This window comes from Squalius cephalus (genome assembly GCF_949319135.1).
Source record: "Squalius cephalus genome assembly, chromosome: 11".
Lineage (NCBI taxonomy): Eukaryota > Metazoa > Chordata > Actinopteri > Cypriniformes > Leuciscidae > Squalius > Squalius cephalus.
Window position 1 is genome coordinate 39435113 of NC_137132.1, and position 72089 is coordinate 39507201.

Consider the following 72089-nt stretch of genomic DNA (forward strand, 5'->3'; position numbering starts at 1 on the left):
TAAACAATAGGGATCATTATGTACTACTTGCAGGTCAGTAAACAGCACCAGTGAAACAGGAAAGCATCTTAGACCTTACAAATGTGTTTAGTATTTTTAACAATCTGAAACATGCTGCTTTTCTCCTTCTCAACTACACTGTGACTGTCCCTAAAGAGAATGCTAATGCTAATTTTTGCTAATGCTAATGCTAATTAGCTAAAATGCTAATTTTTTGAGATAGGAATTTTGGGTTTTCATGAGCTGTATGCCAAAATCATCAGTATTAAAACAATAAAAGACCTGAAATATTTCAGTTGGTGTGCAATAAATCTAAAATATATGAAAGTGTAATTTTTATCATTACATTATGGAAAATAATGAACTTTATCACAATATGCTAATTTTTTGAGAATGACCTGTATACAGTATATGAAACCTCTACAGACACCTACAGCAAGGTTAAAACTAACAGCAGGTCTGATAAAACAACACCGATTACCCTTACTGTACTATTACAGGAATAACCTTCACAAAGAACTGTAAACAATAGAGCTCCGGACGCCACGTGACCTATTCTGTTTACACCGCCATTTTGGCAGTAAAGAGGCCGTACGAGACGAGCGTGAACGGATGACGGCAGCATGAGTTTTAAGGCAACAGAGTTCACTGCGCACTTTAATTAAAAAGATATAGACCTGTACATAGCAAAACTTAATAGATTAAACATAACAGATCCCTATAATGCCCCCGGGGTGCTTTTCATGTGTATTAATAAAGGAACTTATAGCTTTCCTGAACTGCAGTATCCTGATATAACGTTATATAACTAACGTTACTTCATTAACTTTTCCTCGGCCTATTCCGGAGACTCTTTAAAGGCCTACAAAAGCCTGTTTTTTTTTTATGTTTATGGACAGTGTGTGAAAATGCGAGTTTATGTCCAATCATAAACCGGTGGGATAATGTATCTGATATATATATTAGTGGTGGGCCGTTATCGGCGTTAACGCGCTGCGTTAACGCGAGACTCTTATCGCGCGATAAAAAAAATATTGCCGTTAATCTATTCCCCAAGTTGGGTTGGGAGATGGCTCTACTACACAAGCTATGATGACGCAATCTACCCGCGGCCGCGAGGTAAACCCGGCTGCAACGCATATTCGTCGTCATCTTAAGTAAACACGGCTGAAAGAGAAAGCTGCAACATCCATTATTTGGACTTGATTCGGATTTAAGCCGTCCGACAAACAGCAGCAAACTATCCGAGTGTGTGGGGTAACGGTTCGGTAAGTTAACACACGACTAATCCGTTCTACCACCTCAAATTCAAAACGAAACTGAAACTGATATCACTGAATACCAGCGCGCGCGTATTATTCTCAATCCAATATATCTTAGTGGTGTAACGTTAACACATAATCTCTGTCTACGCCCGATTTTAAGAATCGTTGTTGTGTTTCTTTTTAACTGAAAAGACATCAGTTAGACAATATTATAACTTTAAATTTGGGGTTTCATAAGCTCAAAGCTATAATAAACATTAGACCTACTTAAGATCTCTGCAGCTAGTGTAGGGCCCTATAATTTCCGCGATCACGGAATCGCGGACGGAATCGCGGAATTGGCAAATTAACGCGGAATCTAGTGTCAACGCGGAATTTCGCGGAATTTTACAGATTTGGAATAAACTTCTGTTTTTTTGTGGGAGAAAAACGTAACTTATGTCTGAGGAAAAGCGCATATTAGCTGCTACTGAAAGAGCGAGCAGAGAGAGAGGCCCGGTCGCGCGCGCGTCTTCAAACTGTCTTGCTCTCTCTCACTCCCTCGCGCTTATTAATCTAAATCAATTGAGAATTGACACAATGGTAAAAGATCGGAAGAACGAAGTTTCACATGGAGCATTCGGATATTTTTTTCCTGAATAAGGCTACCGCTGGGTGTGAATTGTGCAAAAAAAAAAAAAAAAAACTTTTTTACCTTGCCTTTTCTGAAAAGCGTTCCGTCCATTCAGCTGACATAAAGAACGCTTTCAATAAACTAAACAAAACCTTTCCAATGATGAAATGTTTTCGGTGTTGACAAATCTTGTGCGATGTCCTAACTGCCGGGATAATCACACAACGCGTACAAGTCTGCTAATGATACGTCCGTTTCGCGAACTAATGACTCCTTTGAACCGATTCACTTTAATGAATGGTTAAAACAACTGATCTGTCCAACACTGACTCGGTTCGGTGTATAACAAAATCGGTAACACTTTACAATAAGGTTCCATTTATTAAACTCTAGTTAACTAGATCAGTTAACATTAACTATTAATAAACTGCACTTCTACAGCATTTATTAATCTTTATTAATGTTAATTTCACCATTTAGTAGCCTACATTATTTAAATGAAAAGTTGTATTTGTTAACATTAGTTAGCTTAATGCACTGTGTGAAGTAACACAATAAAAATACAGGGTTAGGGTTAACTAAGATTAACAAAGATTAATAAATACAGTAACAAATGTATTGCTCGTGGTTCATGTTAGTTAGCCTAATACATTCACTAATGTAAACAAACCAAACCACATTTAACACCTCTTAAAATTAGATTTTTGTTTGTTACCTCAATAAATTTAGGGTCATTCCTATTTTATTTGTGTACATTTTAATCATTAACATTAAAAACACTCTTTTTACGACTAAAATAACAGTAAAGGGTAAAAAAAAAAACTGAATTCCCAAAAATTAAAACGGAAAAAACGGAATTTGCAAAAATTAAAACGGAAAAAACGGAATTTGGGAAAAAATAAAACGGAATTTGGGAAAAAATAAAACGGATTTTATAGGGCCCTACTAGTGTACTTAAATTTTATTTATCTGCAAAATTATGTTGTATACTTACAGTTTTGCACAATATATGTTCTCAAAACTACATACACCCTTTAAAAAAAAATAGCAGTTGTTTAGCAGGGTCTGTGTAACCTGTTCTGTAATGGTTTTATTATAATATACTGTATATCGTTATCGCAAGAGGCTGCAATGTATATCAAAATATAGATTTTAGGCCATATCGCCCATCCCTAATTGATAGCCTATAGTAGTTGATAATAACATAGGCCTATGTTGCCTACGGACGGTAACAGTACAGAAGTAACCTTTTACAGTCTATGAGTAGAACAGCTTTCTCGAGCAGTTTGTGATGCATTTTGGAAACAGTTCCTGAGATGAGCCCCTAGTCTAATGCGCCACTTGGCTTGAGAAACCCGTTCTCAAAGACTTAGCCTACTTGTATAGTCATTATTTGGGTAGCACACATATTCTGAATGCCTTCGGCAGAATTCAAATGAGCCATTTTAATCTAGATTAATCTAGATTAATTTCAAAATTAATCTAGATTAATCTAGATTAAAAAAATTAATCTATGCCCACCTCTAATATATATATATATATATATATATATATATATATAAACTGATATTAACACATTATCCCACCGGTCACAATTGTGACTGAACATAAAAAAAATAAAAATTTCACACACTTTCCATAAGCATTTAAAATGCTTTTAAATGCTTTCCTCCACCTGTTCTGGAATCCAGGCGCACAGCAGCTGTCCACCATGTTGAAATGGTAATTGTTTTGAATTATTATTCGACCCGACCGCTATCGATAACACAAAAGCCGCTCTGGTGCTCTCCTGGTTGACTGCCAAAATGGCGGAGTTTAGATTGCATGACGTAAGCCCCCGGAGCTGATCAGACACACAAATAGTTTACAACTAAACAGCTGTGTGCCCTGAAAAACCTCAAGTTCACCATTCCCATATGAAAAATACTGTAGTAGACTTCTGTACTATAGTAAACTAGAGTAATAATCCTAGATACAATAGGTTTTTTTAAACTTACCATAGTAAAAATTAAAGAATACTATGGTTTATCAATTCACTAATATTAGGCCTACAGGATACTGAAGTGCATTAACAAAGTGTAGTAATCACTATTATACTAACATACTGCAGTAAACTCCAATTTACTACATCAAACACTACAATATTTGTCCATTAGGCCTTTCATAGATTAACTCCATTATCACAACACTGAACTGCCCAGATAGCAATAAATATGATCTCAATCTGGCATCATGAGTTATTTAACCATTAGCCATTAACTTTTAAACCCAAAACATACATAATACAAGCGGTTTAGTTATTGCTTGTTTATTTGTCAGACTAACGTTAGTAAGTCAATAGTTAATTCCTTATATATCCTTGTATTCCTTATATTTTGTGAGGAAACGCTAGATAAAAGCTTACAAACGTGACCAAAGCTAGTCTGTTTTATAACGTTAACTAATATAATATACTGTTTTATTGTTTATTGAGTTTTATCATCAATCTTACCTTAAGTGTCTTCAGGGTGACTTGCTGATTATCTCAGCCGGAAGAGACTCGGTCGGAGGTGGGGGAGGGTAGGAAAATGATTCCAATGATATTGCTTCTGTGTTTTTATTTTTATAGTTGTGGTGTGGACTTTGTTATTCCTTTATATTTAGATCTATTTTACAAACATATCTTTATCGTTATTGTCCTTTGTGTGAATGGCTAAAACACAGTGGTTAGACAAAACCCGAATTTACAAGGACTTCTCACCTTTCAGCCAATCAAAACCCGCGATTCCATTCACAAGTGTGAATATTAATGAGGAGGTGCAGTACCAAGACCCACCTGCACGAGCGCAGTTCCGATACACACTCTTAACACAAAGTCCGATGATTGTGAACTATAAGGACTTTTGGAGAAAATTTGAATTTGAGCTCCTCCCACATGTAGAAGCACTTCTACGTTGTCTGAATTATGAGGACACTGACACTGTCCTCATAATCCAAAATGTCCTCGTAGTGTGGCGTGTATTCATATAAAATGTCCTCGTAAATCACAAAAACCCACACACACACACACACACACATACACAATCCACTTTATCATCGCAAATAACACATATTTGATTTGACTGACAGAACTAGGAACAGCCAGACAAATGAAGTAAACTTGCATGTAGTATAAAAGTCCAACCTTGCACTTGAAAATCTTTTTATCAATCATATCTACACAATTTTTTATGATGCAGCGCTTACTGATGCAAGTGACCAGCAGCGAGAGATGTGAGACTCTGCTGCTGATGACGACGCTACGGCCGCAATAGGGACTTTAAGCAACAGCTGTGAATGCAACCTAAAGTATCCTGTCACACCGCCGTAGACAAGAACGTAAAAATCACTAAGCAACTGTAAACAGGACGGCGCAACGCGGCATTCAGTCATTTATTGAGATGCAAAAAAAAAAGTCATTTAAAAAAGCAAGAAAAGGATTTCTTTTGGCATTAAATGACAATCTACTGTCAGAAGAAGAGTTTTTTCTATTGTATGATGTAAATAAGTCTAAAAACCTAGATTTACCTTGATTACATGGAGGAGGACGAATGCTTAAATGAATTTCGTGTCAGGAAATTTTGTTCCCGTGATTCTCGATGAGATTGTCTGTGATCAGAGAAGTGTTGTGGAGGAGTCGAGGCGCTGTGTACGCTCCTTAAGAGGCTGGCATACCCTTACCAGTACAGTGATATGATGCAAAGGTTTGGTCACCGACAAGTCCCAGTCCTGTGCATGGCCACAAACTCTGTGCTGGACTATATATATTCTGCATATCATCACAGGATAACTCAGTGGAATGAAAACATCCTGAACCCTGTAGCATTGAGAACATATGCTGACTGCATCCTCCTAACGGGAGCCCCTCTGGATAATTGCTTTGGGTTCACTGATGGCACTGTATGACCCATTGCCAGACCAGGTGTAACACAGAGGATCCTATATAATGGTCAAACACATCCACAGTCTAAAATACCAGGCAGTAGCCATTCCTAATGGTTTGATTGGCCATCTGTACGGCCCTGTGGGTAAGTGTGAATAATTTACCATCTTTGGAAACATTGTCATTCCCTTTAAAATGTATAAAACATTTTTAAAAATATATTTTTATTTTATATAAAAATATATTTTAACAGAGAGAAAGCAGCATGACTCTGGAATGCTGGCAGAATCTGGGCTGTTGGCTGTGTATATATATATATATATATAGTTAGTTAGTTTACACAAACACACAATATACATAAAGTATAGGCTACTAACAAAATGTTATTAAAAATATGCTATTTAATGTTGATAGATTTATATTTTAATATTAATAGAAGGATTTATACATTGTAATGTTTTTAATTTGCAAAAGAATAATATAATAATTTCTTTGACAAACTTTCAATGAGGCACAATTGCCCTTGCTGTTGCTGAAGTAGCACAGTCTGCATTGCCTGCATTTGCTGTTGCATTAGTTGCATCATGTCACTCATCTGCTTTTGTGTCTGTTGTGCAGCTTTTGCTTGTCTTCAACCTGTATTTTTGTTCAATTCCAATTCCTTTTCCCTAAGAACCCTCTCAGTCTGGCTTCTCTCCCACAAAATCTCAACGGTGTCATTCCCAGTCCTTCTCCCAGTGCTCTCCCTCTTCACTGAGCCTCTGTTGGTCTGGCTAACCTCTCCATGGCCCTCTTCTTGCCTCTTCTGCTTTGGTCCTGTCCGTCTCTAACTTCCTCATACTCTCATCACTCCCTTTGTGTTCCTCAGCTGCTCTTTCTTTTTCTGTTATTTCTTCTATGAGTTCATCAAGCTCTGTTATTTCTACTGATGTGCCACTGCTCTTCTCATCTTTGTTTCTGGCCTTGTGTTTCCCCTGAATCAAGGTGAATCTCTCCCTCACTGACCTATGCATAACCCTGAATTTAAGATCTTGAGAGCAATTCAGTGTGTTTGCCATTGTAGACCAGACCTTGCCCTTCTTGTACCTGTGCTGTGTGGCTCTGTGCGCAGGATTTCTGTGAGGTACAGAGAAGTACATCATGTTGCTCTGTCCACTTCATAGGGGCTCTAATCAAGAAAGATGACGTAGCTATAGCTGATTTTTGAAAAGTAAGTATAATTAACAGTCTTGATATATAACTAAAAATGATAACTAATCCATCAATCTATTTCTAATCTGTTAATCTACTTTAAAGGTCCTGTTCTTCGTGATCCCATGTTTCAAATTTTAGTTAGTGTGTAATGTTGTTGTTAGAGTATAAATAATATCTGTAAAATTATAAAGCTCAAAGTTCAATGCCAAGCAAGATATTTTATTTAACAGAAGTTGACTACAACGAACGGCTCGATTGGACTACACCCCTCTACTTCCTTCTTTAATGAGGTCACTAGAACCGTAACCTCCGCCCACAGGAACACAGGCGTATTGATGGCGAAATGTCAACAGACATGGTTGATGTTTATCTATAATCGGATACCGCAAAAGTTTAATTCAAAGTTGTTAGTTTGCTCTGTCCATTTCACCACGGACTGTTTTTCTAACCTGGGATAATATCAAGCAGGCTTCTCTCAGCGTTTCATACTGATGAAGGGGACAATTTCAACTATATTCCAGCAAGCGGTAAGTAGTGATTTAATATGGAAGTAGCGATCAACTTCACATCGTTTATCTTAGTAGGATGAAAATAATCTTACTTAAACTGTGATTAATATACAGAAAGCGATCAAAGAACAATCCCTTTCCAATCGCCCAAGCTATCAATCACACAGCGCGAGTTTATCTGGACACTTGCAAAAACTCGTTATGAAATCAATGACGCTGTTACACTGCACAACGAAGCTCTTACTGTATTTATATACCTCATGTTTGCATTGGTGAAATCATTAGTGAGAGTGCAGAAACTGCGTTGCAATGATAAGATCTTTCATGCGATCAACAGGCTGTCATCTGCTCAATGCTCATCACTGCAACCTTTTATGTGATGGGAATAGATCTAAATACTTAAAAAACTTCTCACGATTCGTTAATCCAGATAGCTGTAATAGTAAAAACGTATAATAGCTGTAATAGTAAAAGTTTTCCAGATAGTTCCACATGTAATGCCAGATATTTCATATGCAAGCATGTCAGCCAATCACAGCAGAGGGCGTTTACATTGAAGTCTCACAGCAGACACGCCCCTTCAAACAGAGTGTTCAAACCAGGGAATGAAATCAGGCTAGGAAATATGCCTTTTATTTCTAAATTATAACAATTTTTGATCTAAAAAACATACTAACATTATAAGGGCACCCCTGGAAACATTATAAAATAATAAAAATAATCCATGGAATGGGACCTTTAACCAATATTAAAAATATTTTAATAGCATAGTAATAAATTTAACATGGATTTTGAGAAGGATGTTTATGCAATACTTACATTGTTTGCTTCACATCATCTCTAATCTCAATGCTACCTGAGGTGTTGTCACAGCAGACATATCTTTGTACAAATGGAAAACTATCTTAAGTTTAAAACATTTCAACACAGATTATATAAAAGACTAGTGGTACAATCACACACTGATGCAATTACAATGTCATATGCCATAAAACATAACATTTATTTACCTAATCTCTCACGTTGTAGCGAGTACGGCAAATCGCGTTGTGTACAATAAAACGCCAGAATTTCTTAAAGTCCCTAATATCACACACGCAGACGCGAGTGACGCAACAGCCAATGTCGAGTTTCCCCAATTTATGTATGAATTTAACAACATTATTTAAACTCTGTTACACATTTAACGTAACACATATACAACCGTTACACATATACAACATAATCAGCGTAGCAGACTGACGTGGACGAAGAGATTGTTGAATAAATTCATTATTTTTGTTTGTTTGTTTTTTTGCGTAAAAAAAAAGTATTCTCGTCGCTCCATGACATTGAAGTTGAACCACTGGAGTCACATGGACTATTTTAACAATGGCTTTACACTTTATGGGCCTTGAAAGTTGTAATGATGTTACTGCCTATGTGGGGTCAGAAACCTCTCGGATTTCATCAAAAATATCTTCATTTATGTTCCAAAGATGAACAAAGAACTTACGGATTTGGAACGACATGAGGTTGAGTAATTAACCCTCTGGGGTCTGAGGTGTTTTCTGGGTCCTGGAGGTGTTCTGACATGCTCTGACATTTGTGCTTATTTCTGTTACTTGTGACATTTTCATGGCTAAAGTCTGATTACACTGTATTCAGCACAAACTCTGCTACAATAATATATCAGCAGCATGTATGTAAAAGTTTGTAGTTTTGAGATAATGACATTTATGTGTGGTTTGTGAAAATACAAAAAAAAATTGTCACTGAAATAAGGTCATGAAACCCCTACTGATTATTTCTTCACAAGACTTTTGAAAATTGTATCACATAGCCTAGAATATTTGCTCCAAAACTATGTGAAAATCACCCTGACTGCTCATTCAGAGAAGACAATATATTGATTTAAAATTTCTGTGAGAAAGCTTTATGCGAAGGGGCGGATCACCTCATTAATATGTAAGCTTTTCACACCTGAGAAAGACAAAGACACTCCCTAACGGCCCTATTTTAGGAGCTATCAGGCCCTGTCATTCTGAGCAACCTTGCACAAAGAATGAGGAGATTTAAAAAAGAATAACTTTTTGATTGTTTGGATTTATTTACAACACAACATAATCCAAAGATACAAAACAAATGACAAAAAAGCACATATTGAAAACAATCATCCAAAGACAGAGACCTTTGTGCCATTCCTAAAAACATTGTACATACCTTTCATTTCCAAGGTGTTTGATTTTCACTTTACCATGTTCATATACAGAGACTCATGTGGATGTTGAAGTCAGCAGGACTCAGTGGCATCTGGTCCCTGAAAGAAAAAAAAGTGAACATACTGATATCAAGAGAAACTATAGGGAATATAGTTCTAAAATTTATTGGGAATAAATTTTAGATTTTACTGGTTAAAATTGCTTTTTAAAATTCACAGAATACACACACACACAAATGTTTCCAACAATATACACTCACCTAAAGGATTATTAGGAACACCTGTTCAATTTCTCATTAATGCAATTATCTAATCAACCAATCACATGGCAGTTGCTTCAATGCATTTAGGGGTGTGGTCCTGGACAAGACAATCTCCTGAACTCCAAACTGAATGTCAGAATGGGAAAGAAAGGTGATTTAAGCAATTTTGAGCGTGGCATGGTTGTTGGTGCCAGACGGGCCGGTCTGAGTATTTCACAATCTGCTCAGTTACTGGGATTTTCACGCACAACCATTTCTAGGGTTTACAAAGAATGGTGTGAAAAGGGAAAAACATCCAGTATGCGGCAGTCCTGTGGGCGAAAATGCCTTGTTGATGCTAGAGGTCAGAGGAGAATGGGCCGACTGATTCAAGCTGATAGAAGAGCAACTTTGACTGAAATTACCACTCGTTACAACCGAGGTATGCAGCAAAGCATTTGTGAAGCCACAACATGCACAACCTTGAGGCGGATGGGCTACAACAGCAGAAGACCCCACAGGGTACCACTCATCTCCACCACCAAAATTGGACAGTTGAAGACTGGAAAAATGTTGCCTGGTCTGATGAGTCTCGATTTCTGTTGAGACATTCAGATGGTAGAGTCAGAATTTGGCGTAAACAGAATGAGAACATGGATCCATCATGCCTTGTTACCACTGTGCAGGCTGGTAGTGGTGGTGTAATGGTGTGGGGGATGTTTTCTTGGCACACTTTAGGCCCCTTAGTGCCAATTGGGCATCGTTTAAATGCCACGGCCTACCTGAGCATTGTTTCTGACCATGTCCATCCCTTTATGACCACCATGTACCCATCCTCTGATGGCTACTTCCAGCAGGATAATGCACCATGTCACAAAGCTTGAATCATTTCAAATTGGTTTCTTGAACATGACAGTGAGTTCACTGTACTAAAATGGCCTCCACAGTCACCAGATCTCAACCCATTAGAGCATCTTTGGGATGTGGTGGAACGGGAGCTTCGTGCCCTGGATGTGCATCCCACAAATCTCCATCAACTGCAAGATGCTATCCTATCAATATGGGCCAACATTTCTAAAGAATGCTTTCAGCACCTTGTTGAATCAATGCCACGTAGAATTAAGGCAGCTCTGAAGGCGAAAGGGGGTCAAACACAGTATTAGTATGGTGTTCCTAATAATCCTTTAGGTGAGTGTATAATATAATGAACACCAGGTTTGTTGTGCCTTGTAAGCATAGGCTATGCACAGTGCTGCATAAAATAATAATAACAATAACCTATAGCAGCATATAAATCTTCCAAAAGATTTCAGTAACAACTACGCTAGAGAAAAATATATTGATTATCATATGTTACTTCAAATGTTTCCATTCGTTATGATGATATGAAATGAGATAATAGTAAAAACATGAAGCCTTTGTTTGGTGCGTTTTGCTTTTCAAACGCGATCGTTTCAAACGCGATCGCGATACATTCAAAACCAGAGCTCGCTCCAAAATATTAAACATTATGGTTACCATATTATACATATCTACGTTTGAGCAGATATCCACAAACACAGTAACAGTAAACACGGGTCCAAATATTATAATATTCACCTTATATCTAGCAACAGTTCAACTGCAATGTGAAGTTTAGGCAACAATAACATGAACTAATAATTAAGAATTTCTTACCTTACATCTTTCTTGTCTTCAAATCGCGTTCTTCTTCTTCTGAGGAGGTAAATCCAATGTAAGCTCACGGCACATCTTTCAAATTCGACGAAAAGCAGAGACTTGTGAAGTTTGTTGGTGCTTTGTTTCTTAGGTAATGAGCGCATTCGCGTTCCATGTGGAGATTTGCATGTGAATCTCTTTTGCGCGCGTGGGCGTGGTCAAATTAAAAATAATTAGCAAGCGTGTGAGAAGCTGGACATCTTGTTGGTTTTATACAAATTACTTAAACAGAGAATATTCGTTTTCAGTTTGAATCCGATCATTTAAAAGTACACACTTAAATGTTTATAAAGGTATATGGCTCATAAATGTGTGACAAGTATTCGCTGAGTTTTGTTTCAGTTTATAGACGTGCTCAAGAAAAAAAAGTTCACCGCGACGGGGAGGCAGAAAGCACACCCTGTTTATTTTCTTTATTTTACAAAAGCACAATGTTTTGATTCGATTGTAAGTGGACACATACAAAAGTAGAAATATCACAGATTCTTTTTTCATATTTCTTTTTTCTGTATGACCATAAATGACGGAGAAATTTAAGTTTATGGTGCTACTATGTGAAGAAAATCCAGCAAAACGCGCCGGCGCGTTTGTCGACCCCAGAAGATTAATGACAGGATTTTCATTTTTGGGTGAACTAACCGTTTAAATTACATTATATTTGTCCCAAATCATCATTAATGTACATAGTGACTTCACCCAGTGCTGCAAGATACATTTAGTTTTACAGACTGAATAAAGTCTAAACATATAGAAAAAAGCCCTTTCTAATCTTTTATTTTGCCCTGTTGTGCAATTTATTCTTATACTGTAACCTCAGTGTGAAAGCTTATGTAACTTTGGCCTGTTGCGATTGCATTCACTGTTGTGTGCTGCCACCTACAGGAGGTCCCAAGTCACAACACAATTCAGTCGACTTCAATATCATGGAGTAGCATAACGTTAACAAAGATAAATACAGAAACATAAATATGGAAGATAAATGACATTAAAGAAAAATTATGGAAATCATCCGGAGGAAGATTGCTGATGTTATTGGATTTTCAAGTGAGATTCCCAATTCATTCAGTTATTAAAAGGTTCACTTACTAAGGTTAATAACTATTGTATTTAATTGTACAGTACAAGCACAATTCAATTTACAGTACCGGCGTAATGTTAATTTGTTAACAGTTCCCCCTTTGAGAGTTCTAATAACTCTCTCAAAAAATACAAATTTAGACACTTAAAAGTTCATTCCTGTAACCTGTGATTGTTACAGGCACATAGCACATACTCTGTGTTTATTGTCTGTAATTGCATGCTGACACAGAAACAATCATGCATTTAGGGTCCGTGAAGTTTTACGGGTAATAGTCTTTTCTGGCTGGAACTGTCATTTTCTCTTGAGTCATTTGTTGAATGAAACACTTGATACTGTGGATGCATAAATAGTACACCAGTAGGAGAAACAACAGCAGAATTGCTATTTCCTTGATCCACAACCAGGGTTTACCTAACAGGTTTCCGAACCATGAAGAGTTATCTTCAGTCATCTGGTGTAATTTTGCTGAAAGATCAAGAATGTCTTGTTGGATTTTGTTCAAGTCCTCTGTTGGATCTATTTATCCGGTGCAGCACTCAGGGCCGATAATGGTGCAGGCTCCCCCTTGCATTGCAAGAATGTAATCCAAGGCCACTCTGTTCTGTAAGATCATTATCTTGTGTGAAGCAAGAGTGTCCATGATGTTACCCAGGGCCAAAGCCGTATCATTGGTTAATTTCTGTACAGAATTCGATAAGCTTCTGACTTGATCAAGGGCCTGTTTGACACCATAAGATGGGATTAATGCTCCAAGAGTTCTTGACCACCATGTTTGTGCACAAATGAGTCATGGAATGCAGCCATCTTCTTTGTTTGTGGTAGGAGCTGAATTTTGTAGATGTGGAGAGAGATGGGGTGTGCCACTCATGGGATTCCTGCTCCTACTGAAGGCATGCAAACATTCTTTCCAGCAAACAAGGTGTTTCTTGACATATTCATCAGCTCTAAGAATATGTTGTTTCTGGAGTCTATATTTTGTTCGATGTAGGGCTGGGCGATATGGAGCAAAAAATATATCTCGATATATTTTGCTATATCTCGATATACAATATATATCTCGATATCTTTACAGGAAAAATAACCCCCAAAAACTACTGCAAAAACAAATATGCCAAATACAAAGTCTTTTTTTATTGAAGTGCAAATAGGTAGGCAGTTCATGTAGGAACAAAGTGTTTCTGCAACATTTTTTTTAAAAAAAAATCCCTGTATACAAAAATAATAATTTAACTTTAAAATAAAGGAAGAAATAATACATATTGCACTATTTTAAATAAACCTGTATAGAAATATCATTACTAATTTTGGCAAATAAATAAAAAAAATGCCATATATCCCCCAAAAACTGCACAACTGTAGAGTAAAACATTAATTAAAAAAAAAGTGATACAAATGCATCTAAAAATTGACATGATTGTTACAAAATCACACTGTCTGGGGCCTCTGGGGAACTCAGAACAACTGCTAGCATAAAGTTTAAGGTAAAAATAACTGCCATTAAATTACAGTATCTTACTACTATGCAATTAGATAAACTGTTCATTCATTACATCACTTTACCTCTGTCTTTATCCACCTTTATCCTCTTCTCTTCTTTTTGGCACTGTATCTATAGCAGAATAGGTAGGCTAATGCTAATTTATAATGTGTCATGTAAATTCGGCCATCCGTCACAATCAGGAAACTTTCACCGTGTCTAGACCTGGCGCGAGCTGCCAGGCCCGTTTCTACAGGGGAGCATGTTAAGTGTGAGTGTGTTAAGCGCCCTCAAACAAAAGCAATGCGGCGAGAGGCGATGCTACACAAAAAATGACCAACAACAACTGATCGCGCGCGCTGTTTCTGACGCACTTCAAGCACTCGCTGGGCGGAGAAAGATTGATGTGCCTGACCGGACTCGGGGGACTTGGTTGAATGAGACAACAGCGAGGGGAGGGGGAACAAAAGCAAGGAGGCGGAGGAGGGCGGGGGCGAGCACAGCACAGAGAAGGCAAACAAGCAAAGTGGCGAAATCAGAATTAAATATAAACAATATATCGATATATACGATATGTCAAAATCCATATCGAGTTTAAATAATATCTCGATATATCGTAAATATCTCGATATCGCCCACCCCTAGTTCGATGTACATGATGGTTACTTGTACGGCAATCTTGATCATGTTGGTGGATGACTGAAGGTTCCGTATGTGAGTCTCTGCGTTGTTTTTTTTTTTTCTTTTTCTTTTGTGATAGTTGGCTAGGCAGTGGGTCTATTTGTTTCCTTGAGGTTGTGGCTTCATATCCAAGTGAGGAGGTCGGTGCATATGGGTCTCGGGACAGCCATCAAGTGGTATCTGCACAGAGTAAGAAAGAAAACAAAAAACGATAGAGCAGTATTTGTTCAAACACTAGGGTTGTATCCTTTTCCGAGTCTGCTATTGTTGTTCCTTCTTTCCCTATATCTTAATCCCTGCGACACCTAAAGAACAGTGAGGTATGGATGGACTAGTGGATGGGGAAGGCCTATGAGGGAGTCTTCACCGCAGGGTTGGCCCCCGAAGCCTGTTGCATTCGGTTCTTCCCTGGGCTCCTCACTGGTCCGTGTCCTATCCTATCCCTGTAGGTGGGGGAACAACTTTACAGTGTGACACTTAAGTCCAGATTTTGCTTCCCTGACACAATACTGCAGCTGCTGTAATCAACATCACTTGATGTGATCCGTACCACTTAGACTCTAATGGCTTGTTTCTGAATTACTTTATCATGACTCATTGACCTGGGATGATTGTGTGTCCACCTTCTGGTGGAGTCTGCCAACACGACTCAACTCTCTCTTTGGCACTCTGTACTGCCTTTGTGAGGTTTTCACAGTAAGCGATCAGGGCATCTGAGGCAATGTGTACATAGTGTTGCTTTCGTCAACAAAAATTATGACTAAATATCGTCGGCAACGAACCTTTATCACGTGACGAAAATGAGACGCAACGTAAATGCTGGTCATGTGATGATGTCTATAATTAAATGTATAATGCAATATTGTTGACGAATAAAAACAAGACTAAATGTGGTTTACAAAATAAAAACTATGCTAAAATGTCTCTTCATTTTCGTTGGCCAAAACGAGACGAGACGAAATGTTATAACGTTATTTCGTCTCGTTTAGTGGCAGTATATATATTTTTGCAGTATTTCTGTTTCCTGTGTCTCCCTTCAGGAGGCTGCATCAGCTCGCACTGCGCAGACGCAGGCGACATCACTTCCTCAAGCCCCACTCGCGCCATTATTTAGATATTTAGACTGTGGTGAGTTAGTGTATGTAAACGACAACAAACAAAGTTAAGTCTATTAGTGTGACACAGAGAAAGGGACCGATGGCCGGCCAGCTGTGGTTCGTCTTTGGAAGAAAAAGAAGAAATGACATTTGGAAAAACTTTCATTACATAGAAGTGGAAAAGAAAACGGAATGTGTTGTGGAAAAAGATGGGGAGAAATGCGGCCACAAAATCACAGGAAAAAACACCACGAACCTTAAGAGACATCTCAAGGCATTCCATAATGAAATTGAGGTAAGTCAAAAGACATTAACATAACGTTTCTTTCTATTTTAGAAAGCTCATTCCTACTCATGAGGCTGTGGTTATTGTGTCTCATTTTAACATTAGCTTTAGACGTTAGCCACTGGAGCTGAAAACGACAGACAAACGTGTGTGACTAGCGTGTGTGTGTGTGTGTATATTTGTTTGTGAGCGAGTGTAAAGTGAGTTAACGTACGTGTGTGTGTGTATTTGTTTGTGTGAGAGAGTGTAAAGTGGGTTCTTAGTTCCTACCTGACTGACTGACGTCATAAAAAGTCCTCAGGAGTGGACCCTTGTACTCCAAAAGACCTTAGTCTCTTGAGCAGGAACAGTCTCTTCTGGCCCTTCTTATAAAGGGCGTTGACAGTGTCTGTACAGTCCAATTTATTGTTAACCTGGAAGCCAAGATACCTGTTGGAGTCCACAATCTCAATGTCCACCCCCTGAATATTCACAGGTACCGTGGAAACATGCTTACTCCTGCAGAAGTCCACCACCAGCTCCTTAGTCTTTGCTGCATTGATAAGGAGGTGGTTTAGATTGCACCAGACCACAAAGTCCTGATTCAGTTTTCTGTACACTCTGTCATCCCCATCAAAGATGAGACCAATGACGGCAGAGTCATCAGAGAACTTCTGGAGGTAGCAGTCTGAGGTGTTGAAGGTGAAGTCTGCAGTGTAGAGGGTGAAAAGGAATGGTGCCAATACTGTTCCTTGTGGTACCCCCGTGCTGCAGACCACTGTGTCAGACTGGCAGTCCTTAATCCTCACGAACTGTGGTCTGCAGGATCCAGGCTGAGAGGTGAAGGTCTACTCCAGCGTCCCCCAGCTTGTCTCTCAGCAGTGCAGGCTGGATGGTGTTAAAGGCACTGGAGAAATCATAAAACATGATCCTCACAGAGCTTCCAGCTTTTTCCAGATGAGAGAGGGATCTGTGGAGAAGGTAGATGAGAGCGTCATCCACTCCGATGCCAGGCCGGTAGGCAAACTGAAGCGAGTCCATTGACGGGTTCACCAGGGGACGAAGATATCCTAGAACGAGTCTTTCAAATGTTTTCATCAGATGAGACGTCAGAGCCACCGGTCTGTAGCTGTTCATGTCTTTGGGGTGTGGCGTCTTAGGCACAGGAACCAGACATGATGTTTTCCACAGCTGTGGTACTTGCCCCAGCCTCAAGCTCAGGTTGAACATGTACTGAAGAGTCTCACACAGCTGGTCAGCACAAGACCGAAGGAGCCTTGGACTGATTCCATCTGGTCCTGCTGCCTTCCTCATCTTCAGTCTCCTCAGCTCTCCTCTCACCTGGTTAACGGTAAGAGACAGTTTAGTAGTTGGGTGCTCAGGGGCCTCATTTATAAAACTAGGATCCTTAGGATCCTTACTAAAAGTGTACGTGCGGCCGAAAGCCAAAAATGGCGTACGCAAACAAAAATTGAGACTTGCACACACACACCTGCATGCAATTTTCCATTTATAAATCACAGTCTACCTGATAATTTGCGCACGTGAAAAAAATCGACATCCCGCCCTTTACCCGCCCCCTTTCAACCATATATAGCCCATGCAAATCACCTCATGAATGGCCTTGCATATTAATATAAACGAGCCAGAGGTTCTTTATCCGTAAAAATGGCAGCAATGGAAAATAAGGGGAAAAAAAAGAAATTTCACAGACACCGAAATAGAGGTTCTTGTGATGGAGGTGGCGGAAAGGAAAATTATTTTGTTTGGTAGCCATAGCATTGGCGTCACTAACAAAAAAAAAGTGTGGAATGGCAGCATGTGACTGCAGCTGTGAATGCAGTTGGTTCGGCTAACCGGACGTTTCCTGAAATAAAAAAGAAGTGGTCCGACTTAAAGGTGGGGGAAAAAAAAGGCTCGCCAGTCACTGACAGAGTGTGTCTGGGACTGGTGGGGGTCCTGGGATGCCCGATCTGTCCTCCTTGGAGATCCGGCTGGCTTCTATCATTGGAGAAACCAGTGTGCGCGGCATTCTGCCTGACACGGAGGGAGACACAGACATGGTGGAAACAGGTAAATTATTTTATTGCATTATCACAATTAAATAAAATATAGCACAATAGATTATTGTGGTATTGTTTTTCCAGAGGATATGGGAGCACAGGGTGGTGAGGAGACTCCCAGCGCTGAGTCTGCAGCAACTGTGGAGTGTCCGGAGGTCCCCAGCAGGAGCGCGTTCAGACCCCATGGCACGGTTGGAAGTGGCCGGGTGTTAACTGAGGCTGTCTTTCAGACACTATTACAGGGATACTATTGACACAATTACAGTTATAGCAGATGAGTTAAAACAAATAAGGGTTGTGTTGGGTGACATTGCGTCTACATTAAAAGATCTTGTTAAAAAATGAACCTTTGTGTTGTTCCTTCAAAAATGCTGCATTACTTCCTCGCGGATCCTTGCTCCCTGATGATGCCGTTCATGTTGGGGAGGGGGATGTGGGTCAGGCTCCTCATGCTGGAGGTAAGGGAGGTCAGGGGGGAGAGCGACACCATTCCTCTGTGCCATGTTGTGTAGAATGGCGCATGCCATGATGATCTGGCAGACTTTTTTTGGTTGATATAAAATTCTACCACCCGAAACAACAAGGCAACGGCATCTACACTTGAGGAGGCCAATGGCTCTCTCAACTACCGAGCGAACACGAGCGTGGGCATCATTGTAACGCATTTGCTCTGCACTCTGAGGGTTTGGAAATGGGGTGAGGAGCCAACGTCTCAGGGGGTAACCACTGTCACCTACCAGTATAACAGATTAATTTTGCAGTAGGCTTGAACTGTTAGAAAACAGACCATTATGTAATTTTTACTTACCAAGAAGCCACCCATCGTGCACAGCACCTGCCTCAAGTCTATTCCCTACACTGCTGTGCACTACAATAAACGAGTCATGTGTTGAACCAGGCCATCGCGCCACAACGTTTGTAAAAATCATGTTGGCCTCACAAACAACTTGCACATTTATGGAATGCACATGTTTTCTATTCACATAAATGAACTCGTTCTCATGTGGAGCCCTTATAGCAATATGAGTGCAGTCAATTGTGCCGATTACATTTGGGAATCCGGACATTGCTGCAAATTGCCTTTTGATATTGGCCTGTTCCCAAATAGTGTAAGGACACTTTATGTATTGATTTGTCATTGTAATAATCCCTTTCAAAACAGTTAACATTAAGGGCAGAGCATTAAGGAGCTCAGGGATGGCTGTGAAATCCCAGACCTATGTCAAATTAACAGAATTATAAGTTTCCACATCAAGCTTTGTGCAGAAAAAAAATAGCATCATCATATTTGTTAACTTGCCTATCGGCTAACTCCCGCTGGTAACTCCCGGCTGCCAAAAATCCTAAAACTGACAGGACTTGGGATGGTACTGGGATGGCGCGATTTCGTGTAGTTTGCCTTTGTAATGTTGGCCCCAATTCAGCACACAGATCCAAAAGCATGGCTCTAGGGAATCTAAATCGGCTTATTAGCCAGTCATCATCGTGGGCTAGGAAATCTTCGCGGTCTCTAAACACTCTTTCCCTCCTAAGTCTGCCATTGGCATAGTCCTCCAGCAATGCCAGCGCATCCATCATGCCGTACATGCAGAGGTGTCACCGTAGTATTTATGTTTACAGCGATCACATTCAATCCTTTACACCTTGTCATACCAATCAGACAATGAGTGGTAAACCCATACGCCCACCCTTAGATCATTAGCAAATGAAAGTAAAATAAATTAAATTGATGCACTTTTATTTGAAAATTTATTACAATTTATTTATATAAATTGGTAGTGTGGACATGAATGTTTTTATGATTAGGACGCATAATGAGGATTGAAAGTGATTTGTATGTTTATGGTAATATGGATAGGTCTATATGCGCAACTTTTCAAGTTCAATGTGTTTAATTTCATTCATCTACCGTCAATCACTCAGCTCACCATCGGATGTCGCCAAACTGCTCTGTCTCCAAAATGTTCGTACGCATGGGTCAGAGTTTGCGCGCAGGTACGCAAATTTTCCCATCAAGTTTGTTTTTATAAATCACTACTTATGCGTTGGAAGTGGCGTACGCCTGTTTCAGTTCTGGGGGAATTTCAGGTCTTTCTCTCAGTAGCAGCGCCGGGCTGCGGAATGCTAACAGCTGATCCCTGGTGTAAACAATGGGACCGTAGCTAGCCGCCCCGTCTCCGGACGCAATCGTCATAAACAGTACACCAACCAGAAGAGAGGCCAGCAAGACCACCTCAGTGTTAATATACATGGTAGGAAATAAATAAAGAAAAAAATAAAGAGAAAAATATATCAATAAATATATATAAAGTTAAGAGGGAAAAAGGCTCGTCGAGCCGGAGCTGCTGTAAAAAGGCTGCCGCTGCGTGCAGCGCCAGAAGTAGTGATTATGTAGACTTTTTTTTTCTTTTATGGACAGTCAAGTCACTCACTCAGAGGTTGATTTACTATAGTAAAAATCATAGCAAGGATTTATGCTACTTAATATTTACAACCGTTTTCCAGAGGCTGCATCTGTCCTGACATTGTATCTGATCCTGTGCTAGATTCCAGAAATAGCACCAGTGAAGCAAGTCCCACCCAAGAAGATGGACAAGCCAACTAGTGCTCAGGATTTCTTTGCCACAAGGAGGTACAATGACAACTCCCCAGAGCAACGTACCAAAGAGGAGGGGATAACGCAGTGGATAGGCCACACAGGACTCCCAGCAAGAATTGTTGAAGATTGTCGCCATGATGGCAAAAATGGACAAAAAGTTCAAAGTGCCAAAAAGACAAAATTTTCAACTTGATTGACAAAATGTACAAAGAAGAGAAAGAAAAGATCAAACAAAACCTGGCCACAGCACGCAGAATAACTACAGGGTTGGATATATGGACTAAAAAGGGGCTTACAGTAGGGGTGTCCATGGTTAACCGATTAAAGGGATACTTCACCTCTGGGAAGATGAATGTGTATTTAAAATAGGTCATTTAAGTAGAAGAAATGTGAAGAAATTTTTGAATTTGGAGCTTTCTAGACTGAGAAAAGCCAGAAAATGTATTTTTGGCTTATGTGGATGAAAGACAACAACTCCCAGAATGCACTTGCTTCGCTGCCTTAGGAGGCCACGCCTACCGGTAAGAGTGCGTAGTTAAAAACAACAAGGCTAACTTAGCCTACGTGATGAGTTTGCCAGTGATTTAGAGATCGGCCAAATGTCCGGGATTCGACTTTTGCGTTCTACAGTCGCCATTCATCATGTTTACTGTGGCGAGCAGGACGAGGCTGACGGCCGCGGGAGAACGGCGCGAGACCGGTGGCGTCATTACTGAGACGCGCCGGGTCTCGTATCTCTCACGGAGGAGCGGGAATTTTCTTAGCAATGGTAAAACGCACATCAACCGATCACTTGTTTAGCGTTCATGTAAACACTACATTCAGATTCACCAATCGGAATGAATTCAGTTAGATTGAAACAAAAGGTGCATGTGCATGTAAACATGGCGACCGCAGAACGCAAAAGCTGAATCCCGTACATTTGGAACGATCTCGCCCGCCGGACAAGTCCGGGAAAAGGAGGATGGTATAACCCCTACTTACTCAGCTTTCTCCTACTATTCAGCTTTCTCCACAGAACAAGAGCCTGCTAGCTTAGCTTCCAAAGAAAGACGGCTGACACTGTGTACATTCTGTGAGTGAGATCCCTCTATGGGCGGGCTGAAAACATGCGGAACAACGCCATCTACTGGCTGTAGTCTTTAGCCTCTGGCCAGAAAATCCTCCGATGACGCAAAATGACGATTTTTGCGTCATCGGAGGATTTTTTCCAGACAAAAAATACATAAATCTCTTGTCTCAGGGGGATATGAGGGTGGAAAGCATGGTAATTCGAAAATACTACAGGTTTTCTACTAATACAAAGCTTAATGCTAAATCCTGAAGTATCCCTTTAACCATTAAAAATTGCGTAACCGAGTGAAACATTTTGCTCGGTTAAGTGGCGTCAATGGCGTGCATTGAATTTAGTTGTAATACATTTTTGCACCACCAGAGACCGCTAGACCAGTTTTCTAATATGAAGCGGGCAAAGAAAGCGCACGTCCGAGAGTGAAGGCTGTGCGCGAGCCAGAAACAAACATAGTATCTGCGCCACTGATCGCAGCACAATAATATCTGTCTGCAGAGCCGCAGAGCCACAGCTTTACCCCAGCAGTTTTACCCCGCGCATGCGCAGTTTCATCACAACAGTTTTACCCGCAGAGTCCGTTTACCGTTACATTAACCCATACAATTTGTATTATGCATTTCCTAATCATGTACTTGCTAATCAAACACATTATATGAACAAACTACTAATCTATAAAACACAATCGGTCTTCCGACCTTTTACTATTGTGTTGATATGCGCGAGGGAGAGAGAGCAATGCAGCGCTCGTGTTGTTTGAAGGCGGTGAGAGTGCGCGCGCGCGCGGCCGGGGCTCTCTCACTGTTTGTTCTTATGCCACTGATCTAAATAATTAGTTGTTACGACGACTTATTTGTTCCCTCGTTTTAATAAATCGTGGACACGTTGAACTAATTCCCTCCCTCATTTTGATTTAACGAATTACAACGTGGCCAAAAACAGTTTGATACTATTAATTAGTGAATGCTAAAGACCTATTTTTTGTGAATTGGTGAATATTCAGGTGAATTATTTCGTGGCCACGAATTAATAATAATTATTAAACTGTTTCTCTTACCTGTGAAGATAGCTCTTCAGTGAAGGCCGACTATTCTCGTACAGCTTTTTATTCCTTTTTTTTTTGTGAATTGGTGAATATTCAGGTGAATTGTTTTGTGGCCACAAATTAATAATACCTCAGCACATTTTACAAGACCCTTCTCGATCGCAGCGGCAACGAGCACTTTGATCACTTGATTTAAAAAACAAAACATTTCAGCGCTAGATCGCCTAAAAAAAAAAAAACGAACGAAATGAATGCTCTGCTAGTTAACTGGAGATGTTTTGTTTATTTGTATTGGTATTCGTGCCGCGAGATGTTTCAAAAGTGGTGGGGACAATATCGACCTTAGAAAATAGTGGTGGGGACATGTCCCACCCGCTAATTACGCCTATCTCGGGGTTGCCGCGCGCACACTATGGTTAACCGAGTATTAACCGCTAAGGGCCTCGGTTAACGGTTAATGAAAAACTTGAAAACGTGCAGCCCTAGCTTACAGCATCCTACCTGTGAGTCAGCGCCTGTTACTTCAACCCTGAGGACAACAAGGCTGAACACAAACTCCTGAACCTGAAGGAGATGGTTCACCCTCACACGCAGTGCCGATTAGTACACTTGTGGAGGAGTCAATGGAAGAATGGGGGATCCCCAGAGAGAAGGTCCTCACAACAATTACTGACAATGGCAGCAATATGGTGGCTTCGTTCCACACACATGCAGAAGTTGCCACAACTTCTGAAGAGGACTCAGAGGCAGAGCACAACGATGACTATGAGCATCAGGAAGGGGAGGATGACAGGTAATGTAAGTCTGTGTGTCACCGGTGCAGGCCGGGGCGGACTCGGATGACCAGCCGCCCCTGACTCCAGACACCACCGTGAGGAGCCGACACCACAGGCACGCAACAGACGGACAAAGGAGGCGGCAAGTAATTGAGTTCAAAAGTAACAATCTTTATTGAATAACAATCAACTTGAGACAGGAATAAGCAACTCTTTTCTTCTAGGGCTATTTGACCGGAGTAGCCGCTGGATCAATTCTTCACGGTCTTCGGGACACAATAGTGCAATAGTGACTCTAAAAGCTTACGTCACAGCGTTGCTGCACATCTGCAGGACTCAGACAGTAAGTAACAGGTAATGTATGCTTCTCAGTATCAGATACGTCGTTGGGCACAATGGTAGGACAGTGACTCTAAAAGCTTACTTCACAGCGTTGCTGCACATCTGCAGGTCTCAGACGGTAAGTAACAGGTAATGTTTCTTCGCCCAACAGCAGATTCTCTTATCAGGACGTGAGAGGGGAATTGTGACTTTAAAACTCACTTCACAGCGTTGCTGCACATCTGCAGGTCTCGGACGGTAGGTAACAGGCAATGTTTCTTCGTCCAACAGCAGATTCTCTTATCAGGACATGAAAGGGAAATTGTGACTTTAAAACTCACTTCACAGCGTTGCTGCACATCTGCAGGTCTCGGACGGTAGGTAACAGGTAATGTTTCTTCGTCCAACAGCAGATTCTCTTATCAGGACATGAAAAGGAAATTGTGACTTTAAAACTCACTTCACAGCGTTGCTGCACATCTACAGGTCTCGGACGGTAAGTAACAGGTAATGTTTCTTCGTCCAACAGCAGATTCTCTTATCAGGACATGAAAGGGAAATTGTGACTTTAAAACTCACTTCACAGCGTTGCTGTACATCTGCAGGTCTCGGACGGTAAGTAACAGGTAATGTTTCTTCGTCCAACAGCAGATTCTCTCATCAGGACATAAAAGGGAAATTGTGACTTTAAAACTCACTTCACAGCGTTGCTGCACATCTGCAGGTCTCGGACGGTAAGTAACAGGTAATGTTTCTTCTCTTAACATCATACACTTTCATCAGACATTAGCGAGAGACTCAATAGGCAGCTTTACCAGCGATGTTGTACATCTTCAGAGCTCGGTCAGTAAGTATAACGATTCAGACTTTTCCACAGCCATACGGTTCTTCACGAGACTTGTAATTTCAGAGAAAGAGGGAATTAACAGGAGCCTTCAATGAGGAATTACTTCACGACAATATTCAGTGGAAGAGAGGACAATACAAAGCATTACTTCAACAGTTCAGTTATATCGTTCTGGAATTTGGATGGGGACAAGTAGATCATTTCACAAGAATGAAAGCAGGCGTTGGGAGACTCTTCTCAGCATAGCACACAGCACTCGTGTTCACTACAAATCCACAGCATTTATTCGACGTGCATCAGGTAAGGCAAACAACTGCAAATCACTCACACAGTAGGGCTGATCAGAAGCCTCACTTCATCCATGCATTTCAACGGGAATATTCAACTCTCAATTCCTCTCCAATGTATCTAAAACAGATGTCCTCCTCAACAGTAAATTTCACATTCACAGTCTTTTCTTCAAGCTTTACATTTGATTCAACGATGTAATTGATTCACTTATCTTTCTCTCTTCCTCTTCCAGCGCAGATCCAAGCAGCAGTTCAATCCAGTAATATTCCACAAGCAGCTCTAACGACAGACTCCAATGGCAGTTCTTCACTTACACGAATTTCCAGGATTACAACGTCCAAAGTGAGCACTCAAACAGGAGATCTTCTACCCCACAGCATGACGACAGAGACCCAGCCGAACAACTGGTCAACTGAACACCGACCAGCAACTGCACCACTAGCAACCATCTTCACAGACTGAATCCAACTCGATTCCACTCCATACCACCCAATACCAAGACTGGATACCACCGGGTTCAACGACTCCCGGATACCACACCCGCTCTTCTCTCCTGAACGGCTCCTTTATCCTCCTCTTGTGAAGCGAACAGCCTGTACAAACGCCGCTCCTCTCTCTCTCACACCTGCCGTGCATCAGCGGTAATCAGGTTTGGACAATATCTCCGCTACACCCGGAACCGGAGTGAGGCGTTACACCAAAATAATTCCCCTCGGGGAACATAGAAAAAAAAAAGGTTCCGCTTTTCCATGCATTTTGTCACCCGTGACATGTGTATGAAACTATGCTATTAATTCAGAATCAGAATCCGCTTTATTGGCCAGGTTTACAAGGACTCCGGTTAGTCTTTGCTCTCAAAGTACACAACAAACACTTTACATATAAAGAGTAAAAACACAAGGGGACAGTAAGAAACATAAATAATACTATATACAATATAATTCATTCAACATTTATGTAACTTATGTATTTTTTTATGAATAAAAAAATAATACCATAGAAAGTTAAAAGATAAAACATTATGCTATTAATTCATTCAGCATTTATGAAACTGGTCATAATTTAATTTCATATACATAGAGACTAAATAAGTTCATAGGAAGTTAACTTCTAAAACTATTTCATTTGGTTCAATAATGTAAGGGCTAAAATGGTTAAATATGTGCATTTGTTTTTTCATGTAGATACGACTACGGAGCCATTGAGAGGACCCCATGCGTGGTTCACACTGTACAGCTTGTAGTGAATATGGTCCAGAAGGAACCCCCAATCCAAAGGCTGTTGGAGAAAGTGAGTCACTTGGTGAACAAATTTAGGAAGTCATCTGTCGCCACAGAGCGGCTGCTGCAGAAGTGTGCTCTGGTTCTGGTAAAAGACTGTCCCACCAGGTGGTCAAGTTGCTTTGCTATGATTTCGCGCTGTCTTGAAATCAAGGAGCACCTCTCCTGAGGTGCATGGCTGAGTCCATGGGCTGGGACAGCCTGCAGCCCAGTGAGTGGCAAAAGATCGGGATGCTGAGAGACCTTCTTCTGCCATTTGCGGAGCACACTAAGTTGCTTGAAAGTGACATTCAATCACTTTCCCTTGTTGTGCCAGCACTCCTGGATCTCAAAGACCACCTGTCGAAGTTCTCGCTTGCACATGGGCGAACCTACAAAGATGCAGCTACTCTGGCTCAGAATATGCTGTCCAGCATGGATAGGCGCTTTAGTGTGTTTCTTGACATAATGGCTGACAACTTCTCACCACTTCCTGCAGCAGCATGCTCTGTGGACCCTTGTATAGCTGAAACCCTTCTGGAAAATGATTTTCCAGAATCTTGTCAGAAAGGCAGAGGATTACATTGCTCATCTTGCGCCACAAAGAGTGCAAATACGAGAAGAGTCAACCCCTGCAAAACGGTGTAGATTTAAATTCTTCAGTGCTAATCGTCCATCAAGGCCCAAGACAGCCAAGACAACAAACATTAGGCAGGAGATTTTAAAATATAAAGAAGGGCTGTCCGAGTCGCACAAGACTGCTGCTACTAGTGCTGAGGTTGAGGAATCCGGCATTGAGTATTGCTTAACTCGGTGTTGTTCCACTGCGTTTCCAACACTGAAACCTCTGGCCTTGGACCTCCTGGCGATGCCAGCCTCTCAGGCATTTACAGAGAGGGTCTTCAGTGTAACTGGTTACCTCTCTTGTGGCCACAGGAACAGGGCTAGGACCATTTTGGAAAGAAGCACTTTCCTCAAAGTAAACAAGCCTAAGTAGTAGTTAATGGCTGGCCTGAACAGACATGCAAGAAGCATGCATACTGTACACACACACACACACACACACACACACACACACACACACACAGTTTCTTTTGAGACTGCTGTTTATTTGGTTCAGTAGTTGGCATAATTCAATACTGTTTGTTCTTTTCTGTTCTGTTCTTTTCTATGCAGCCAGTGCTTCCTATCCATCTCTAAGGTCCAAACCATTTGTAGTGTTATATCTATTTATGATGCAAAATCTGACTTCAGTTTACAAGTAACAGACACACACATTTTATTTGCACTTTTTAGTATGTTATTGTAGCTCGAGCATTCAAGCACCTTGTTTCTCTTTATGTTAAACTTGAATGTATTAATTTTTTTCTGGCATTGTCATGTGATGCTATTTTATTTATTTTATTTAAATTTATGTGTGTGTATTCTAACATGTTTGGTTGGTAAAATAAATGTTTTAATGTTTTAAATTCAAATCAGAGCGAATTTGTCTGGAATGGATGTATTCTTGAGTCTAAAAGGTAACGATAATATAATAAGATAACCTTGTTTGAAATGGGTTTGGCTAAAAGAAGATTTTGGTTTCGTCTATACTACTAGGTACTTACACTATATTGACTGGGTTAAATAGAATTGCATCACTAAAACGAGACTAAAATACAATTTTCATTGACTAAATCTTGACTAAAATGTCATCAGTTTTCGTCGACTAAAACTAGACGAAAATAGTCATGGATAATTCGGACTAAAATAAGACTAAAATGCTCAGACTTTTAGTCGACTGAAACTTGACTAGACTAAAAAGAGTATGAACGTGACTAAAACTAATAAAAACTAAAATGACAGCTTAACACAAAGTTAAATAAAAAAAAAACTAAAATTAAAACAGGCCGCCAAAAACAACACTATGTGTACATCAGCATTTCTAAGATCAATCACACTTGGCATCTGCATTGGGTGTCGAGTAATAATCTCATGAGGGCTCAGTCCTACTGATCTGTTAGGTGACACTCTCATACTACACAGTACTGCTGGCAGCGCTTCAACCCATGGTACTCCTTCCTGATGCATTTTGCTTAGCCTGGTTTTGATTGTTCTGTTCGATCGTTCAACCTGTCCTGATGCTTGTGGCCTGTATGGTCAGTGAAGATTCCACTTAATCTTCAACATTCCAGACACTTCCTTGACTACCTGTCCTGTGAAGTGTGTTCCTTGATCTGAGTCAATGCAATCTGGTAATCCCCATCTGGGGATGAAATCAGTGACAAGACATTTAGCAGTATGTGCAGCTGTAGCACGCCCTGTTGGATAAGCTTCTATCCATCTTGAGAACTTGTCTATTACTACCAAAACGTCAGTTTTTCCCTTACAAGGAGGCAACGATATGTAGTCAACTTGCAAGTGACGAAATGGTCCTGGTGGAGCTGGGGTATGTGTTGCTGCTGGCACATCATTATTTTTTCTGACATGTAACGCATCTCTTGACTGTTTCGGTGGCTACCTTTCTGAATTTTGGATTCCACCATTGATTTGAGAACCTGTGATTCATCGTTGCTGGACCACTGTGACCCAAATTGTGTATTTGTTGAGCCAAATATGGCAGCAGTGGTTTGGGAGCGACATACTTTCACCCTTTGGTCCAGCAGCTGGATGAATCCACAGTGGCTCCTTTGTCTAACCATGTCTATGGCCAGTCCAAAGCCCCCTTTGTCAAACTCAGACCATAATACACTCTGTAACCCAGGGTTCCTCAATTGGTTTTTACCAAGGGCCAAATTCTGCCTACAATACAAAGCCAAGAGCCACCGATCAAAATGTTATGACCTTAATGTTTGCTCTTCTGATATTATTGTTGTTGTTGTTGTTTTGTTAAAAGAGTCACAAATCACAATATAATTATTCTGATTTTATTTATTTTTATTTATTATTTTTCTCATTAGTCTGTTTTATTCAAGCAATTATCAGCATTTTTATATTCAGATAAAGAAAACTAAAGAACTTTGCATGGTGGATATTAAAATCAAATGAACAAATAACAACTCTGGATCTCCATGTCTGGAAATGTCATCATCCGTGAACAGCTTTTTGGCCTTGTTTGCCAGGTTCCAAGCCACACGTAAGGATGCTGCGGTGGCATTCTCCTGTATGGATGTGGTTTTATGAATAACAGCAACTGTTTGCTTGTAAACTGCTACCAATTGTGTTACCTTCTGTTTGCGACTCTCAAAATGTTCAGGAAAATTGCTGTTAAAATTGCAGTGCAATGAGTTGAAATGGCGTTTGATATTATCAGCCTTATGCCTGGTTCAGATTACACGATTTTTTTGTCTGTTACGATAGTCACTGTGTCAGATTACACGATTTTGACTCCTAAAAATCTTGTCATGTTGTGGACAAGAAACATGTCAGACTACACATTGTTTTCCGACCAGTCATCGCGAGCCGTCTCACTCTCACACACTCATTCACACGCTCACTCACATACATGCACTCACACACGCACGCACTCACTCACACACACACACACACACACACTCACGCTCACTCACGCTCACTCACACACGCACTCACTCACATAAGTTACACGCACTCACTCTCTCTCTCTCTCTCTCTCTCACACACACACACACACACACACACACTCGCTCACTCGCGAACACACACTCTCACTCACTCACTCACTCACTCACTCGCGCGCGGTCGTTGTGGAGGACCGTTAAAAAATTAAACATGCTAGTCTTTTGATTGTTCAGTCCATTCAGATTTGAATCGTCTATTTTCTGTGTCCACTTTTCTTTTCTTAACACTTGCCATATTTTCGATGTGCGCGAATGCTGTCAGATACAGCGTTTGAATTTTAACGCCAGTGACGTGCTTACGCTGATGTTACGATGACAACCTTGAAATAAGCGCGGGCCAAACATTTTTCTCTCACGGGCCGGATGTGGCCCGCGGGCCGCCTATAGGCTATGTGCACAAGCGTCGCGACGAACTTCCGCTATTGTCAGAAGTCGGCATATCAGTTTCCGGTTTACGGCCGCTTCATCGGCATCCGCTGTAAACAAACAAGATGAGTGCTGCTGTTGTACGAAATAAAGAGATACTATGTGCGTGACACATCTAAGTTTCTAAGAACTGTAGGTGGATCTTATGGCCGTTTCCCACATACTCCGTGTGCAGTGTGTGTGTGTGTGTGTGTGTGTGCGGTGCAGGAGCAGCACGCGCTATAGTGCTTCACATATGCGTTCGCAGTGAATAACTGATTCACGGCTGTACCACAAACACTTACTATTTTTATTTAAAATCCAGAAGTTACGCTGCAACTTTTATTTAATAAAATGTTTTTTCAGCATTGCGATTCTCTTTGTACACATAATCTACACTCTTTAATGGACGCACGTTTAAACACAATTTAAACAATATTATTCCATGCATTACTTATATTAAGTTGCTCAAGCAAGTGGTCAAATATTTAACTGTAAATTGACAAAAACAGCCGACTCTCATGCCTTTTCTTTTCCATTTAAATTTTAATAAAATAAAGAGAGATCTTGCATGTCACAAAGAACTTGTTTTTCCACCTCCACGAATGAGACTACAATTTATTTAATTAAACGCATTTATGGTGAAATTACTACATTTTCATGTCAATCTTTGTTAATTTTGACCACGAAACATGCGCTGTCACTTTAATTCAGCGTTTGCAGCACAGCAGAAATAGACTCGGTGCGGAAACGATCTAGATAAATTGTAATTTGTCAATAAATTGTAGTAATCTCACCATAAATGCATTTAATTCTATAGGCCTACTACTATTTTTCAGTCATCTTTTTACTTTTAGAAGACTGGGGTAAAGCAAGGTAAACTACAATTTACTTCAACAAGGCGACATAATGATCAACACTCTCATTCGTGGAGGTGGAAAAACAAGTTCTTTGTGACATGCAAGATTTATTTTATTAAAATTTAAATGGCAAAGAAAAGGCATGAGAGTCGTCTGTTTTTGTCAATTTACAGTTAAATATTTGACCACTTGCTTGAGCAACTTAATATAAGTAATGCATGGAATAATATTGTTTAAATTGTGTTTAAACGTGCATGCGTCCATTAAAGAGTGTAGGTTATGTGTACAAAGAGAATCGCAATGCTGAAAAAACATTTTATTAAATAAAAGTTGCAGCGTAACTTCTGGATTTTAAATAAAAATAGTAAGTGTTTGTGGTACAGCCGTGAATCAGTTATTCACTGCGAACGCATATGTGAAGCACTATAGCGCGTGCTGCTCCTGCACCGCACACACACACACACACACACACTGCACACGGAGTATGTGGGAAACGGCCATAAGATCCACCTACAGTTCTTAGAAACTTAGATGTGTCACGCACATAGTATCTCTTTATTTCGTACAACAGCAGCACTCATCTTGTTTGTTTACAGCGGATGCCGATGAAGCGGCCGTAAACCGGAAACTGATATGCCGACTTCTGACAATAGCGGAAGTTCGTCGCGACGCTTGTGCACATAGCCTATTCACCTTATTTTCCATGACAACAAGGGCGACGCCATTACGCTCATTTTGTCATCTTACTTCGAGCTGAGCGGGACTTCAACTTCCGGCTGAAAGGCCCTACGCTAGTTTCTAGCATAATTCTATAGTTGTAACGGTAAAATATGTAAAGTATTATATGCTCAGTTAGGGGCTGCCATAACAATTGGATTAAGAGGATAGAACAATTTAACCAACGGTGTTACGAACACAATGTAGGCTAAAGTGATCGGAGTGTTGTGGTGTACTTTACGATTTACACGAGGAGCACCTGAGGCAATGGCGGAAGGCGCTAAACTTGAAGTGCTCACCCAAGCGCTGTGTGTTCGTACCATGTGTGTTATATGTGTTCGTACCATTTTATGGACGGGGAGCAGACTGACGAACGAACACCCTTACCCCGAGTAAAGGCTCGGCTACGATGTTCTGGTAAAGAAGTCCCGGCGGGTGCTGAACAGGTTGTCAGATTCAGGTAAGCTAACTTACCTAACTGTTGTTTCCTAACTTACCTATCTATGTGCTTGTTAGCCTAACGTTAGATGAAGTCCGTTCTATGAATACATTAGTAACGAGCCGTTCACAAAATACAACGAATCTTGCATGATTACCATTGGCCACCTATATGTCATATTTCTTATATTTCGTTTACTTTGTGATATGGACCTAAGGGTCTGAAATAAAGAATGAATAAATATTCACGATAGTACAATATATTATGGTACATTACAGTCTTACAATAGCTCACATTATTCCTGTAAGGAGGCCAGCTAGCTACATCTCTTATTCAGATATTGATATTGACCTACATAGAGTTAGGAGATTGTGTGTATACTGTTTCGTTTTTAATGCATCTCTCTTTTTCACACTGTTCTAAGTATGAGTGCATCATAAATTAATTAATTCTCATTTTAAGTACTAATTTAAATCTACATTTTAAATTTAAATCTAATTTAAAAAAGTAATATTTAAATCTATTTCAAGTACTATGTAAAAATGTTTATGGTTCTATTATTTCCTTAGATCATCGATGACGTCAGTGTTGCAGTGGACAACTGTGAGGAGGATCACAGCCACATGCCCCAGACCTGTGATGCAGAAACACAATGGGAGGATCCATCTGATCCACAATGAGAATGTCCATTTTTCTGTCCCTAGCCTTTACAGAATTATTACACTTAAAAAACACTTTAGGGTTACAATTTCTTTACATTTTAAAATAAAACAATATGTTATTTGAACAATTACACCCTCTTGAGCCATCAATGTGGCAATATTTGATTTTTATTAATTATATAGAATTCCAAGCACCACAGAAGTGCTCGTCCCCACAGTCATGTACAGAGGGAAAATGCTTTATTTTGAGGTCAATAACAGATTTTTACACCATTTAAAATACAATAATGTATGCATAACTATCAAATATATTATGTAAATGATATATATATAAAAAAAATGCAGAATAAATATTATAAAATTTATAATGAAAGTAGTGGTCCCCTGGAGTTGTGTCACTGGTGTTACCGTTTAACAAAAATCTCTTATTTTGAAATAAAAATCACACTGATGACATCACTGGACTTCCTTCTTCCAATTTCCTGAATATCTATGAAGAAAAGCCCATGGTAGATCCACTGTCTATTTTCAGTTATCAGAAATCTTCTCATTTATCTCGTGATTTCATATGAAGCTTTTAGTTGAAGTCACTGGTATGACCTACTTTACTGTTAGGTAATTGTAAAAAAAACTAGAATACAAATGGATTAAACTACTTAATTTAGTTAGTATACCATGATTGACAACATGTGGTTTGTTACCTTGCAGCAGCCATTTTGTAAAATCAATTTTTCATGAAAATTGTCACTGGTGTTACTGTCACTGGTGTCACCTTTCTTATGGGTAACACCAGTAACACCAGTGACTTCCATTTATAGATAACTTTATTGTGTCACTGGTGTTACTGTCTTTTTTTCTCTCACATTAAATGCAATGTCACATGTGACATAGTAATAATTTTATTCTGCTACACTCAAAAGTTAAGATTTAAAGGATTGCATCATTACTTGATTTTAACTTGATTTTAACTGGTTTTCAAATATTTTCATTGTTATAGTAAATAGATGGTAGTGCAGATGAACTAACCTCATTCAAGCACACTTTTAACAAACCTGATTAAAATAAATAAAACATAATCTCCTTATTTGTTGTGTTATTATTATTTTTCGCTAACTCTGTCTACATGTGCTGAAAAAAAATTGAAATAATATTTCATAAAAACCTTTAATATTGCCAAAGAAGTAAGGTAACACCAGTGACAAAAAAATGGTACATGCGGTCTTTAAATAAATGTACAAAAAATATAAAAAATCATTAAGCTGTAATTTATGTGTATTCATAAAGTCAGAGGGTAATCTAATAATGTGGTGTAAGTTTAAATGTTAGAAAAAGAAATCAATTTTAAGACATCTTGCCATTAGTGATGTATGTCTCGAGACGGTCTCGGTCTTGTCACGGCCTTGACGGTCTTTGGTCTTGGTCTCGGACCTCTTGGTCTTGGTCTCGGACCTCTCGGTCTTGTCTAGGTCTCGCTGTCTCAGACCGACATAGTGGTCGGGGGATTACAATATCCATGACTACACAACGTTCGATAATGCAATTATTATCCGCAACGGAACGGATTGAAGCGCGCGTCCGAGTGCTGACATTGCGGCGTGTGCGCGAGCCACACGAGAAAACATTTTATCCGCGCCACTGATCGCAGCGGCAACGAGCACTTTGATCACTTGGTTTAAAAAACACATATCATTGACATGATGGGTTTTAACTTCATTCAGGAGTCATTCATTTTGGGTAACTGCACAACTACACAACTGACAGATGACTTTGAGCGCACCGCCAACGGTGTGTGTGTGTGTGTAACCATTAAGATAAAACGACCAACTTTCGGATCCCGCACTTAAGCCTATAATTTCGTTTTTAAAAATGTACTTATGTATTTAAAAGTTGCAGAACGGGTTCATTTGGAGTCTGAGACTCCGAAAGCGGCAGAGATAGGCAGGCATTTGCTTGGATGAATTTGTGTCTTTGATATCTCTGTGTGTGTGTGTGTGTGTGTGTGTGTGTGTGTGTGTTGTGTTGTTTGATTACAGTATTGGATTTAAGATGGTGTTAGACTAAATAAATGGTCTTTTAAATATCATCTACATATCTCCGTTGTGTTGACTAAACATTAGGCCTAATCCAAGTTTATAATTGTGTATCTTTAATTTGATGTTATACGATTTAATCTACACATTAAGTATAATTTCAATTGGTTACATATTTCTCATTCTTTAGACAGTTGTTGGAGGAGCAAGATGGTGTTGGAGGTGTCTGATGTTTTGTCAGATGAACCAGTCAGTAGTACCAGTCATGTCAGTCCTCAACAGTACACAAAAGTTAAGGGAGCCTCTAATAGTGCAGCAACAGCCGTCATGCAATTGCTACACTTAGTTGATCTCACCCAGTCTGCAAAAACATTTACAGTGAGCTCACAGTCACACACATGACATGGTCTGTCTCTGTATTGTTCTGCCTGTGTAGTTGAAGTACCATCTAATATGTATTAAATGTAAACTGCGGCTGAACCCTAAGTTATTGCTTAGCTTCAACTAGCCTAGTCTGTTTTTTTCTCCCTCCGGTCTCGACTTGGTCTCGGTCTTGGTCTCGACTTGGTCTTGGTCTTGACTTGGTCTGTCTTGGTCTTGGTCTTGGTCTTGTCTTGGTCTCGATACCCTCTGGTCTTGGTAGTGTCTTGGTCTCGGTTTAGGCGGTCTTGACTACAAGTCTACTTGCCATACCAAAAGTGGACGTTTCTGTAGAATGACCCATATATGTTGTTTAGAGGTGTAGTTCTATGTTGTCCCACCAGAGAGCGCAATACACTAGAGCGTTATAAACAGACTGTATCAGGAGGATTGGTAGAGAGTTCTACGTGCAGTCCTCACATCTTGTTAGATCTCTTCCTGAAACGTCCTGAAACCGTGTGTAAGCTGTGAACAATTGCTGGTAACGCAACATAGTGTGAAACTTTGATTATATATACGTATCTACACTGATAAGCTCCTTCATTAGTAGAGCATCAACTGTGAGCACGAGAGGAGCAGCCTCAGTCGGGTTGTTGCTGTTTGAAACTCCGGTGAGTTTAAACATTTTTTTTGCTTGCCTGTTGTTAACCACAGTGAGCAGAAAAACCACTGTAAAGTTCATACAATTAACATAAAAAATCAATCAGGGTTATAAGACTGTTGTCTAATGTTTCAGTGTACTTTGGTGCATATTGTATCATTGTATTTATGCTCTCAAAAGATCGCTAGCTAATCGCTAACCGTTAATCATAAGTGCCAAGCTAATAGTTTGTATTGTATTAAGGAGGATTTATAGCTTGGTGGAAGTGTTTGAAACTAAAGTGCAATACATTCATTTTTGTTGGTATTAAAACATTCAGTTAATGGAGTTAAATACTAATAACACACTAATGATCTGTAGCCAACTACAGTGTTTGGTTTATTTGGTTTATTACAATGTACATGTGTTAGCACTGATAATTTAATTCAATTCATGTTGAAAAGCGTTAATATTAAGATGTGTGTTACCTTAAAAGCAGCTAAGGAAAAAGGATGTTACATATTAAATGTGATGATAAATAATTAATTTGTCAATGTTAAGTACAAATTGTTGATATGTAGAAGTTCATGATGTTTATTTAGTGCTAAAATACCAGTTGCCATTACATGTGGTAATTCATTTTACAGTAAGCAAGGTATGTCTTTAGCCATTGGTCATACGCTGTAAGATGCACTAAATGGAAGAAATAAGTTAATGAGATCTCATGTTTGAAATGGAGAAATAGAACAGAATAACTTACTACTTTACACTGCTTGTGTAGTTTTTTTTTGTTTGTTTTGTTATTTTGACTACTACGAGAGAAATAGACGAATCAAAGATGGCAAGCCCAGCCCAGAGTGACGGTGGATGGTCGTGAGAATGGTGTGGCCAGCCGTGGGACCAGCCACTGAGGACGTCGGACTAGTTTCGTTCAGACAGGATACAGATAAGAATACACTTACGCTATTAACTCTACCTGGGTAGTAGTAGTGGATTTTATACACACACACAAAAGGACCAGGAACTGAACTCTGAACTCAATTTCCTACTCCTCAACTTAAAGGAGCACTGAGCTGAAGTGTCAGCTCACACGTACATTTTCTTTTCTTTTATTGTTGAAAGAGCCCTATTTTTGTTTTATTTTATTTTCATTCTTGGTACATTACAGCACTGTATTCATTGTTGTGTTCCCTGAGGCAATAAAATTGTTGACTGTTCAACTCAAAACTCTTTTGTGAGTCACTCAAGGCAGACCACAACCCGGACCTAGGTAGATGTTAGTCGCCCTGTTCTGGGGCCGGTTTCACAAAGCTATTTTAGACCAGTCTATAGTGTTAGACAAGTCTAAAATTTGCTGATAGACTAGTCTAATGCAAGTTAAACTGTTTCACAAAAATAAAGACTGACTTAATTTAGACCAAAAAAATTAGACACCTTACCCCCAGGCTAACTTAGGTCTAAGACTCTGTTACCTTGGCAACCAGCAGTAACAATCAGTTACATTACAGACAGCCAAAAGAAAAGGGAAAATGGCTCATAATTTAAACATTTCTTCCAGTTATTACATTCCCAAGTAAAATGTCCTTGTAACTGTTAGGGCCGTTACATAGTCAACGCGAGCAACGATCGACGCGCTCCCTTTCATAGTCTGAGCAGTGGACGCAAGCGTCACGGGCGATGCGTGAAATGCAATACACCGCTCACGCAACTGGGTAGGGCTGGGCGATTTGGCCTAAAATCAAAATCTCGATTAATTGAACATTTTAACTCGATTACGATTAATGAACGATTTTTTTTTTTTTTTTTTTTTTTGCCCTCATGGTTCACTGACAAGTTTTTTTACAGTAAATATGCTCACATATTACAAGTGAGAGATTTTTGAATGAAGGGTGCATTACTTGATTTTAAAATAATCTCTCTATAAATTACAGAAACGTCTGTCTGTGTGTGTGTGTCTGTGTGTGTGTCTGTCTGTCTGTGTGTCTGTTAACCACATATCTCTCGAACCGTTAGTCCGATGGATTTCAAACTTGACAGGTGTCTCGCTACGGTCACGAGTAAGTGCAGTGCCAAGTTTGACGTTGTTTGGATGAGAAATGCTAAAGATATCGTTAAATATATCATTTTTATAAGGTTGTGGTTTAAAAATAAACATTCTGACACTAGAGAGTTGTATCGGTCAAAGAAGCCCCAAGAAGGTTGTGGTTTAAAAATAAACATTCTGACATAAACACTCAGTCAGCTACACTGTTTACTTCTGAATATTATAGTTTGGTTCCCGAACGTGATAAATCCATCTATCTATAAATTACAGAAACGTCCGTCTGTCTGTCTGTGTGTTATTCACATATCTCTCGAATGTGAGATAACCACTAAATGTGTGAAAAGCACTATTTTCTGTTTCAAACTTTCACATAGCATCTTTAGGTTATAACAACATTGAAAATCAAAATCTGGATTTGAATTTTTTAAGATTTATTATAAAAACGGATTATTTTTTCCCAAAAATGCAATAAATTCATGACTTTTTTTTTTCCTTTTCATCAATATAAAGTTATTTTTGATCATATTGCCATCGCAAGAAATATCTCCTGAACTTTTTTGACGGCGATCAGCTCACAAAAACTGATTTTGCACGGGCATTTTTTGCACTAGTTGAAGGAAACACACACTATCTACTATCTATGATTATTTATTGAACATCAATGTTAAACAACTTAAATTAAAGCACACATTGCCTAAAACGAACAGTCAATTTGTTCTTATAAAAAAGTAAAAATAAATAACTTGCACTTTTGGAAACAAAATAAAAAAGTGCAAGTTATTTATTTTTACTTTTTTATAAGAACAAATTGATTGTTCGTTTTAGGCAATGTGTGCTTTAATTTAAGTAATTAATAGGCTTGTGTTAAAGACATCTGCTTTGCGGAGGCACTTGTTGCTGGGCGCTTGTCAGTCTCTTTTTGATTTTTTTGAGCCATGCACTGTTCATATTCAGTAACGTGATTGTGCTCCAAGTGTTGAAACAAATTGGTGGTGTTACCTTTGGACGTCGAAACTGTTTTTCTACAGTGTCTACATCTGACTTCATTTTGTTCGATGTCATCCTTACTGAAGCCAAAATGTGTCCAAATGACAGAGACTGCGTTTTTCTTTGGTACAAGCTGCTCTTGTTGCTCAGTTGTCTCAGTGATTAAGCTCTCCATGCTCTCCATGTCGGCGGAATAACGTACTGTAAGGGAGCGGGGTCACGTGACTCCACACGCGGTAGTGTTTTAAAGGGAAAGTAATCAAAATAATCGACCTGGGAAAATTTGATCGATTATAGGTTCTGAATGTCGATTTCGATTACTTTTCGATTAATCGCCCAGCCCTACAACTGGGGGTAGTAGAGTCATAGTGGAGTCATAGCTCTGAACGCCCGTCTATTTCTCTTCAAACGCTCGCTTTATACGCGCGTCCTATTCGCCTTGGACGCGCGAATGGATTCAAAATGTTCAAGCGTCGAACTAGACGCGAGAGACGCGAATTTGACGCTCTATTCGCGTTTGGTGTGAATGCTGCATAATAACAGGCTGTGATGTCAAGATTGCAATGCTGAAGTGTGTGTGTGTGTGTGTGTGTCAGAGAGAGAGAGGCACGGGCGCGATCGAACAGTGGAAACATAAAAACATACTCCGTCATTTATACTCCTCCAACAAACACATATTTTCCGCTGGGGTAAACAGCACTGAGCGGTTGAGTGCGCTTACTCGATCCGCCATGTTTTTTGTTTTGAAAAGTGTCTTATTTTACCCAGAATGCATTGCAGTGTAGTCCTACTTAAGATAGTCAGAGTCTTAAGTGCTTTGTGCAACCGTCTGATTTAGATGTCTATCTGAAGTCTGACTACCTACTATATCTAAGCCATAGTCAAAGTCTATCTTTGTGAAACCGGCCCCTGGTATTGGTTAGCACTAGGGGGCACTACAACTCCATCTGATACCCACCTATAAGACTGTTTTAAAGAGCAGTAAACCTCTGCTTTAAGGTAGTAACAGAACTGAAACCATCCACTTGTTCTCTTGATCCAATTCCTACCTCTCTTTTCATATGTATCTTTAACTCAATATCTAATGATATTCTTGAGATAGCAAATCACTCCCTACAGCTTGGCATTTTTCCCTCTGATCTTAAATTGGCCCTAGTGAAACCTGTACATAAAAAGGGAAACTCAGATATGTTAACTCCTAGTAATTATAGACCCATAGTAATTATAGACCCATTTCAAATCTCACATTTTTAAGTAAAATATTAGAGAAAATTGTTTTTAATCAGTTAAATACATTTTTAAATACTCATTCAATATTAGAGATGTTTCAGTCAGGTTTTAGAAAACATCATAGCACAGAGACCGCTCTTATAAAAGTAGTAAATGACATAAGAATAAACTTAGATAGAAATTGGCCTTCAGTTCTGGTGCTGCTTGACTTGAGCGCTGCGTTTGATACTGTAGATCACCAGATTCTCTTAAACAGATTAAGTGAGTACGTTGGCCTATCTGAAACCGTTTTTAATTGGTTTTCATCATATCTTAGTGGAAGAACATCTGTAGTATCTATTAATAATACCTTGTCTGAACATTATGAGGTAATGTGTGGTGTTCCTCAGGGATCAATTTTAGGACCACTACTTTTTAATCTATATATGTTACCTCTCGGTCGTATCATCAGGAGACATGGTATATCTTTTCACAGTTATGCTGATGATACACAGTTATATGTAGCCGTATCTCCTGATGACACTGGTCAAATTGATTCACTTGCAAATTGCATTCAAGACATAAATGACTGGATGTCGCAAAATTTCCTACAACTAAATAAAGACAAAACAGAAGTTTTGATAATTGGATCAAAAGCTCAGAGAGAAAAATTGACCCCTAAACTAAATATTCTGGGATTAAACCCAAGCAAAGTGGCAAAAAATTTAGGGGTAGTCTTTGACTCTGATTTTAATTTTAAAGCGCATGTGAGTAATATTACAAAAATTGCATTTTATCATTTAAAGAACATTGCTAAAATAAGACCATTTCTCTCTTTGATCAATACAGAAAAATTAATGCATACATTCATAACTAGCAGACTTGACTATTGTAATTATCACGATGTAGTTTTGTGTCCTGTCATGTTTAGTGGTTCCCTGTTTGTCTATTAGTCATCCCAGGTGTTTCTGATTAACCACACCCCCTTGTTATCTTGTTTAGCTTGTTTGTCTGTGTATATATACCTCTGTGCTTCAGTTGTTGGGTGTCGGTCGTTGAAGTTGTTTGCTGTTCTTTGTAACCGTTCCTGAGTTCCTTGTTCTGAGTTCTGCTGTTCACCCTGTTTGTTTTCATTAAATTTAGTACTTGCATTTGGATTCTCTGTGCTGTATTCCTGCCTCAGCGTAACAGAACGACCGACCAAAATTATGAATCCAGCAGTACGGATCTCGCCTGATCATAACAGATTGATCCGGGAGTTCGCTGGACAGATCGCAGCCTTGGCCCTGGAGAGCTTCGATCTGTTCCAGTACACATGGGGTTTTGTTCCTCTCGCTGTCTCTTGCTCTCTGGGAGACGAGGCTATTAAGATGTGTTACCGGCTGGGGGCTAAGGAGGTTGACCCGAGGGAGCTCCCCGATCTCTCCGGTCTGGATTGGAGAGAGGCACTCTCCAGATGTCTAGAGAGCTTCCTCCCCAGGCACGCAAGGTCAACACCTGATCTTCACGTCCCGTCCAGCACAGAGCCTTCACCGCTGGTCCCGTCCAGCACAGAGCCTTCACCGCTGGTCCCGTGCAGCACAGAGCCTTCACCGCTGGTCCCGTCCAGCACAGCGCCTTCACCGCTGGTCCCGTCCAGCACAGCGCCTTCACCGCTGGTCCCGTCCAGCACAGCGCCTTCACCGCTGGTCCCGTCCAGCACAGCGCCTTCACCGCTGGTCCCGTCCAGCACAGCGCCTTCACCGCTGGTCCCGTCCAGCACAGAGCCTTCACCGCTGGTCCCGTCCAGCACAGAGCCTTCACCGCTGGTCCCGTCCAGCACAGAGCCTTCACCGCTGGTCCCGTCCAGCACAGAGCCTTCACCGCTGGTCCCGTCCAGCACAGCGCCTTCACCGCTGGTCCCGTCCAGCACAGCGCCTTCACCGCTGGTCCCGTCCAGCACAGCGCCTTCACCGCTGGTCCCGTCCAGCACAGAGCCTTCACCGCTGGTCCCGTCCAGCACAGAGCCTTCACCGCTGGTCCCGTCCAGCACAGCGCCTTCACCGCTGGTCCCGTCCAGCACAGCGCCTTCACCGCTGGTCCCGTCCAGCACAGCGCCTTCACCGCTGGTCCCGTCCAGCACAGCGCCTTCACCGCTGGTCCCGTCCAGCACAGCGCCTTCACCGCTGGTCCCGTCCAGCACAGCGCCTTCACCGCTGGTCCCGTCCAGCACTGCGCCTTCACCGCTGGTCCCGTCCAGCACTGCGCCTTCACCGCTGGTCCCGTCCAGCACAGCGCCTTCACCGCTGGTCCCGTCCAGCACCGAGCCCTCATCGCTGGATCCGCCCAGCACCGAGCCCTCATCGCTGGATCCGCCCAGCACAGAGCCCTCAACGCTGCCCAGCACAGAGCCCTCAACGCTGCCCAGCACAGAGCCCTCAACGCTGCCCAGCACAGAGCCCTCAACGCTGCCCAGCACAGAGCCCTCAACGCTGCCCAGCACAGAGCCCTCAACGCTGCCCAGCACAGAGCCCTCAACGCTGCCCAGCACAGAGCCCTCTTCATCGCTGGTCCTGCCCAGCACAGAGCCCTCTTCATCGCTGGTCCTGTCCAGCTCAGAACCCTCTTCACCGCTGGTTCCATCCAGCTCAGAGCCTGTTCCGGTGGCCCCGAAACGGAGGAGAAGGAAGATGTCCTCCATGACAGTTCCGGTGGTCCCAGTTCCGGTGGTCCCAGTTCCGGTGATTCCGAGTCCGGTGGCTCCTAACACGGACTCGGTCCCGGAGGTGACTGCCGTCCCTGACGCGCCGCCCAGGCGTCTTGCTCTGCCCGCGCCGCCCAGGCGTCTTGCTCTGCCCGCGCCGCCCAGGCGTCTTGCTCTGCCCGCGCCGCCCAGGCGTCTTGCTCTGCCCGCGCCGCCCAGGCGTCTTGCTCTGCCCGCGCCGCCCAGGTGTCATGCTCTACTGGCCCCGCCCGAGCTGCTCGCACTGCCTGCACCACCCCAGCGATCCGTCACGTCTACCCAGCCAGAGACTGTTCACGTCACTTCTGCCCATCCAGAGACTGAGCTTCACGTCAATTCTGCCGATCCAGAGACTGAGCTTCACGTCGCTTCTGCTGATCCAGAGACTGTTCACGCCATGTATGCGCCGCCCGAGCCCTCAGTGACCGCGACACTGGCCATTATGGCCACAGCCATGTGGTGTGTGTGGGCTGCGCACACACTTGAGCCGGTGTCTGTTCTGGTGTCTGTTCCTGTTCTGGTGTCTGTTCATGAGCTAGGGTCTGTGTCTGTTCTGGTGTCTGTTCCTGTTCTGGTGTCTGTTCATGAGTCAGGGTCTGTGTCTGTGTCTGTGTCTGTTCCTGAGCCTGAGCCGGTGGTGTCTGTTCCTGAGCCTGAGCCGGTGGTGTCTGTTCCTGAGCCGGTGGTGTCTGTTTCTGAGCCTGAGCCGGTGGTGTCTGTTCCTGAGCCGGTGGTATCTGTTCCTGAACCAGGGGCTCCTCCGTGGCCGCCCGAAGGGTTCTCTCCGCCATGGCCGCCCGAATGGTCTTCTCCGCCGTGGCCGCCCGAGGGGTCGTCTCCGCCCTGGCCGCCCGAGGGGTCGTCTCCGCCCTGGCCGCCCGAGGGGTCGTCTCCGCCCTGGCCGCCCGATGGACTGTCTGCTCCGCCCTGGCCGCCCGATGGACTGTCTGATCCGCCCTGGTCGCCTGCACTGCCTGATCCGCCCTGGTCGCCTGCACTGCCTGATCCGCCCTGGTCGCCTGCACTGCCTGATCCGCCCTGGTCGCCTGCACTGCCTGATCCGCCCTGGTCGCCTGCACTGCCTGATCCGCCCTGGTCGCCTGCACTGCCTGATCCGCCCTGGTCGCCTGCACTGCCTGATCCGCCCTGGTCGCCTGCACTGCCTGATCCGCCCTGGACTCCCATCCTTCTGCAGTCTCCAGGTTCTCTGCCGCCCCACGGGCCTGGCCCTCCATCCCGCCCCCAGGTCCGCCTCCGCTCCACCACCCTCCTGAACTATTGTTTTTTGTTTTGAGGGGCGTCAGGAGCCGCCCATAGGGGGGGGGCTATGTCACGATGTAGTTTTGTGTCCTGTCATGTTTAGTGGTTCCCTGTTTGTCTATTAGTCATCCCAGGTGTTTCTGATTAACCACACCCCCTTGTTATCTTGTTTAGCTTGTTTGTCTGTGTATATATACCTCTGTGCTTCAGTTGTTGGGTGTCGGTCGTTGAAGTTGTTTGCTGTTCTTTGTAACCGTTCCTGAGTTCCTTGTTCTGAGTTCTGCTGTTCACCCTGTTTGTTTTCATTAAATTTAGTACTTGCATTTGGATTCTCTGTGCTGTATTCCTGCCTCAGCGTAACAGTAATGCCCTCCTTTCTGGTCTACCAAAGACTACAATTAATAAATTACAATTAATACAAAACTCAGCTGCTCGAGTAATGACAAAGACCAAGAAGAGAGAACACATCACACCTATACTAAAATCATTACATTGGTTACCTGTTAGTTTTCGTATTGATTTTAAAAACCTTTTATTAGTTTATAAAGCACTGCATGGACTTGCTCCAGACTATCTTTTAAAAATGCTTATAATATATGAACCTTTAAGGACTCTTAGATCATAGGATTCTTTACTTTTAACAGTACCACTCAGTAAAACTAAAAGATTTGGTGATGCTGCCTTTAGTCGCTACGCTCCTCGCCTCTGGAATAATCTTCCAGAAGAAGTAAGACGTGCTAGAAATATAAATAGTTTTAAGTCAAAATTAAAAACATATCTTTTTAGCCTGGCCTTCCTATAAAACCTATAATTTCTTTTTCTTCTTCTTCTTCTTTTTTTCTTCATTTTAATACATTTTCATACATTTTTATTTTTATTCTTGTATTTTACTTGTACTTGTATTTTTGGTGTGTCTGTAAAGCACTTTGAACTGCATTGACTTGTCTGGAAAAGTGCTATATAAATAAAAAATTGCTTGCTTGCTTGCTAAACCATTAACTTATGGCGCTTTTCCATTACCAGTACCAGCTCGACTCGACTCAACTCGCTTTTCGCTCCGTTTTCCATTGCAGATAGTACCTCCACAATAGTACCTGGTCGTCATAGCGACGCTGCAGGAAACTGCCGTGACTTAATCTTCTACGCGAGACACACGCGCTACCCACACACACAGGACAATGGAGGAAATCGAGTGTATGCTGTTTTTGGATGTTTTTGTTTTTGTTTTTTATTCAGGATACTCTGTCTGGCACGTGCAATGATGACGCAGTGAATAGTGATGATTCTCTCTGACCAATCAGCAGTCTGCCGTGTTTTCACGTCACATTTTAGTATCGCCTCAGCTCGCTCAGAACCTCGCCGGAGGTGGTACGAAAAAAAGTACCTGGAAGCAGGTACAGGTACAACTTTTACACAGTGGAAAACCAAACAAAGTCGAGTCGAGGCGTGCTGGTACTGTGTAGTGGAAAAGCGCCATAAGACAGTGACTGTATGGTCTAAAGACAGTATAGAGACACTGAAGGGCTCATTTCTCTGTACAGACTGGGACATTTTTCACTATTACAGAGTATATTAAATTCTGTGAAGATTGTATGGCCACCAAGAAGGTTATTACAATCTATCCTTACAATAAGCCATACATCACCAGAGAGTTAAAGGACTGTATCAACCGGAAAAAAATGCCTTTTAAGAATCATGATAGGATGGGGTTGAAAAAAGTTTAAAGGGAGCTTAATCAGTCATTAAAGGAGGCAAGAAGGAAACACAGGGATGTCATAGAACAGAATTTTGCTTCTACGGACTCTAAAAAACACTGGGTCTCCATGAAAGCTGTTACAAACATGACAACACATAGAAAGGGCCTCATAACATATGATGAGCTGAGTAAAGCAAACAAACTTAATGATTTCTTTCTCAGGTTTGATGCACAGGACTACTCTTTCCCATACAGAAAAAAAAAATATTGAAATATATGTGATGCGATCTGGGAAAACCCACCACATGGTGAAATTTTACCTATTACAGGTTTTGATATCATATGGAAGCTGGTATCAAGCCCTTTCCAAATCTGTTTTTATTTTTATCATAGCTTGTTGGTAGCAAAAGTTATGTTTATCTGAAGTCGGCCGATCGCTATGATTTTCTGGAACGGAATTTTGAGAAAAACAGGTTTAATTAACTGTCACCGTCGGGACGCTTCTTGTCCATCTCGCGATTGTTATAAAACTGCGTGACGTTATAGTTTAAACAGGATTGGCGCGAAATGCGCACTATACACATTCACTGTACATGTATGTGGTTTATTTTAAAGGTAAACTATCTTTGTAGTGTTAAGAGACAGACAGGTGTATGGGATATACGGCGATTGTTTTTTTCACCTCTGCCGGGCGTTAGAGAAAATGGTCGCATAGAATTCATTAGAGAAAGTGAGTATTTTCAGCTTGACACTATAAATCGCTGTTTTTCTGCACTAAACAAGGGAATTTTGCCAAGATATTTTCAGAGATAAGAGAAAAGATGTTATAGAATAATAATTTAATGGAAAAAAAAATTGACAAAAAAACTGACATTCAAACTATTTTGGAATTTACTGAAAACGGCCCAGTGCGACATCCGACGGGTTTTCCCAGATCGCATCACATATTTTAAAGTGTCAAAAATATATGTGGCATATATTCCAAATACATTGAAATATATTTGCATTGTTGTTCACTTATATTTATCATTTTGAAATATATTCTGAAATATAACAAAAATATATGATGTTAAGAGTGAAATATATTTACATTTATAACATGTAATGTAAAATATATGACAAAATATATGGTCATAAAATGTTTAGCTTGTTAAAGAAGGGTCGAAAATGTATTTTGATCATAGTAATTCCTCTACCTTTTCCCCTATACACAACAGTAGGCTACCATATTTCACTACTGTATTATGACACACAGCTATAATAAATACTGTACTTACATTTAAATGACTGCAATGTAAAATGACAGATAGTTGCTTTCCTAGGACTATTAGGCCATATTAGGTGGCACGTACCTAACACTAAGTGCAATTATTAGAATTATTGTTGTTTTATTGACATCTTTCCTGAAGTCATTTAAATATTGAAAATATGCACAATATTTATGATGCAAGTATAGCAGTGACACTCCAACAGTGAAGTGCACTTAAACAATAGATAGAACTCAGTGTCTAACACTGCATACACACATTATTAAATAACTGTATTCAATTCTGTAAAAATAGGGGAAAAAAAACTCTGCATTCTGTGTGTTATTTCCTACATAAAATCGTCATTTTAGGCCAATAAAGTCAGTAAAGGGGCAGCCGTGGCCTACTGGTTAGGGCTTCGGGCTTCGGGCTTGTAACCGAAGGGTTGCCGGGTCGATCCCTGACCAGTAGGAAAAATGTGGCTGGGGGAAGTGGTAGAGCACTGCTCTCCCATGCTCACATCTGAAGTGAAGTGGCTGAAGTGGTCTATCTAAAAAATAAATTGAAAATGTGTTATTTGTTTGTGAAAATGTTAACTTTTTAAATTTCAAAATATATTTCAAATGAAACAATTTGCAAAAGTTAAAACATATATGAACATATATGTAAACATATATGAAAATATATTTACATATATTTAACTAAAATACACTGCTCAAAAAAATTAAAGGAACACTTTGAAAACACATCAGATCTCAATGGGGAAAAATATCATGCTGGATATCTATACTAATATGGACTGGGTAATGTGTTATGAACGAAAGGATGCCACATCGTTTGATGGAAATGAAAATGATCAACCTACAGAGGACTGAATTCAAAAACACCCCGGAAATCTAAGTGAAAATCTAAGTGAAAAAATGATGCAGCAGGCTTGTCAATTTTGCTGAAATTTCATTGCAGCAACTCAAAATGGTACTCAGTAGTTTGTATGGCCCCCACGTGCTTGTATGCATGCCTGACAACGTCGGGGCATGCTCCTAATGAGACGACGGATGGTGTCCTGGGGTATTTCCTCCCAGATCTGGACCAGCGCATCACTGAGCTCCTGGACAGTCTGAGGTGCAACCAGGTGATGTCAGATGGACCGAAACACAATGTCCCAGAGGTGTTCTATTGGATGTAGGTCAGGTGAGCGTGGTGGCCCTTCAATGGTATCATTCCTTCATCCTCCAGGAACTGCCTGCATGCTCTCGCCACATGAGGCCGTGCATTGTTGTGCACCAGGAGGAACCCAGGACCAACTGCACCAGCATAGGGTCTGACAATGGATCCAAGGATTTCATCCCGATACCTAATGGCAGTCAGGGTGCCATTGTCTAGCCTGCAGAGGTCTGTGCGTCCCTCCATGGATATGCCTCCCCAGACCATCACTGACCCACCACCAAACCGGTCATGCTGAACGATGTTACAGGCAGCATAACATTCTCCACGGATTCTCCAGTACCTTTCCTGTCTGTCACGTGCTCAGGGTGAACCTGCTCTCATTTGTGAAAACCACAGGGCACCAGTGGCGGACCTGCCAATTCTGGTGTTCAATGGGAAATGCCAATCGAGCTCCCTGGTGCTGGGCAGTGACCACAGGGCCCACTAGAGGACGTCGGGCCCTCAGGCCACCCTCATGAAGTCTGTTTCTGATTGTTTGGTCAGAGACATTCACACCAGTGGCCTGCTGGAGGTCATTTTGTAGGGCTCTGGCAGTGCTCATCATGTTCCTCCTCGCACAAAGGACCAGATACCGGTCCTGCTGATGGGTTAAGGACCTTCTACGGCCCTGTCCAGCTCTCCTAGAGTAGCTGTCTGTCTTCCTGGAATCTCCTCCATGCTCTTGAGACTGTGCTGGGAGACACAGCAAACCTTCTGGCAATGGCACGTATTGATGAGCCATCCTGAAGGAGCTGGACTGCCTGCGCAACCTCTGTAGGGTCCAGGTATCGCCTCATGCTACCAGTAGTGACACTGACCCTAGCCAAATGCAAAACTGGTGAAAAACAGTCCAAAAAGATGAGTAGGGAAAAAATGTCAGTGGCCTCCACCTGTAAAACCATTCCTGTTTTGGGGGTTGTCTTACTGTTGCCCATCTAGTGCACCTGCTGTTAATTTCATTAATACTAAAGCAGCTGAAACTGATTACCAACCCCCTCTGTTACTTAACTGACCGGGGGCCTGTACCATGAAGGTAGCTGAACAAACTCGGGGTTACAGGATAAGTTTTGAGTTGACAAAACCAAACCGATGCAATCAGGCTTTATTGGTACCATGATGCAGCTCATCAACTTTCTCTGTCAACTCAGGCTTTGATCCTCAAGCTATGATTACTCCACGCGCGCGTGCACATAAAAGAGTGACGTCGACACTGAACAACCAATCGCGGGTCGCGATTTTTCCGCGGAGGAGCAAGAGATAATCATTCATAATTACGATGAATTTAAATATGTATTTCAAGCTCGAAACAATACGGTCTCTGCGGCCAAAGCAAGAGAAGACTGTTGGAGAAAGATTGCTGATTGTTAATGTGTAAGTTAAACAAATACGTTCTATATTTATGTAAAATTATGTATGTATGTGTAGCCTATACGTGTAATATAGCTTATAGCCTATTTTTATAATATATAAAAATGTGCATGTACCGGTACTAAGAAAAATTAATATTCATTGATTTTTAGATGCAACTCCAACTCCAAATGTTCTTGGCAGCAGATAAAGACAAAATATAAAAATATAATTCAAAGTGGTGAGTATTTACCACAACCTTTTATTACTTTTGTGAACATTTTATCACAAACACTTGTTTGCAGAAAACAGAAATAAAGAATTAAATTCAGAAAACCAGAATACACTGTGGCAGAGTAGTTGGCTCTGAGTAGGCAATAAGGGACGGACGATTATGGATGGGATTACAGGTGCTGTACAGTCTGACCCTGGTGCTGGCTCCTCTAAGCAAGTAACACTGGGTACGTGTGCAATACATTACTACTTTTTTAAGTTTTAAATAGCCTATGCCTGACTGCATGTTCTGCAGTAGAGGGAAATACAGTGTCCCTGTTGAAGCCAGCACACATGCACACAGTCTCTCACACAGAGGTCAGTATGCAGCAGACAGAACACCAAACATAACCTGCTTTACAACAGTTATGCTTTATATTGGCCTATTTTTATTTATTAGGGTGGAGGAAATGATGAAGACACTCTGTCTGTGTGTCTGACAGTTGCTGATGTGAATGCACTGGGCTTTTTATTATGGCAAACATTTGAATGTGTGGCATAAAAAAGGGACTGGCCCTTACACATCTCTTTTATTGTAGGATTTTTCACAACCTGCCCCAGAAACTGAGGCCTCTACCTCAATGGGCTTCAGAAGAAATGTGAACAAGGATTTAAAACCCTTGACATAAATTACAGTCAGTCCTGTGTTTGTAGGAAGTCAAGGAACTTTTTGTGATTTGATGAGCCTCCAGAAAACTTGTAATGATCATGTTTGTGGTGGAATTATATTTCAGGTGGAAACAGACTCAGTCAGGGCCCTATACAAAAGTAGTCTTGAACTAGACTGCACACTAAAGGAGACTTGAACTAGACTGCACACTAAAGGAGTCTTGAACTAGACTGCACACTAAAGGAGTCTTGAACTAGACTGCACACTAAAGGAGTCTTGAACTAGACTGCACACTAAAGGAGTCTTGAACTAGACTGCACACTAAAGGAGTCTTGAACTAGACTGCACACGAAAGGAGTCTTGAACTAGACTGCACACGAAAGGAGTCTTGAACTAGACTGCACACTAAAGGAGTCTTGAACTAGACTGGACACTAAAGGAGTCTTGAACTAGACTGCACACTAAAGGAGTCTTGAACTAGACTGCACACTAAAGGAGTCTTGAACTAGACTGCACACTAAAGGAGTCTTGAACTAGACTGCACACTAAAGGAGTCTTGAACTAGACTGCACACTAAAGGAGTCTTGAACTAGACTGCACACTAAAGGAGCTGACTGTGAGCTGAGGAGGCTCCAAACAAAATCAAACAGCTGGATAAAACTGATCTCAGTATGTATATAGTTATATATATATATATATATATATATATATATATATTAGTATAACTTATTTAACCAAGTAACACTTTAGTATGAATATTTATTAATGCAACTTTCTCTTGCTCTCTTTCTCCCTCCCATCCCACAAAACCAATAAAACAGTTTGAGACCTATCTGCAGTTTCAATGTGTGTGTAATATTGTATGGTGATTGCATCTACATCTGCACCAGCTGGGTGGTCAAGTGTGATCGGGTCAGTTTCATCGGGGAGAAGCTGGTTTTGTGGTGTTTCTCGCTCCTTTCTACTGGTGGCTATATTGTGCAGAATGGCACATGCAGCCACTATCTGTGATGCCCGCTCTGGTGACTATTAAGGGCCGAACACCATTGAAACGTGCATTTAGGATGCCAAAGGTCATCTCTATCTTCACTCTGGTTTTACTGAGGGCCACATTGAAGCAGTGCTGTGGCCCTGTCTGAGGGTCATGATAGGGGGTTATTGTGTAGGTTTTTCTAGCTCAATTCAAATTAACAGTGTTTTGTACTGTACCAAATTTAACTTGCTTTCCTCAAAGCGCTGACACAACACAGCCTTACGGAAAATTCGTGAGACAAGCACTGGAGCCAGGCCATTTGGCATCCAAACTTGATCATATATGTTCATGACCACAAGTCGTCTGCAGATTAAATGTTTAGTAAATCATTGTTATATCTGTCAATGTTACTATTAATTTAAAGATTCATCTCACAGAAAATAATCATCTCACATATTCACATCATCTCTACCTGAACATTATGGCTGTGATAGGACTTCCTATTAACATAATCTGCCTCATGTTCCCCTAGAGCAGTGGAGATTGGAGCAATAGACTGCATACATGTTGCAATGACTTGGGAATCCTATCATAAGATTAACAGAATAATAATAAAAAAAAAAGATTCAAAATAATTCTTAATATGTATTATATTGTATAGTACACTTGTGAAATTTGCTTTAAAAAAAAAAGTGTTCATGTGATGTCACCCTATCAATATATCTTACTGGCAATTTTATAAAAGCCCTCTTTTATGGACATGGTCGATAAATTCCGGGGAACACTATTAATGAAACTTTTCATGTACTCCTGCAGAGCGAGGACCACCTTGCCAATGGTTTGACAAACCGTGTTTTCCCCTAGCTTCTGTGCGTCACCCACCGTGCAAGAATGTAGGCTACCACTTGCAAAAAAAAAAAAAAAAAACCCGCAACGCAATACCATTTGCGGTACAGTAAGTGCATGAATTCGACGTGTTACATTCTTTATGTGCGGCTCAAGAAGTTCGCAAAGATAAGAATTTCCTTCCGCGGAAAATCTGTATCTTCCATAAAAGTAACTATCAGTTAAGGCAAGGGGATTTTGTCAGGCTATAAACTCTTTCTCTACGAAGTGCTCGTCAAACAATTTGCGCTGAGATGTCCACCGGATTTGGAAGAAAAGGTGAAGTCATTGCAACAGACACTTGGAATAAGTTACGTCACCTATATGTTTCTTTGCTCTCAGCTGATTGGTCAAACTTCAGTCTGAGATCTCGAATCCAGAACATAACCTGCCCCGGAGCAGGTTAGCCGTGCAGCGTAAGATACCATGGCAACGAACACCGATTAAAGCCGAGCTACTTTCATAGTACCTAAAACCCAGGGTTGGCGGAAACTGAGCTGAAACATAGCTGGCTAGCCACCTAAACCGGCTTCATGGTACAGGCCCCGGATCAATATCCCAGGAGTTTAACTGACTTGATGCTATTCTCTGATTAACAAGTGTTCCCTTTATTTTTTTGAGCAGTGTATATTTATTGGGCCAATTTCAAATATTTGCATATATTCCAAAAATATATTTTGAAAATATATTTCAAATATATTTATTTTGTGTATGGGTTGGAATGTAATAATGTACTACACTCATTTACAACTGACCCCTGTTCAAGGTTAGTAGTTGACCCTCTCAAAATCCGGTCACTTTTCAGCCATGTATACAAAAATAAATCTGCAGGCCCGGATGGTATCTCTGCTTTTCTCCTAAAGACCTTTGCCACAGAGCTAACCCCTGCATGGTGCCCTGTGTTTCAGAGGTCTGCAGATTCCCATCTGGTTCCTGCCCTCTGGAAAAAAATCTACCATTAATCCCATTCCAAAAAAATCCTGTCCTACAGAAAACAATGATTATAGACTGGTGGCTTTAACTTCTGTTGTCATTAAATGCTTTGAAAAATACATGGTATCCGTACTGAAATCTGAAGTCAACACTGCACTAGATCCACTCCAGTTTGCTTATAGGCAGGGGAGGAGCACAGACTATGCACACCAGATCCCAAGGCCTATGCACACCTTTTGTTCATTGATTTTAGTTCTGCTTTTAATACATTACGACCTCATCTGCTCTTACAGAAAATGACTCAGATGAATGTTAATCCTTTTATTATTAGATGGTTTTATTATTTTTTAACAGATAGAACTCAAAATGTCAGGATTAATGACTCACTTTCGGAATCCAAATGCATCAGTACGGGTGCACTTCAGGGCTGTGTAAGCTAACGGGTCCTGTTTCACTGTTTACACTAACGACTGTACCAATAGTCTCCCGGGCAACCTGTTTTTTAAATTTTCTGACGACACAGCCATTCTCAGTCTGCTTTACATTGTACTTCACTGGAGGTTAATAAATTTGTTCAGTGGTATGACAAGAACTATCTCACCATTAACATTAAAAAAACTGAGGAGATGGTGTTTGATCCTCAGTCAGTGGGGGGATCCTCAGTCAATCATACCCCCTTGTCCATTCACAGGGAGGAGATCAAACAGGTCACTTCTTATAGGTATCTGGGTATCCACCTGGATAACCTCTTAAGCTGGAGTGATCATGTAGACTATGTATCTTCCCGTTTACAGCAAAGTCTGTATTTTTTACGCAGACTGAGGGTGTTTGGTGTCAGCCAGAACATCATGTTTTTATTTGATCAGGCTGTGATGGAGAGTGTCATCAGGTATTGGATGACAGCGTGTTTCAGCAATCTCTCCACACAGTCCAAATCAAAGTCGGTTTAGGCCAACCAGGTAGGCTGCCAGGGCATCAACTGCCTCCCAGCCCAAGAAACCTCTGGAATCACACTGTATACTCTGAAAATTGAGAAAAAAGCCAATAAATATATACAATGTTGTAGTAATTATTTTGCATTGTACTTGCATATATTGTAACTTTACAAACGGTTGACAATAGGTGTTTTGCACTTCACCAGATAAATTTTTTTTAAAGTAAAAGATAGCAACATTACCTGGCCTGATGTGCTAAGACTTGTAGTGTCATCCTCCTGTTCCTCACTGACCTCCTCATCAGGGGATTTGGGTCCATTGTCACCCACTTGACAATACTCAGCATTGCCTTAACATTCAGAATTTACCAGGAATGAATGCACTCTGGTGGTGGTGAAAACTCTCCAGTGAGGATGACCCCCTGCCTCACCTAAGCACGTTTAGGACTTTGCCACCCTTCTGGTGTGTCCCCGTCTTTGTGTACAACTCTACATGTGGAGGGTCCTGGATGCACTCGAGATGTTTTTGTTGCATCTCCCAGACCTGGCGCATACTGTCAGGGTTAACAAGGCGAAACCCTGTAGTGTCAGTTAGCTCCCACACTGATTCCAGCAGCCCTGAAATCATGGCCCGGATCTCCTCATCCCTGCGTGTCCGCCGCCTACAGTGATTAGCCATTTCACCTGGGCTGATGCTGGCTGACTCAGTGGGAGCCTGTCCACCATGGCTGCTCTTCCACTCCCCTCTCTTGGCCGCCTTAAGTTCTTTCACATCCTCCTGATCCTACTCAAAGATACAGGAGGAAAGTTTTAAACAAAAGGTACCATAGAGAGGGTCGTGCTGTGTAGTAAGGCCACAGCTGAATATTCTCATAAAATGGAAGATATCTAGCCTTAAAATAGACTTCCATGGCCGAAAAAGATTTAGCACCGCAGGTGCACCTGTAAAAATCAAAAAGCATGCATTTGATTTCACTTCAACATACTTTTCAGTCATTGTAATTTATTACAATTGCATTACATTGGCGGTAATAATACTACTAATTACCATCACCAATAGGGAAAGGGGAACAGGGCTGAGGATGTCGTTGGAGTGGACAGTCTCAAACCACTGAGCGAGTGGAAGTGGCCTGAAGGTTCAGGTGCAGTAAAGGCAGGTGCCATTGCAGATTGGACTAGGGCAACCTTCCTCAAATGATGCTCACAGTCAGAGAGGCACTGGAGGGTCTGTCGTGCCCACTCCTCACTGTGGACTTTCTCTACTGCTGACAGGGCTAGCTTAGTGGTCAGCACAGCTGGAAACATGGTCCTGTGTGCCACATCCAGTTATGAAATGATGTCCTTGCTCCATGGGCATACTGGCAACATGCATGCACTGCAACGTGGATAGTCCCCAACCAGCAGGTAGTAGCGGCTATCCATGTCGATCACCTCCCTGACCTTCTGGTAGATCCCTGAGTGGTGCATCTTCCGGCCACACTGTGGTCATTTAAGAGGAATGCCCCACTTCCTCATTGGTGCCCACAAGAACATCCTCTGTCGGAAGTACCACCCGGGGGAGGAGACGGCTTGGGCTGCATTGGTGGATAAAACCAGTTTGTCTTGATCTTCTGCCTCAGCTGCCCTGTGGGCTCATAGAGGCACTTGGCAATCTACACCCAATCTGCTGGCTGAAGGACTCTCTTGAACTGACTGTGAAGAAAGCTCTCCCAATCAGTAACAGCCTGAGGCAGAGACGGTGTGGGCTGTAGTGAGGGTGCTGGACATGAGGATGGAGTGGGCCGCGGAGATGGAGTGGGCCGTAGGGATGGAGAGCGCTGTGGTGGTGGAGTGGGCTGTGTGGATGGAGTGGGCCGAAGGTATGGAGTGGGCCACGGAGATGGAGAGCGCTGTGGTGGTGGAGTGGGCCGCGGGGATGGAGTGGCCTGCTGGGATGGAGTGGGTCGCGGGGATGAAAACACTGGTGCTGGCAGTGAAGATGGCAAGTGCTGCGGAGCTGGCGATGGAGATTGTGAGGGACACGGAGATGGAGATGGTGTGGGATTTTTTGTAGGGCTGATACGCACACTACACAGTGAACACTTCAACCCCTGTTCTCCCTGTGATGTCCTTGCCTCCTCTGAGCTGCCGCCTTCCTCTACCATAGGCCCTGCCTCAATCAAGGCCTTATCTGTTGACTAGGAGAAAATTAAGATTAGGAACAAAAGAAGGTCATACTATTCATATTCACTATTCAATTTCACTAATTGTTCAATGTTCAATTTATTTATAAAGCACATAATAATACAACAGAAGTTGACCACAGTGCTGTACAAAGGGTAAGATAACAATCATAAAAACACCTTTAAATTCTAAACATTACCATAGACAACCTCATAATCTAAGCGGCATTAATAATAACCTATTACACCACTAGCACAGCACTCATGAATGATCAAATGCCAAAGTGAAAAAGTAAGCTTTTAGATGTCATTTAAACTCTGTAAGAGAGGAACATTCTCTGATATAAGGAGGTAAATTATTCCACAGCTTGGGAGCAGCGGCTGCAAAAGAGCGATCTACTCTCATTTTCCTATATGTCCGCGGGACTACCAAGAGGTTTAATGACTCGGAGCGCAGTGCTCTCTTTGGTTTATTCACCTGGATTAGATCAGCTATATATGTCGGAGCACTACCATGTAGGGCCTTAAAAACAAATAAAAGTATCTTCAAATTAATCCTGTAGAAAACCGGCAACCAATGTAGTTCTCTTAATACAGGGGTAATATGCTAATTTTTCCGAGTGCCTGTCAGTAACCTTGCGGCTGCATTTTGGACTAGTTGCAGTCAGTTTAAGCTTTTGTGTTGAATACCATAATACAATGCATTACCATAGTCCAATCTTGAGAAAATAAATGCATGAACTATCTTTTCCAGGTCCTTCCGTGTTACAAAGGACTTAATTTTAGCGATTAATCTTAACTGGACAAAACTCATTTTGACTAATTGATTTATCTGTTTATCAAATTTCAGTGCACTATCACAGATTATACCTAAGTTTTTTACTTGATGCCTCAGATAAGGGAATAGTGTGCCCAATTTAATTTTAGATGTATCAGCGGACTCTGAGGGACCAAATAAAATCATTTCAGTTTTTGATTCATTTAGACACAAAAAAATTGCAGACATCCACCTTTTATCTGTCAAAGATATTAGAAAAAGCAGTGTCCAGTTCCTTTCTTGAAAGAAATTATATCTGCGAGGATTTCCAGTCCGGATTTAGACCGTACCATAGTACTGAGACAGCTCTCATTAGAGTCACTAATGATTTGCTCTTATCATCCGATCGTGGTTGTGTCTGTCTATTAGTGTTACTCGATCTTAGTGCTGCATTTGACACCATTGACCACAACATTCTTTTAAATAGACTGGAAAATTATGTTGGCATTAGTGGAATTGCACTAGCATGGTTTAAATCATACTTATCTGACCATTATCAGTTTTTAGCAGTAAATGAAGAGATGTCTCATCGATCACAAGTTCAGTATGGTGTACCACAAGGCTCAGTACTAGGACCGCTGCTGTTCACTCTGTACATGCTACCATTAGGAGACATCATTAGGAAACATGCCATTAGTTTTCACTGATATGCAGATGATACTCAGCTGTATATTTCTTCAAAACCAAACGAAACCTACCAATTCACAAAATTAACGGAATGCATAGATGATATAAAAAATTGGATGACTCGTAATTTCCTACTTCTAAATTCTGAAAAAAACAGAGATTTTAATTATTGGACAAAAAACTTCCTCACGTAATAACCTAGAATACTGTCTAACACTTGATGGCTGCTCTGTTAAGTCTTCGTCGTAGGTTAGGAACCTGGGTGTGCTCTTTGATACCAATCTTTCATTTGAAAGTCATGTGTCTCGTATCTGTAAAACTGCATTTTTCCATCTTAAAAATATATCAAAATTACGTCATATGCTCTCAGTGACAAATGCGGAACAGTTAGTTCATGCGTTCATGACCTCAAGGCTAGATTATTGTAATGCTCTACTGGGTGGTTGTCCTGCACGCTTAATAAACAAACTACAGCTAGTTCAAAACGCAGCAGCTCGAGTTCTTACCAGAACCAGGAAGTATGACCATATTAGCCCGGTTCTGTCAAAACTGCATTGGCTCCCTATTAAACATCGCATCAATTTTAAAATATTGCTGATCACTTACAAAGCACTAAATGGTTTAGCTCCGCAGTACTTGAGCGAGCTCTTAACGCATTATAGTCCTTCACGTCTATTGCAATCTCAAAATTCCGGCCAGTTAATAATACCTAGAATATCAAAATCGACTGCTGGCGGTAGATCCTTCTCCTATTTAGCACCAGAACTTTGGAACAGTCTTCCTAACATTGTCCGGGAAGCAGACACACTCTGTCAGTTCAAAGCCAGATTAAAGACACATCTCTTTGACCTAGCATTCACATAATACATTATAGAATTCTATAATTCAGTGTTAGGCTGCATAGATTAGGTCAGCTGGAACCGGGAACACTTCCCATAAATCCTGATGTACTCGTTACATCATAAGAAGAATGGCATCTACGCTAATTTTAGTGTCTTTTGTTTATCCCGAGGTTTTCCCACAGCCTGCCGTGTCCAGATCTGATGAAGGACCTGCGCCTGGACCCGATAACGCAGTGCTGAAGTGCCAACTAGTCTCTCCCTATGGAGGATCCCTTTACCACTCTACAGATAAAGCGTCGTCGGGAAACTCAATTTGCTTATCTACCCCGAATTGATAAAATAAAATAAAATTCTGTATCAAAAATTATAAGTTAACACCAGTACTTTGTTTAGGCTTGGTTTGTAGGGAATTCCAAACCTGCGCACACATATTCAAACGCACATAACTATAGAACCAATTCTTAATGCGCATGTGAACACCATCAGTGTTTCTCACAGGTTCGCGTTTAAAGTCTGTGTAGAGAGAATAGTGTCGTCTTAGCGGCCCCTAATTTAATAACAAATGATCGTTGTGACGGAAGCAAATCAATCAAAACTAACTTTAGCTGGAAAATAACTTTATTAACCCCCTGAGGTCGGCTATCGCGCCGGCGCGATAGGCTCGTTTTTTTCCGTATGAGTGTAAAAAAAAAAAAAAAAAAAAAAAAAAAAAAATTACATTTTTATCTTATATGCTTGTGTTATACATCAATCGATCCTGTTTAGTGTGTATTTTTTTTGTGTATGCTCATAATAAAAACAAAGTGTTGTGCTTTTCGCCAAATAAAGAAAAATAAACATGATGCGAGTTCTGCCTCCTCTCCGTCAGTGAAGTCAATTCTGAAACGTGTCCGAAAATGAACTGTAACTCAGCGAATACTCAGTCAAACAGGCATACAGTCACACAGGCATGAAGCTTGAATTCTCTTCTTTTAAATGAAGTAATTTTTATAAAAAACAAATATTCACAGTTTATGTAATATGTATGCAAAGAGAGAGATGTCAGTCGTTCTCATCTCAGCTAATTAAGTTTTAATGTGCTCCGCCCACGGAGAGCGCGCGCTATTCAAACGCAAATGTGAGGCGATCCAAACAAACCTGTGAAACGCCCACATCAGCTGGATAACACGCGCGAGTTCACTTTCAGACTTATGTACTTTACGATGCTGTGAGGAATAATACTATCTTGATAATAATCCTGCAAAAATTTACCTCAGAAGTTCTGGAAGTATCATTTCGAGGAGCAAACGGATCCCGCTGAGGAATAGGTCAGTTCTATTTGCTTTGTTCTAATCTGAATGAATGAACGCACAGATGCGTGCTGTTGTGGAGCTACTACAGCTGGCAAAAATACTGTTTAAATATGAATCGCGTTTCTATGAATGAATGAACGCACAGATGCGCGCTGTTGTGGAGCTACTACAGCTGGCAAAAATACTGTTTTAATATGAATCGCGAATACAAAGAAAGATTACACTGGAAATATTGTTACAATTTTAAATGTTGTTGTAATTGTATAACCTTAAAAAAAAAAAATTATATATATATATATATATATATATATAAGGATAGATGTAAACAAAATCTTAAAAGGTCATTATAAGCCTTCTCTTTAAATAATTTTATTATGCTTTATTAGTGACACATTTGGGAAGAGAATATATTCCAAATCTGAAAATACAGTATGAGAACAATTAACTGCACAATTACTAGAAATGTTTACCTTGGATATTGTACAATTTGCAAGCAAAATTTGTGGAAAAAAACAACAAACCAGTTATATATTGTCCTTGCATTCTTGTGGCTCAGTCACACACCTGAATGAAAGGCTCATTACGTATGCAGCCTCATTATGCGGGCCCCATTGTCTCTGCAGGTGTGAATCACGCCCACCCGTATATGGCCTTTCCAAACAAAAAGTGTTTTACAAGATTTAAATCAATGTATTGTGTTATGTGAATGATAAGGCAGGATGATTTTCACATAATTTTGAAGAAAAAATTCTAGGCAACGTCATCCATTAGTCAAAAGTCTTATTTACATATATTTAGAATGTGTTTTATGGCCTTATTTCAGAAACTTTAGTTTTTTGTTTTTGAAAAAACCATGCATAAACATTATTCTATCAAAAATACAAACATGTACATGCAAGTTGTTCACATATTATGGTAGCCCTGTTTGTGCTAAATAGAGTGAATTTACACCTTTGCCATTAATATGTTTATAAGCAACTGAAAAAAGCACAAATGTCAGGGCATGTCAGAACATCTCAAGGACCCCAAAAACCCCTCAGACCCCAGAGGGTTAAAGAACCGCTATAAAGCCAAAACAATCTCTGTTACCTTAAATTATACGTTTATCTCTGTAAAGCTGCTTTGAAACAATCTACATTGTTAAAGGCGCTATATAAATGAAGATGACTTGACTTGACTTTTAATCTCCCCAAGACACTCTGCCAGCCTTTCAACAGCAGCAGGGACAGTTGGTTTTAAGGGTAGATACAACTGAGTATCATCTGCGTAGCAGTGAAAAGAGACATCATATTTACTCATGATCTGACCTAAAGGACGCATATAAAGAGAAAAAAAGACTGGTGCTAAAATAGATCCTTGTGGAATACCGCATGATAAAGGCGCTGAGCTCGATGTACATTCTCCCATTTGCACTGAAAAACGTCTATTTTGAAAGTAGGACTTAATCCAATCTAAGACAATACCTCGAATACCAACATAGTTTTCTAAGCGTGAAATTAAAATATTGTGGTCAGTTGTGTCAAACACTGCTGTAAGATCTAATAGTAGAAGTAAGGTCACGTCCCCAGTGTCTGTGACCATAAAAACGTTGTTAAATAATTTTAATAATGCAGATTCTATTCTATGTTGTTTTTTGAACCCCGACTGAAAAACTTCACCGATAGCATTGTCAATAAGGAAAGACTCAAGTTGGATAAAGACTGTTTTCTCCAGGATCTTAGCTAGATAAGGAAGCTTTGAGATTGGTCTATAATTGCACAGCACACTCTTATCTAAGTTTGTATTTTTCAGCAACGGATGCACTATAGCATGTTTACAGTAAGTTGGAACAATTCCAGACAATAGACTCTTATTAATTATTGATAATACAAATGGACCAATCAGTTCAAAAACTTTCTTAAATAGTAATGTAGGAACAATATCTTGTGGAGAGACTATCGGCTTTAACTTACAAACAATATCTAAAAGTGTGGATAAGGAAATAGGCTCAAAATCAGACAACACAGCATGAGTTACAGGTATATCCATAGGCTCATATGAACACTGTTGTATATTCCTTCGGATGTCCGATATACGTCCGACAAAGAACTCCAAAATATTCTCACATAAATCCATAGGTATAACTCCAGGTACCTCTAATCTAGGGTTTAGAAATACATCAATTGTTGAAAAAAGGACTCTTGGGTTATGACGATTCTTCTCAATAATGTCTGAGAAAAATCTGAACCTAACAGTTTTCACAGCCTGTTGGAATCAGAGGTGGGTAGAGTATCCAAAAACTGTACTCAAGTAAAAGTACAAGTACTTATAGAAATATTTACTCAAAGTAAAATTAAAAGTAATAATCTTAATAGTTACTTGAGTAAGAGTAAAAAAGTATCCAATGAAAAAACTACTCAAGTAGTGAGTAACTAGTTACTTTGGATCATATAGGCCTATATATATATATATATATATATATATATATATATATATATATATATATATATATATATACAGGTGCTGGTCATAAAATTAGAATATCATCAAAAAGTTGATTTATTTCAGTAATTCCGTTAAAAAAGTGAAACTAATATATTATATAGACTCATTACATGCAAAGTGAGATATCTCAAGCCTTTATTTGTTATAATTTTGATGATTATGGCTTACAGCTTATGAAAACCACAAAATCAAAATCTCAGAAAATTAGAATATTACATGAAATCACACTGTAATTACACAGTGATACCATGGTCATTGAACCAGGTTTTGGTTCTTTTGGCAGTGTGGGCAGGTGCAAATCCTGCTGGAAAATGAAGGAAGCATGAAGTGCTCTAAAAATGTCCTGGTCGATGCCTGCGTTGACTCTGGATTTAATAAAGCACAGTGGACCAAAGTCCTCTTTTCTGATGAGAGCAAATTTTGCATCTCATTTGGAAACCAAGGTCCCAGAGTCTGGAGGAAGAATGGAGAGGCACACAATCCAAGATGCTTGAAGTCCAGTGTGAAGTTTCCACAGTCTGTGTTGGTTTGGGGAGCCATGTCATCGGCTGATGTTGGTCCACTGTGCTGTCCACTCAACGCAGCCGTCCACCAGGACATTTCCAGAGCACTTCATGCTTCCTTCAGCAGACAAGCTTTATGGAGATGCTTCCTTCATTTTCCAGCAGGATTTGCACCGGCCTACACTGCCAAAATAACCAAAACCTGGTTCAATGACCATGGGATTACTGTGTAATTACTGTGTGATTTCATGTAATATTCTAATTTTCTGAGATTTTGATTTTGTGGCTTTCACAAGCTGTAAGCCATAATCATAAAAATTTTAACAAATAAAGGCTTGAGATATCTCACTTTGCATGTAATGAGTCTATATAATATACAAGTTTCACTTTTTTATTGGAATTACTGAAATAAATCAACTTTTTGATGATATTCTAATTTTATGACCAGCACCTGTATATATATATATATATATATATATATATATATATATATATATATATATATATATATACAGATGTGGCCTTTAAAAATGCGCGCCCCAGAGAGAAGAATGCCGCAAGCACTTCCGAAATTCTGCGGGCTCGTGCAGAAGGGGGATTAGGTGTTGGACGCAGGAAATACTAAAACCTGTAGATGGCAGTCGTGTTTCATGTGGCCATACTGACGAAGTATGACGAAGACAAAGTTTTCTTTTGCCAGTTACATAAACAGTCACATATTCTTCATAAAAATCCGACTCAAACGCGCATCATTTGTCTTATTTCTTTCTGTGTACAGTAGAAGAGACGTGATGTATGATAACTGAGTCTTATAAAACAATAATTCGCGAAGACCTTTGAAGAGACCGAGAGCATTTGCGCAATATCATTAACCCTCTGAGGTCTGAGCTGTTTTCTGGGCCCTGGAGGTGTTCTGACATGCTCTGACATTTCTGGTTATTTCTGTTACTTGTGACATTTTCATGGCTAAAGTCTAATTACACTGTATTCAGCACAAACTCTGCTACAATAATATATCAGCAGCATGTATGTAAAAGTTTGTAGTTTTGAGATAATGACATTTATGCGTGGTTTGTGAAAATACAAAAAAAAATTCTCACTGAAATAAGGCCATGAAACCCATACTGATTATTTCTTCACAAGACTTTTGAAAATTGTATGATGTAGCCTAGAATATTTGCTGAAAAACTATGTGAAAATCACCCTGACTGCTCATTCAGATAAGACAATATATTGATTTAAAAATTTTACGACGTGTTTTGTGTGAAAAAGCTTTATGCGGGATTAATATGTAAGCTTTTCACACCTGAGAAAGAGAAAGAACCTCCCCTAACGGCCCTATTAGGAGCTATCAGGCCCTGTCATTCTGAGCAACCTTGCACAATACTGTAAATGAGGAGATTTAAAAAAGAATGGCTTTTAATTTGTTTGGATTTATTTACAACACAACATAATCAAAAGATACACAACAAATGCCAAAAAAGCACTTCAAAGACAGAGACCTTTGTGCCATTCCTAAAAACATTGTACATACCTTTCATTTCCAAGATTTTCACTTTACCGTGTTCACGTACAGAGACTCATGTGAATGTTGAAGTCCTCAGTGGCATCTGGGCCCTGAAAAAAAAAAAGTGAACATACTGATATCAAGAGAAAGGCCTGCACGATTTTGGAAATAAATATTAGATTTTTCTGGTTAAAATTGCTTTTTAAAATTCCTTTTTAAAATTTACAGAATACACACACACACACACACACACACAAATGTTTCCAACAATATATAATATAATGAACACCAGGTTTGTTGTGCCTTGTAGGCATAAGGTATATGCGCAGTGCCGGATAAAATAATAATAACAATAAAAATAATAATAACAATAAATAACCTATAGCAGTATAAATCTTCCAAAAGATTTCAGTAACAACTAAGCTAGAGAAAAATATAGTGATTATCATGTTACTTCAAATGTTTCCATCCGTTATGATGATATGAAATGAGATAATAATAAAAACATGAAGCCGTTTGGTGCGTTTTGCTTTCATCCAAAATATGATACAGTACATTCAAACGCGATCGCGCAGCAAAATATGATACATTCAAACGCGATCGCGATCCAAAACATGATACATTCAAACGCGATCGCGCTCAAATATAAAACATTATGGTTACCATATACATATCTACGTTTGAGCAGATATCCACAAACACAGTAACAGTAAACACGGGTCTAAATATTATAATATTCCCCATATATCTAGCAACAGTTCAACTGCAACGTGACATTTATGCAACAATAACAAACTAATATGTGAGAATTTCTTTCCTTACATCTTTCTTGTCTTCAAATCGCGTTCTTCTTCTTCTGAGGTAGCCTAAATCCAATGTAAGCTCAGGCACGTCTTTCAAACTCGACGAAAAGTGAAGTGAAGTGTTTTGTTGTTGAGGTAATGAGCGAGTCCGCATTCCATGTGGAGATTTGCATGTGAATATCTTTTGCGCGAGTGGGCGTGGCCAAATTAACTGTAATGAGCAAGCGTTTGAGAAGCTGGACATCTTGTTGGTTTTATACAAATTACTTAAACAGAGAATATTTGTTTTCGTTTTGAATCCGATCATTTAAAAGTACACACTTAAATGTTTATAAAGGTATATGGCTCATAAATGTGTGACAAGTATTCGCTGAGTTTTGTTTCAGTTTATAGACATGCTCAAGAAAAAAAAGTTCACCGCGACGGAGAGGCAGAACGCACACCCTGTTTATTTTCTTTATTTTACAAAAGCACAATGTTTTGATTTGATTGTAAGTGGACACATACAAAAGGAGAAATATCACAGATTCTTTTTTTATATTTCTTTTTTCTGTATGACCATAAATGATGGAGTAATTTAAGTTTATAGTGCTACAATGTGGAGAAAATCCAGCAAAACGCGCCCGCGCATTTGTCGACCTCAGAGGGTTAACTAGTTTATCTAATTTTACATTTAGTTCCTTTTTGCATCTGAACGTTTTAAATAGCTTTAACATGGTTGTAATGCGCTTTTCTGCCTTACTGTACAGTAGGCTACTTTTTATATTATCATGTTTCCCTTTACATGGTATGAAAAACATAGGCGTCGATTTCGGTGGGGACGGTGGGTACGCGTACCCACCAGATTTCGTCATGAGTCATTTTGTACCCACCACTTTTAACTTCCGTCCATATTAATTTTCAGGTGCAAATCCTGCTGGAAAATGAAGTCAGCATCTCTATAAAGCTTGTCTGCTGAAGGAAGCATGAAGTGCTCTGGAAATGTCCTGGTAGACGGCTGCGTTGAGTGGACAGCACAGTGGACCAACACCAGCCGATGACATGGCTCCCCAGACCAACACAGACTGTGGAAACTTCACACTGGACTTCAAGCATCTTGGATTGTGTGCCTCTCCATTCTTCCTCCAGACTCTGGGACCTTGGTTTCCAAATGAGATGCAAAATTTGCTCTCATCAGAAAAGAGGACTTTGGTCCACTGTGCTTTATTAAATCCAGAGTCAACGCAGCCGTCTACCAGGACATTTTCAGAGCACTTCATGCTTCCTTCATTTTCCAGCAGGATTTGCACCTGCCCACACTGCCAAAAGAACCAAAACCTGGTTCAATGACCATGGGATTACTGTGTAATTACTGTGTGATTTCATGTAATATTCTAATTTTCTGAGATTTTGATTTTGTGGTTTTCATAAGCTGTAAGCCATAATCATCAAAATTATAACAAATAAAGGCTTAAGATATCTCACTTTGCATGTAATGAGTCTATATAATATACAAGTTTCACTTTTTTAACTGAATTACTGAAATAAATCAACTTTTTGATGATATTCTAATTTTATGACCAGCACCTGTAATTTCTGATGTACATCTCACCGAACAGTTTAGTCATGGACTAACTGAGCGAGTTACAAATCTGGAGGGTGAAGTACAAACTTGCCTACAAACGTTAAATCAATGCTGCTCACAAACTAAGGTGAGCATTCAGTGTAAGCATCTAGAAGATAAATTGAATTACAAAATTGAAAGGGAATGTGGAAGAGTTAAGCAGAGCCTTGAGTTGAACATTCAAGATTTGGGAAAGTCAATGGTTGACTGTCTGAAGAGAAGAGACGCCCAAATCGATGCCAAACTTAAAAGTTATGCACATGTTATATCTACTCCAGTTTCTCATCCAGTGTCCAGATCAACTTACCACATAAGACTGTTGGAAACTTTTATTCCTTCATCGAAGCAAGACCAGGAGACTTGAGATGGATCTTATAAGCAGAAGAGATTTATTCTTCCGAGTCTGTAGTTCATCAAGTCTGACTCAAACATTATACATTGTAGGTTACATACCTTCCAAGGGGGAGGGACTTTTGGAGGTGGAGACAAACTCAAACAAAGCATGCAAATGTAGGGATGAATCTTTCAGTGATTTGATTCTATCCAGTGAAAACTGGTTAGGCAGGTTATCTGGTTTGCTCAAGAGAGGCCCAATCAGCATAACACTATCATTCAAATTGGATAGACGAATCATTTGTGTGCTAATCCCATCAGTCTGAGTGAAACTGGGACTCCAAGAGCCATTAAAGACAATAATGAGAAAACAGGAATTGCAACTTTGCTGAGCAGAATCATTATCTTAACCTTAAAGGATAAATACTGTACAATATTCTTTACCGTAATGTTATGTATGAAAGCATATTTGAAATAGATTCTTAAAATTTGTTATTCTTCAAGACCTCACCAAATTACCAACTTACCAGACAATTTTAATGATGTATTTTATTGTCCACCTGTAAAAGCTGAATTTCCTCAATTTGATTCTGATGATCCTGTCTCTTTCGTAGAACGCTGTGAGGAGTATTTTGCAATTAGAACCCTCACAGATTCTGAAATCCTCGCATCCCTTACTTCTGTGCTAAAGGGTACTGCTAAAGACTGGTGGTTGGCTGAGAAAAGACATGTGATTACCTGGGAACAATTTAAGCAAGAATTTTTGCATGCTTTCCTTACAGATGATTATGAAGCTGAGGCCACAAAATGTCTTTTAGAAAGGAAACAAGGATCAGGAGAATCCATTCGTGATTTTGCTTACCACTACCGAGCCCTTTGTCTAAGATAGAAGAAAGAGATGATGGAGAAAGAGATTGTTCAGGCCATTTTGAGAAATTGTAACACCAGAATTGCAAGTTTATTGAGAGGAACTGCAATTAGAAAAAGTGAGCGAGTTGGTGTGAACTGGAACACAAATTGAGAGAGATTTTGAAGAAGGGAAACGGTATTGGAGCCAGGTTAATGCTGAAACCCCAAAAAAAGAAGATCCTCATTTGAACAAGATTCTCTGCCTAAATCAAGTCCTTCTTCGAACCGCATTCTACAACCTTTGAAAAGTGAATCTCACTTAAAGATTCTGATTTTACCCCTGTTGATCCGAGGAAGATACTTTCAAGCTCTGGTTGATACTGGAAGCTCCCTAACTCTGATACAGGAGTCATGTTGGAGGCAGCTGGGACATAAAGAACAGCTCAAATCAAGCCGTGGGCAAACTTTCAGTCAAGCCAATGGTCAAGTATTGCCTGCAATGGGAGTATGGAGTTGTGAATGTGAACTACACAGAAGAAGGTATGAAGTTGAACTGTTTGTAATGAAAGATGAGGATCTCACAATACCCATGGTGCTAGGTCTGAGTTTCCTGGTAGCCACTAGAATTAATTTGGATACTGGTAATGTTCTGTACACTTTACCTGCTACCATTGATTATCAAGAAGAAACATTTCCATTCTTGACTCCTGCTACCGATACATTGCTGTCACTTTTAATTGCCTTACCCACTCCAGAAGAAACGACATAAACCAGGCAATATATTCAACAGCTGGTCACCAACGCTGATACAAATTCCCTATACCAGTCACAACTTCATAATCTACTCCAAGAATGGCCTACTGTCTGCACAAGTGAAATAGGACACACCAAGGTAGTTCAACATTGCATTATCACCACCAACAAGGTACCTGTTCGCAAGAGAGCTTACTGTGTGTCACAAGAAAAACAAGTCTTCATTGAGCAGGAGATTAAGTCGATGGTGGATAAGAAGATCATACGTCCTTCATTTTCTCCTTGGGCTGCTCCTGTAGTATTAAGGGATAGTTCACTTTGAAATTAAATTTTGGTATGTTTTAGCTTACCTGAAGGGCATCCAAGATGTAGGTGTATTTTTTTCCGCAGTAGTTTCAATTTTGATATTTTTAGGTCAAACCGTTCTTGTCTGACAGTCATATCATGCAGGTCTATGGTCACGGTCTCAAAGAGCATGCAAAGTCCAAATTAAACAATTCCCCATCGTCCAAATTAAACAATTCCCCATCGTAAGTACACATTGATGGCCTAAGACACGAAACGAGCAGTTTGTGTGAGAAAACGAACAGTATTTATATCGTTTTTATGTAGAGTCCTAGAATTTTTTGGGGGTGTTTTCTAAATGTATACCTGTCATTTATCTTCTTTCTAGATAAGATAATTTAATTATTTGTATTTGGGCCTGGAATTGAATTCATATGGACTTTTGTTTTTTTGTCTCTCTCATGTTCATATGAGACATGTTTATAAAACTTTTTTTTTTCCAAATATGTGTGTGTGAATGAAAACAAATCATAAATGGTTGCATTTAATTGTGTTTTCTGAGAGCGTCAGTCTGTCAATGAGAACTGTGTACTTTGACCTCTGGAAAAGTTCGGTGTGCAGGGGATGAGAGAGGAAATGCAGTTTTTTTTTCTCTCGGGCGGCTGAGTTGCAGTTCGGCTGACAGCTGAGAGAAATCAAGGTTCACGGACATTTTTGAGTGCCGTTTGGTGATGAAAGTTTGCGCGAGAGATTGGTTTGAACTGTGAAAGTGTCACAAATCAGTTTGCAGCACGGAAAAAACGAACATTTCGAGAGAGTTCGGTGAGAGACTGCATTTCCGTTTCGCGTGAGGAGGAGATCTAGCACGAGGTTCACACGTGAGAGATTCCGTGTTATTTTCTATCTTTACGTTGATTTGTTTTATTAGTTTTAGATTGTGAAATCACCCGGAAGAATATTCCCGAGTTTAATTTCTTGAGTGCAGTGTTGCAGTTTAAATTATAATAAGTTGTGTAAGTCGTTTGAAATCCGGAAGAAAATACCCGTGTTTTATTTTTTTTATTTTTTGGAATAAGCTTTGCAGTGGTCTATCTAGTTGAGAGTGAACGTTAAGTGTGTGTTTATTTTTCTTTGAAACTGAGGGATCGTCGAAATCGGGAGATCTGTGTTGATTTTCGCGGTTGCATCTAACCAGAGAATGTCTAATATGGCGAGAAGTTTCACTCTCACTACACTTCCGGCTTCTGAACTGGTTGCAGTTCCACTCTAATTCCATATGAGGGCGCTCACAGGACGAGTGCAGAATGAATGGAGGTCAATGGCACTATACCCCTCAAAATCCACTTTTCTCAGGATATAATTTTTTGTCTAGTAATTTGAATGTTGTATTCGAAAGGAGATGCAAAGAAATTACACATTGCTGGGTGTTAGATTTTTTAGAGTCACTTATTTGCTTTAAAAAGTCTTTTAAAATGTCAATGACGTCAGAATGCTGACGTCATTAGCAGAATGCTAGCGTGTTATGGGCAACAACAACTCAACCTGTAAGAAATCAAAACTACATAAGTACTCGTTCATTCAACTTTCGACCTAAAACCCATGTTGAACTTGCAAAATCTACAATCAAACCTGAGATTTCTCAACGGCGATCGGGTGAAAGAGACAAATTTAGCCGTCTAGCCCCATTGACTCCCATTCATTTTGCACTCATGGCGATCGCCTCCAGTGGAACTCTGGTGGTACTACAACCAAAATTCTGTACAATAGGACTTAATAGGGAGTGGGCAGGCTCTCCGTAGCTCTGATCTAACTACTTCGAGGAGGGAGGAGTTCATTGAGATCCACTCAAGCGTCGTCGTGGGATGTGTCATCATGGATGCTGTTTATCATCTCGGCGAGGAGTAAGGATTCGAGGTTACTATTCTACAACTGGAATTCTTGTTGTCCTGATTCGTGAGTACTCTGGGTTTACATCAAAGAGCTCCAACTAGCGCGCCATCTGTGTACTGAAAATCCCAGCTGGGTAAATTTTGAGTAATGCATTCATTGACATTTTTTTTATTTGATTCTTTTTGGGGTTATATTGATTCATTGTTGTGACTCTGTGAATTGAATTATTTGGTAATTCAAAGAGAAACAAAAGAGAAAAAGAGTTCCAGAGAATAATAAATACATGTTTATTGATCTGCCATAATTTTGTGTGATTTCCTGTGGAAAGAATTGATTGTTAATAGGGTTTTTTTATATTAAGGTAAACACAGTAGTTGTTTATTATTTATTTTCAGAAAAAGAAGAAACGTAAATCTGGCATTATTAAGTGAAAATCTGACAATCTGGGTTATAGTTGTACTGTGACTGAAGAGAATGTGCCTTTACCGGGGTAGTGGGTAAATTCAAGATCCCCTAGATAGATTTCTAACATTGTGAGCCATAAGATTCTACCCGGCGGGAGGGCTACATTTACCTCTTATAACACCACCACGTCCAAGTGATCTGAGGGCGCGAGTGCATCCTGGTGTGTGATGTGTGCGCAGACTGGTGCATAGATATATATATACACTAGATTTCGCATTAAAGACATTCATTCCAATGAACTGCCGTAGCCAAGGCGACATCTAGTGTATATATCTATGCACCAGTCTGCGCACACGACACACACCAGGATGCGCTCGCGCCCTCAGATCACTTGGACGTGGTG